Source organism: Mustelus asterias, unplaced genomic scaffold, assembly GCF_964213995.1.
Source record: "Mustelus asterias unplaced genomic scaffold, sMusAst1.hap1.1 HAP1_SCAFFOLD_696, whole genome shotgun sequence".
In the NCBI taxonomy this organism is placed as follows: Eukaryota; Metazoa; Chordata; class Chondrichthyes; order Carcharhiniformes; family Triakidae; genus Mustelus; species Mustelus asterias.
In genome coordinates, this window is record NW_027590645.1 from 111,212 (window position 1) to 182,455 (window position 71,244).

At 45.8% G+C, this 71,244-nt stretch overlaps 5 protein-coding genes and 1 non-coding gene across 7 annotated transcripts in view; 4 read left to right on the forward strand and 2 right to left on the reverse strand.

Annotated features, from left to right (window-relative positions):
• Window positions 1-488: 488 nt before the first annotated feature.
• LOC144487275 (uncharacterized) lies at window positions 489-5,142 on the reverse strand. The gene is made up of 2 exons (XM_078205361.1): window positions 5,072-5,142; window positions 489-2,499 (listed from the first exon to the last, which is right to left on the reverse strand). Exon 2 carries the CDS (start codon window positions 2,314-2,316, stop codon window positions 799-801), a length of 1,518 nt encoding a protein of 505 aa, XP_078061487.1. The 5' UTR covers window positions 2,317-2,499; window positions 5,072-5,142; the 3' UTR covers window positions 489-798.
• On the forward strand, window positions 4,998-8,926 carry LOC144487280 (uncharacterized). The gene is made up of 2 exons (XM_078205365.1): window positions 4,998-5,108; window positions 6,108-8,926. The coding sequence occupies exon 2, from the start codon at window positions 6,440-6,442 to the stop codon at window positions 6,971-6,973; it is 534 nt and encodes a 177-aa protein (XP_078061491.1). The 5' UTR covers window positions 4,998-5,108; window positions 6,108-6,439; the 3' UTR covers window positions 6,974-8,926.
• Window positions 8,927-16,522: 7,596 nt separating this feature from the next.
• LOC144487281 (uncharacterized) lies at window positions 16,523-31,323 on the forward strand. Its single transcript, XM_078205367.1, is given in 6 exon segments — window positions 16,523-16,573; window positions 18,740-19,468; window positions 21,216-21,244; window positions 24,226-24,285; window positions 30,604-31,037; window positions 31,040-31,323. Coding segments are annotated over 6 exon segments (1,587 nt in total).
• Window positions 31,324-52,265: 20,942 nt separating this feature from the next.
• Window positions 52,266-71,244, forward strand: part of LOC144487282 (uncharacterized) — a 40,780-nt gene continuing 21,801 nt past the window's right edge. The window contains 2 exon segments of the mRNA XM_078205368.1: window positions 52,266-53,210; window positions 70,881-71,076. Coding sequence (XP_078061494.1) covers window positions 52,266-53,210; window positions 70,881-71,076 — 1,141 coding nt within the window.
• trnak-uuu (transfer RNA lysine (anticodon UUU)) lies at window positions 56,677-56,749 on the forward strand. The gene has a single exon. It is a non-coding gene; the product is annotated as a tRNA-Lys (tRNA).
• Window positions 62,248-67,584, reverse strand: LOC144487278 (uncharacterized). 2 transcript variants are annotated; one of them, XM_078205363.1, is made up of 2 exons: window positions 67,539-67,584; window positions 62,248-64,157 (listed from the first exon to the last, which is right to left on the reverse strand). In XM_078205363.1, the coding sequence occupies exon 2, from the start codon at window positions 63,805-63,807 to the stop codon at window positions 62,881-62,883; it is 927 nt and encodes a 308-aa protein (XP_078061489.1). In that variant the 5' UTR covers window positions 63,808-64,157; window positions 67,539-67,584; the 3' UTR covers window positions 62,248-62,880. The 2 variants fall into 2 exon arrangements, 1 of the variants encoding a protein (XP_078061489.1); XR_013496386.1 differs by lacking the exon at window positions 62,248-64,157 and adding an exon at window positions 65,151-65,283.

A 71,244-nucleotide genomic window follows, 5' to 3' on the forward strand; every position in this document is an offset into this window, starting at 1 on the left:
AATATTAAGAAGCAACAATTTAAAAATGATGCATTGTAAACGGGGGGAAAAAAACAGAAGACCCATGGCAGGTGACTAGCTGGGGTCTCAGCACTGATCCTGCATTACCCCAATAATCACTGCCTGCCAGTTGGAAAAAGACCTGTTTAATCTTACTCTATTTCCTGTCTGCCAACAAGTTTTCAATCTCAATACATTCGCCCCAATCCCATGTGCTTTAATTTTTATGAAGAAGTTGCTGTGTTGGTGGACGAGGGGAATCGGTTTCACATTTTCTATCTCAGGGCATAATCAGCAACAACTTGTATTTACACAGAGTGTTGTGGGGCTGGAGGAGGTTACCGAGATACTGAGGATCTTTTTAAAACTTCATTTTTACTGGATATAGGCGTCACTGGCTGGGCCAGCATTTCTTGCCCATCTCTAACTGCCTCCATTTCAGAAGGCATTTGAGAGTCAACCACATTGCTGTGGGTCTGGAGTCACATGTAGGCCAGACCAGGTAAGGACAGCAGGGTTCCTTTCTTAAAGGACATTACTGAACCAGAGTGGTTTTGACGACGATCAACAATGGTTAAGGTTTGTCATTAGACTTTTAATTCGAGATTTTAATTGAATTCAAATTTCACCATTGCCTGTGGTGGGATTCGAACCTGGGTCCCCAGAGCCTTACCCTGAGTCCAGTGATAATTCCACTGTGCCACTGCCTCCCCTATTCATCCAATTGTTACTGTTTATCTCAGGGCGCAGAAACAACAGAATCCAACTTTGCCGGTCACACATGACGTCGTCTATGTTTCAGCAGGCTGTAATACTGATTAAACCCCTTCCCACACATGGAGCAGTTGAACGGTTTTGCCCCAGTGTGAACTCGCTGGTGTCTCTGCAGGCGGGATGGATCAGTGAATCCCTTCCCACACAGGGAGCAGGTGAACGGTTCTGTCCCAGTGTGAACTCGCTGGTGTCTCTGCAGGCGGGATACCTGAGTGTATCCCTTCCCACACACAGAGCAGGTGAACGGTCTCTCGGGGTGTGAACTCGCTGGTGTCTCTGCAGGCAGGATGAATCAATGAATCCCTTCCCACACACAGAGCAGGTGAACGGCCTGTCCCCTGTGTGAATGTATTGGTGTCTCAGCAGGTCAGATGACCGAGTGAATCTCTTGCCACAAATGGAGCAGGAGAATGGCTTCTCCCCTGTGTGAGTGCGGCGGTGTGTCCGGAGGCTGGATGACTCCGTGAAAGCCTTCCCACACTTGGAGCAGATGAACGCCCTCTCCCCGGTGTGAACAGGCCGATGTCTCAGCAGGTGTTGTGAAGAAGCAAATGCTTTCCCGCACACAGGGCAAGCGTAAGGCCTCTCCCCTGTGTGAACACGCTCGTGTATCACAAGCTGGGATGAACGAGGAAACATCTTCCCACACACGGAGCAGAGGAATGGCCTCTCCCCAGTGTGAACTCGCCGGTGCCTCAGAAGATAGTAAGACCGAGTGAATTCCTTCCCACACACCGAGCAGGTGAACAGCTTCTCCCCAGTGTGAACTTGCTGGTGTGTCAGCTGGTCAGTTGATTGAACTTCTTCCTTTCTACACATTGAGGAGGTGAATGGTTTCCCTCCAGTGTGAATACTCTTGTGTGTCAAAAGGCGTGAAAATCGAGTGAATCTCTTCCCACACAGGGAGCAGAGGAAAGGCCTCTCCCCAGTGTGAACTCGCTTGTGTGTCAGAAGATGAGATGAATGAGCGAATCTCTTCCCACAAACAGAACAGGGGTACGGCTTCTCCCCGGTGTGAGTGCCCTGGTGTCTCAGCAGACTAATCCTTCTTTTGAAGGTCTTCTCACATTTAAAGCATTTAAAATGTCTCTTCTGAAAATGAACCAGTTGGTGAACGGTGCAGTGGGAGGACTGAGTGAATCTCTTCCCACACTGGGAGCAGCTGAATGGCCTGTCCTTGGTGTGAACTTGTTGGTGCTCAGTGAGATGCACTGAGTCACTGAACGACTCCCCACAGTGAGAGCAGCTGAACGGTCTCTCGTGTGTGTGAAGGAGCTGGTGCTCTGCAAGGCGGGAGGACTGGCTGAACCTCTTCCCGCAGTGGGAGCAGCTGAACGGTCTCTTGTCAGTGTGAAGGAGCTGGTGTTGGGCCTGTTCCTCAGAGGTCTCGACACTGTCCCCAGAATCAGAGCTTTGAAGAGGCTTCTCATCAATGTGATCGAGTTGGTGAGCCAGCAGGTTGGACGAACACATGAATTTCTTCCCACACACGGAGCAGGTGAATGAACTCTCACTGTTGCGAGCTCGCTGTCGTGTCAGCATGTTTTCCAGCTGTATCAATCCCTTCCCACAGGAGGAGCAGATGAACGGATTCTCACCAGCTTCCTGCTGAGATGGTCAATTAAATCCCTTCAGATGCACAAATTTTCAGATCCCGATGAACCGATTGACTCTGTCAGACGTGAGATTCGATCATCCAGACTGCAAATCCTTCCCTTCAATTTCCTGCAAAATCAGTTTACAAAGAATTACATGGATGGCACAGTGGTTCGTACTCCTGCCTCACAGCACCAGGGACCTGGGTTCGATTGTGGCCTTGGTTACCTGTCTGTATGGAGTTTGCACATTCTCCTCGTGTCTGTGTGGGTTTCCTCCGGGTGCTCCGGTTCCCTCCCACTCTCCAAAGATGTTCAGGTTAGGTGGTTGCCCCTTTCTGTCCCAAGATATGTAGGTTAGGGAGATTAGCGGGGTAAATATGTGGGGTTACGGGAATAGCCTGGGTGGGATGGTCTGAAAGGCCTCGTTCTGCACTGTAGAGATTCTATGAATACATGAGATACACAAAACACAAACAGGCCAGTCTAATTTTTAAATTCATTTTTAACAGGGTGTGGGCGTCACTGACTGGGACAGCATTTATTGCCCATCCCCAACTGCCCTCCATTTCACAGGGCATTTGAAAGTCAACCACATTGCTGTGGGTTACATGTAGGCCAGACCAGTTAAGGACGGCAGATTTCCATCCTTAAAGGACATCAGTGAACCAGATGGGTTTTTACGACAATCAACAATGGTTTCATGGTCATCATCAGACTTTTAATTGAATTTAAATTTCACCATCTGCTGTGGTGGGATTCGAACCTAGGTCCCCAGGTCATTATCCTGGGTCTCTGGGTTGCTAGTCCAGTGATAGTTCCACTGTGCCACTGCCTCCGCCGCCACCCCTGCCCTGATCTGTACTGGAATTTCTAATCCACACAAATCTCCTCTCATTCTGCTCACCTCAACTCAGCTTTTCAGCTCAACTTTTTAATCCCTTTTCTCTCATGTTCTCATCTGGTTTCCTTTTTAAAGCATCTGAAGTATTTGTCTCAACCACTTCCAGTCGCAGTGAGTTCCATATTCTAACAAGAAATAAATATCTCCTCCTGTTTGATTTATTCGTCTCTGTTGTCTGTTCATGGTTCCCAGTATTGGAAACACCAACAAGTGGAAACATTCCATTCACATCCTCCGACTTATCCCATTCAGAAAGCCTATATCAGAAGAGACAACTCTTGGTTTGAGCTTGTGTGTAAATCTTCCCTTTCTAACCCCCTGTTTAAGAAAAAGTGTCCAAAATCCATCACAATAGAAAATCGCAATATTATCTCAGGTACAAGTAATTCAGAAAGCTATTATTTATTATGAGGGGAATTGAGTAAAAGCAGTGAAGTTATGTTTCAGTTGCACAGGGCATTGGTTAGACATATCTGGAGCAGTGTGTACATTATCGGTTTCCTTATTTAAGGAAAAATATGAGTGCATATTATTCTTTAACTGCTTTATGAGAAGCAGTTCATAGTAGGTTTAGTAGACTAACACCTGGAATAGGTGGATTGTCTGATGAGGAGCAGTGAGACAGTCTCTGCTTGAGTTTAGCTTCTGCTCGACTTCAAAAGAGTAAGAGGCAACTTAATTTAAACCTTCAAGATTCTGAAAACTCTTGACAGGGTGGATATGGAGAGAAAGGTTAAAGCAAATTACTGCGGATGCTGGAATCTGAAACCAAAAGAGAAAATGCTGGAAAATCTCAGGAGGTCTGGCAGCATCTGTGAGGAGAGAAAAGAGCTGAAGCTTCGAGTCCAGATGACCTTTCGTCAAAGCATAAAAAAGGCACAGAAAGTGGGAGATATTTACACTGTGAGGGGATGAAAGATGGGTCCAAGCCACAGGAACCAGGGGAAAGGATGCTAATGGCAGTCCATAGAGAGTATAGAAGTGTGAATGGCCAAACAGCAGAGAAGCTGAAGAAGTTGTGATGGATGAAGATGGGGGGGGGGGGGGGGGTGGATTGGAGGGAGGTAAAATTGAGAAAAAGGGGGAAAGGCGAAGCAAAGGGGGAGAAAAGATGCTGCCTGACCTGCTGAGACTTTCCAGCATTTTCTCCCTTGGATCTGGAGAGGATGTTTACTCTCAGGGGAGAATCGAGGGAGTCGCTGTTTTAAAAAACAGCATTGCCCATTGAAAACAGAGATGAGATGTTTTTCTCTCAGAGGGTCATGAATCTTTGAATTCACGTTCTTCAAAAGTGGAGGTAGAGCCTGATTTCAATTAGATAAATCTCTTGGGGCGACAGGGATCAGGGTATTGAATTTGATAATCAGCCATGACAATAATGAATGGCGGCGCATGCTCGAAGTGCCGAACGGTCGACTCCCAGCTTCTATTTTCTATGTATGTTTCTATGTAAACATGAGGAGCCTGGGGCTGAAGTGTAACCAAAAGCTGTGTAACCGCTTTCGGTAACGATACAGAGTTTGCAACCTCTCACACTGAATATGTACATGGCCCATGGACTCATCGAGGCTGCAAACATCAGCTGCAGCCTGAGGGTGGGTGAAGCTGTTTAAAAACCTGTTGCTCCTTGTGCGATTGGACCGGGAGCTCGGACCTGGAGGGGAAGCAGAACCATGAAGCCCCGCCCACTCGATGCTGCGTCACCGAGAGCATGCGCTCTCCTCCCTGCTGAATCAAGATGGCGGCCGTTAACCTGAGTCTCGTCTCGGGAAAAAGACCGGAAGCTGCAAACACAGACCGACGGGCTCATTTTCGAGATTTGGGGCCTTGACCAGGTATTTAGAAACCCTCTACGTCCATCCGCCGGTTCCATTGCTCCCTCTATGTTTCCGCATCCTTACCGGCTGCTGATGAGACAGAGGAACTTCTCTCCGATTGCGATCACCCACACTGCGTGCTGCAAACGCCGTTGCTTCCTGCGCATGCTCCAGACTGTAACATTACTGCGCATGCGAACCCCTTCCCGTGCGTTCCATGGGGACACCTCAGCCCCGCCCCTCATTCAGTCCGATTGGATGGAGGACCAACCGCTCCCGCTCGGTCCTCCAGCCCCGCCCCCTATTCCTATTGGTCCGGAGCGGCCGTCAATCAGTGCCCGGGCATTGTGATGTGGAGCATGCGCAGTGTCATTGCTGGCCTTGGCGCTTGTTTGTCCCGGAGAAGCGGAGTCAGCGTTAGGCGGTGGCTGGGAGGATTTGGAAACACTTTGTGGATCCGCAAACCCTTCAGAATCATTGTCAGCTCCCTGGTTTGCAGCTGCGGGGCTTCTCCCTCCCTCCCTCCCGGGAACAGGCCCAGGTTAACGGCCCCATCCTGGCTCAGCCACTGGAGGATGGTTCACATCAGAGGATGGGGGAGGGGGACAATAAATAAGAGGTTACACTTTGGCCTCAAATCAATGAGGACTCTGATCTCTGGGAAGGAAGGAAACCCTGGGAGGTGGGCGGGGAGGATTCACAAACACCCGCTGGAGGCCCCAACACCCCCAATAAGACCCATTGGTTTTATTGTCAGTCTGCAGACAGGAGCTGGAGAACTGAACCCAGACAGAGGAGAGGGAGGGAGAAAACTGGGAGTGGAGGAAAGAAATGGTGAGATGGGTTTGGATTTCAGCCCAGGGAGGAGGGAGAGTGTGTGGTACAGGGATTTACTGATTTGGGGGAACAAGAGAGGCAATTTTCTTTTTAGCATGGCCAATCAACCTAACTCGCACATCTTTGGACTGAATTTCTATCTCGATTGACCGTGACGATTTTTGTTAACTCCTTTTACAGGTGAGGTGAGGAAACATCACATAAAAATCAGATTGAGTATCGACTTATTTGGACCTGAATATCCTGAGACTTTGAACGTGGAAGGAGAAATGTTTATCTGTTCTGCCTGGAGGAGAAGATTTCAAACATCAGTGTGACTGGAAAAGCACTGAGACACACACACCCAAGTGAGAGTGTTCCAGTGAACTGACTGTGGAAAAAGCTTAAACCAGTTACACAGCCTGAAGAAACATCACACCATTCACAGCTGGGAGAAACTGTACATATGTTGTGTGTGTGGACAAGACTTCAACTGATCATCCAACCTGGAGAGACACAAGGACACTGGCACTATGGAGAAACCATGGAAATGTGAGGACTGTGGGAAGGGATTCAATTATCCTTCCCATCTCGAAACTCATCGTCGCAGTCACACAGGAGAGAGACCGTTCATCTGCTGTGTGTGTGGAAAAGGTTTTGTTCAGTCACAACACCTGCAGTCACATCAACGCTCTCATTCCAATAAGAGACATTTAAAATGTTCCAACTGTGAGAAGGGCTTTAAGAGCAAAAAGCACTTGAAACAACACCAACACATTCACACTGGAAAGAGGCCGTTCATCTGTTCTGTGTGTGGGAAGGGATTCACTCAGTCAGCCACCCTGATGAGACACCAGCAGACTCACACAGGAAAAAGGCCATTCACCTGCTCAGTGTGTGGGAAAGGATTCATTCAGTCATCCACCCTGCTGAGGCATCTGCGAGTTCACACTGGGGAGAGGCCGTTCCCTTGCTCCAAGTGTGGGAAGGAATTCATTCGGTTAGACACTCTCAGTTTGCATCAACATGTTCACACTGAAAAATTACTTTTTAAACATTACGAATGAGAGAAGAGTGAGTTGCAGACACACCAATGCATTTGTGTTGAAGAGTGGATGCTCACCTGCTCTGTCTGTGGGAAGGGACTTATTCAGTCACAACACCTATTGAGACATCAGTAAGTTTTTGTGCAAGGGTGGGATTCTGTCAATCACTTCCATTGTGTGTTTCTGCTCATGTTAAACTCCAACCCTGTTATAGGAGTTATTGATATTCTAGATAAATGTCACTAAGTCAGTTTTTATGGAAATGCGCAGTGCTGTGTTAATATTTCTCCAATGGAAGAGGAGACTAATTGATGTCCTGCTACCAGCTTCATTTTGGGGCCTTTTATCATTTCGAACTCTAGATTATTTCAGTTCTCACGCCTTCGGTTATTCTCATGGACAATTCTCAGCTCCCCATATTTTCCAGAGTGTCTCTCCTGGCGCTGGGATCCAGGGAAGTTATCGGTCACAGTCCTGTGATCAATAAAGCTAAAACCAAATCTGCTTGTTGTTTCTGACTCTTGGACTTCACCCCTGTCCCAAACCATCTCTCTCTTCTTTGATGTGTGAATGGAACATGATGCCTGCAAACCTGGTTTCAATTGAAATCATCTCAGCAAATTTAACAGGAGCCTGCAGGCTGATGAGATTGTGTAACACTGTCAGTGTGTTCCTGTACAGCTCTGTATTTAACAGGAGCCTGCAGGCTGATGAGATTGTGTTACACTGTCAGTGTGTTCCTCTGCTGCTCTGTATTTAACAGGAGCCTGCAGGCTGATGAGACAGTGTTACACTGTCAGTGTGTTCCTGTGCTGCTCTGTATTTAACAGGAGTCTGCAGGCTGATTAGACTCTTCTCCGGTTAGTGTGCTCCTGTACAGTGGAGCCTTTGCTGTTATGAAATGTGGGTGAAAAGTAATGAGCCTCATATCCTTGCTCATGTTGCTGTGATTGTGCAGAAAGGGGATGTGTAAAGAGCTGGTCTTTGTGTGGAGATATGAACCAAGGAAATGGTATGTGTTTGTGACAGTGACACAACCTGTGCTCACACTCAGAACAATGCACAGATATCATTCTGGTTACAGTTTGAACAGGGTCAGATCACAACTGTCGTGAACAATTTAAACATGAATATCTCTAGTGTAGCTGCAGCTTGTTAGATCAGAGCTGAGGAGGAGAGAGTTCTGAATCCACTGTATTATCTCTGTTCTGCAGACTGGGTAACTTTTTAAATTGAATGATATTTCATTCAAGAAACAGGATCACAGCCAAAAGGCTGAATTGCTTTGTAACTTATATCAAAAAATCATAAAATTCAGGTACAGACTAAATAATCATGTTAAACACATGGAAACTGTGACAATCCAGTAATAATAACAATTAACAAATTCATCAGGTAATAGGAAAGTGGTAGACAGGATATTAAAGAAGGAATATTGTATTAGATTATGCTAAAATTACAGACCAATACACCATTACAGGCTCGGGGATGCATATAAATTTCATATAAAAGGCAGGCAGTGGCGTAGTGATATTGTCGCTGGACTAGTAATCAAGAGTCCCAGGTAATACTTCAGGGACCAGGGTTCGAATCCCATCACGGCAGGTGGTGAAATCTGAATTCAATAAAAATCTGGAGTTAAAAGTCTCATGACCATGAAACTATTGTCGATTGTTGTAAAAAAAACCCCATCTGGTTCACGAATGTGTTTAGGGAAGGAAATCTGCCGCCCTTACCTGGTCTGGCACATCTTTGACTCCAGATCCACAGCAATGTGGTTGACTCTTAAATGCCCTCTGCAATGGCCTAGCAATCCGCTCAGGTCAAGGGTAATTAGGGTGGGTACTAAATGCTGGCCAAGCCAGTGACATCCACATCCCATGAATGAATTTTTAAAAAGTACTTCACTGAGTACTGGAACCATGTGAGGAATTACTCTGTCTGTATTATTGCAGTGCTGTTAATAAAGTCAGTAAAAGACAATCTGTTGTTGGGAGCTTGATTATCAGCGGCTGAAACCACAAGGTTCAATATTTAGAGTCAATAAGATGAACAAAGAAACACATCAGGGCCCAATACTCCAGCTGGATACTCACAGGAGAAAGTCTGGTATCTAAAACCTTGAGTGGAGCGAACAGAGAAAGATCCCAACGGTAAAGAACCCTCAAATTATTTATAGTTCTCTAATGTTGACAGATTTCAAGTCAGTTTCTATCACTGAAGTCAATGGCAGGTGAGAGATGGCCAAAGGTTCCAGATAGAAATGTAACTTGATGTTATCATTACCTTACATTGGTAGATTCAGGATTTTCACACAAACATTTTCAATCTTCGTACTATTTTCAGACTGTAAAGTTAAACCTGCCGTTTTACTTTGTCAGGAACAGATCCCAGTTTTACACCAATCTCTGATTTGACATCATGTTTCCAGCATTCTTTCTGACTCTAAATATAGTTGTAAAGGAGCTTCTGTTCCATATCTAAGAGCTCTAAACCATGGAAGAGAGTGGCTTTCTTACACACATCAGGATTAACCCACACATTCAGTCTTCAATATGATTAAAAGCAGAATCTAATTCTTGCAGTCATTTGTGAACTCGCTGGTGTGTCACAAGCTGTGATGACAGAGTGAATCAAAGAACAAAGAACAGTACAGCACAGGAAACAGGCCCTTCGACCCTCCAAGCCTGTGCCGCTCCTTGGTCCAACTAGACCAATCGTTTGTATCCCTCCATTCCCTTCCCACACATTGAGCAGGTGAACGGCCTCTCCCCAGTGTGAACTCGCTGGTGTCTCAGCAGATGGGATGACTGAGTGAATCCCTTCCCACAGTCAGAGCAGGTGAACGGCCTCTCTCCAGTGTGAACTTTCTGGTGTTTCAGGAGTTGGGATGACTGAGAGAATCTTTTCCCACAAACGGAGCAGGTGAATGGTCTCTCCCCAGTGTGAACTCGCTGGTGCAACAGAAGCTGGTATGACTGAGTGAATCCCTTCCCACACTCAGAGCAGATGAATGGCCTCTCCCCAGTGTGAACCTGCTGGTGTGTCCGAAGGTGGTGTGGTTGAGTGAATCACTTTCCACCCACAGAGCAGGTGAATGGCCTCACCCCAGTGTGACTTCGCTGGTGTGTGAGCAAGTCAGATGACTGAACAAATCTCTTCCCACACTCAGAGCAGATGAACAGTCTCTCCCCAGTGTGAAGTCGTTGGTGTATTTGCAGATACCTTTTGCTCTTAAAGCTCTTATCGCAGTCAGAACATTAAAAAAGTCTCTGATCACTGTGTACATGTTGATGTTCAGTGAGCTGGCATGACTGAGTGAATTCGTTGCCACACACAGGCCTGGTGAATGCGCTCTCCTCAGTGTGAACTTGCTCATGCGCCAGCAGGTCACGAGTCAGCAAATTCCTTCCCACACATGGAGCATCTGAACGGCCTCTCCCCAGAATGAACTGGCTGGTGTGTCAACAGACTGGATAACTGAGTAAATCCATCTCCACACATGGAGAAGGTGAACGGTCCCTCCGCAGTGTGACTGTATTGATCATTTCCCAGTTCAAATGGGAACATTAATCCCATCCCACAATCACCATATGGCCATGCTTTCTCCATAATTCAGTTATTCATTTGTCTCTCCAGGTTGGATGTTCAGTTGGAGCCTCTCACAGAACACCTGTACATTTCTCCGCATTGTGAATGGTATGATGTTTTTTCAGGCTGTGTAACTGGTCTTTCCACAGTCAGGTCACTGGAACACTCTCTCTCAGGTGAGTGTGTGTGTCTTGATGCTTTTCCAGTCACACTGATGTTTGAAATCTTTTCCCGCAGACAGAACCAACATTTCTCCTTCCACATTCAGAGGTCGATGATATTCAGTCCCTGATGAATCGAGTGATTCTGTCAGATTTTGACATGATGTTTGTTCTGACTTTCCCATCTGGAACTCCTCTCCCTCTAACGACACAGTAGCACAGTGGTTAGCACTGCTGCTCCACAGCTCCAGGGACCTGGGTTCGATTCCCGGCTCGGGTCACTATCTGTGTGGAGTTTGCACATTTTCCTCATGTCTGCATGGGTTTCCTCCGGGTGCTCCAGTTTCCTCCCACAGTCCAAAGATGTGCGGGTTAGGTTGATTGGCCATGCTAAAATTGCCCCTTAGTGTCCTGGGATGCGTGGATTAGATACCTCTGAACAAAAAAACTGTATTTGAAAATCTGGCCACTGCCTGAAGTATTGGAACCATGCAGGGATGATAAGATCTTCAGACAGAGACACCACCCCCCACCCCCAAACACACACACGCACATGCACCCGCACACACACGCACTTCATGATCTGTTGGTAAGATTTCCTGAAACCCCAGAAGCTGGCTTTTATCAGGTGGCATATGGGACATTATACTGGGATAGCAGTGTGACTGCGTAGATGTGATATGTTATATGTGGTGTAATTAACATGTGGAAATGTCTGGTGAAGCTGCATTGAAGAACGGGTCCCTGATATGCTCAGCTCATCTAACAGAACAACATTGACTGATTAATGTGGTCAGTGGAATGGGACAACATTTTAAATCATCAAGGTATTGACACAGACTCCACAGACAAACTGACTTTAAAATAATCAGGACAGAATTAAAGACACTGGGATTGATCAGAAGAGTAAAATTATACTGAAGAGGCATATAGAAAATATCCACAAGATGGATTTGGGTGAAAAGGGAGCTTGAGAATCTTTAAAGTTGAACTTTTGTTTCAACCAGAGGGACTTACCACAAATCAGTCATATAGATTTGCAAGTGATGATCTACAGTTCAGGATGAATCAACATCAACCGGTATCACATTTTAGTGAAAATGTGTTTCTGTTGCTGATTCGGATCATTCTCGTTGCTTTAATATGTCATCAATATTAAGTAATCAAGAAATTAGGGAAAAACAATTGTAGCTGAGGAATAGCTGCATTAATCAGAAATCAGTTTGTGAGAATCAATAAGGATTTTCCCTTCTCACGGTGGGGAGATTGACAACTGATAAAATATGAAGGCATTTATTTAATATTACCGGAATAGTTCATTCCCCCTCTCACTTATGAAGAAAGCTTCCATAGCAGTTGCTGGGTAACAAACACAGGACAGGCCTGTTATCACTGTCCAGGATATGTCTCCCTCACAGACAATGAAACAAGATATTTCTAACTCTGATACGATTTGATCTCATGACTTGGATGGCCAGCCATGATCCTCATGAATGGTGGAGCAGGCTTGTAGGGCCAAATGGCCTCCTCCTGCTCCTATTTTCTCTGTTTCTACAAGTAAAGAGAGTGCAGAGGAGGTTTACCAGGATGTTGCCTGGTATGGAAGGGCTTAGTTATGAGGAGAGATTGGGTAAACTGGGGTTGTTCTCACCGGAAAGATGGAGGATGAGGGGTGACCTAATAGAGGTGTATAAAATTATGAAAGGCATAGATAGGGTGAACGGTGGGAAGCTTTTTCCCAGGTCCATGGTGACATTCACGAGGGGTCATAGGTTCAAGTTGAGGGGGGGGAGGTTTAACACGGATATCAGAAGGACGTATTTTACACAGAGGGTGGTGGGGGCCTGGAATGCGCTGCCAGGCAAGGTGGTGGAGCGGACACACTGGGAACGTTTAAGACTTATCTAGATAGCCACATGAACGGAGTGGGAATGGAGGGATACAAAAGAATGGTCTAGTTTGGACCAGGGAGCGGCACGGGCTTGGAGGGCCGAAGGGCCTGTTCCTGTGCTGTATTGTTCTTTGTTAACCTATTTGTGTTAAGGTTAAAACACGCTCTCAAGGAAAATAACCATCACTTTGGACAAGGAAGAGATTTCAAAGTGATCCACACTGGCTTCAGCCCAACATCCATTCTCTGGTTCACACCAGTGAACAGTTCAGAGTAGACTGAAGCTATTAGCAATGGAGCCCAACATTTAATCTGTGTCATTGGTTTGTCCTCGGGAACTGGGAAACCGCTCTCACTGTCATAGATCAATTTTGTTTTCATTCCATTATGCATCATTATTAACTGTTGTTTCATAATAAACCAATCTAAAACTCACACATGAGCTGAAGTCCCTCTTTTGGGTAATCAGATTCCCCTGGATCACGTCTTACCAAACACTGCGTGCACTTCTAGTTGCCATATTAAAAAAAAGTTGAGGCATTAGAAAGGGAAGAGAAAATTTACAATAATTATATCAGAAATGTGTAGGTACTAGATACTAGGAAAGGATTGACAAGCTGGGTCTCTTTTTTTTCAGACTGCAAAAGCTTCAATCCACCAAGCGACCTACTAGGATATACCCGCTCCCTCCTTTTACTGTGGATAATGGGCCTGTATAATCAACCTGCAAAGTTTCCCAGGGAATATCATTCAGATGGGATGTGTCCATTTGGACATTATATTTCACAGAGCCAGATTAATTTGGACACAGATTCAAGTGGTAAGGAACATCCTCCTGTTTCCTCAGCCACCGGTAGTAATTATGAACATAAGGATGAATCAAAAGAGAAACACTTCCTAATATAATCCCTAAACTAGTTGTTTTGTAAGACATCACAATGCAGCAAGTTAAATTCAATCCACCTTGTTGGATTGTCCAGTCCTTACTCGCTGTGAGCCATAAGAGAAAGTTGTTCCTATGGTGTACGGCCTATCTGACCACAGTCACGTCAGAGTCAGGATCGTGACGAGTTTTAAAATCAGGTTTAACTGGAGTCTGTCAGACCAGTGCCAATGATTATGTTTTGGGTGAAGCCCATGGAATCTCCTCGAAAGCAGCTTTCTTGGTGAGTCAGTCTGCCTGGTTCTTACCGTCACTCTTCACTAACTCCTGCTGCTGATCTACCTTCACCTTACAAATAGCAATTTGTCCCGGACACTTACCAGCAACATCCCCAATCATTCAGAGTTTGAAATGGTGGGCGATTTTTTTTTTTGCCAGAGAAGTTGTTTCCAGTGAAGGAGGTACAACTAATGAAACTTTCAGTATAGTTGGTGATTCTATCAGTAATGGGCTGTATTGGTGATGTCCTCAGATTTCTGGGCTAAATATTGTGGTGCCAATTTAATAAGGATGCCACATACTGTCACTGGAAATCAAAGACACAGCACCAGACTGATATGGACCTGATTCATAAAACCCAGATCAATCTACGAACTCTAATACAGTCAAACAGGGATATGGCTTTAACAGGATTGGACTTTGTCTCTTTCTTCTGTTAGGTATGTGGAATTCTTTCATGCTTCAATATCCCAGCCGAGTGATAATTGTGAAGTTTCAGGATATTAATGTCTTTACTTTGTAATCTCACAATTCGTCTACTCTTTAACACCAGGAGCACTCCCTTTATTCACAATGTTACCAGGGCTTGTCCAATCTGTAGAATCATCCAATTAAAGTCTAACAGGTACTCTGTGCGTTTCACTCAAGTGAGCATTTAATATATGCTGAATAAACGGGACAATCAATCTTTGCCCTCTTTTTAGGTCAAACCAAACCAAATAAACAAACTCAGCTTAAATCAGGACAAAGTAAAAGGGGCAGCTCCCCAAAAAGGAGGGGGAACAGCCCGAACAGAAATCAAAGTACAAAGGAAACTTAAAAACATCAAATTAAAATGTGATTATTGGGGTCAATGATGCACCCCAACCCCTGCGGTGCCCAGCGGGCGCGGAAAGCGTCAACCTCGCCCGTGGACACCGCATGCTCCCTCTCCAGGGACACCTGGCCGCGAACGTAGCCGCGGTAGAGGGGAAGACAGTCAGGATGGACGGCCCCCTCGATCGCCCGCAGCCTGGACCGGTAAATGGCGCGTTTCGCCAGGCCCAGGAGCAGGTTCACGAGGAGGTCGCCATCCCGACCCTCCCCTCTCCGCACCGGGTGTCCGTAGATCAGGAGCGTGGGACTGAAGTGCAGACAAAACATCAACAAAAGGTTCTTCAGGAAAACATAAAGGGAGTGCAGCCTAAGACACACAACAAAGACGTGGTCCACGGACTCCACAAGGCCGCAGAAAGGGCAGTCTTCGGAGCCCGTGAACCAGTGAACCCTACGGTTGTGCGGAACTGCTGCATGCATCACCCTCCACCCCAGGTCCCCGACGTAATTGGGGGAGATCCCTCCGTAGAGGGACCTCCAGCGGGGACCTCCGCCGCCCGGCGGCAACAAGGCCCGCCAAGGTGTATCCGGGCGACAGGCGAGGAGGCAGTGATGGAAGGTGTGCAGCAGCAGCCCGCACAGGAAACGCCTCCGCGCGGTAGAAAAAGGCACGGAGGGCATTTCCGCGAGGCGGCTCAGGCTGTGGGGTACCTCACCTAGGGGAGGGGGCTGAGGCTTTGGGCCAATGTGGAATTCCGCCCGAACAGGGGAACGCTCGGGCGGGATCCCACCGCACGCCTGCGCCGTCTCAAGTTTGCGTGCAGTTTCGGGGCCGAGCACGACCGTCCTAAGGTCTAGGATGGCTTTGGCCGCGCGCACAGATGAATGTGTCTGAGATGCATCAACCTGGAATACCTTTTCCATTAAGCTCTCAGTTCACGAGAGCATATATATATTCGTCAGAGAGGTTTACAGCAGGTTCGGCCCAACTTGCCCTTTTTTAAAAAACCCCTAAGCTAATCCCAATTGCCCGCATTTGGCCCATATCCCTCTACACCCATCGTACCCATATAACTTCTCTAAGCTTATTAAAGACAAAATTGTACCCGCCTCTATGACTACCTCTGGCAGATTGTTCCAGACACTCACCACCCTCTGTGTGAAAAGATTGCCCCTCTGGACACTTTTGTATCTCTCCCCTCTCACCTTAAACCTATGCCCTCTAGTTTTAGACTCCCCTACTTTTGGGAAAAGATATTGACTATCCAGCTGATCTGTGTCCCTCATTATTTTATAGACCTCGATAAGATCACCCCTCGGCCTCCTACGCTCCAGAGAAAAAAGTCCCATCTATCCAGCCTCTCCTTATAACTCAATCCATCAAGTCCCGGTAGCATCCGAGTAAATCTTTTCTGCAATCTTTCTAGTTTAATCATATCCTTTCTATAATCGGGTGACCAGAATTGCACACAGTATTCCAAACGGGGTCTTATTGTTCTGACTTTGCCAACAGGGCTGTGGAATTTATTGGATAGATCTTCCAAAGGCCAGCACAGACATACTGAGCTGAATGGTTTCCATCCATCTGTATCATTCTGTAAAACAATGAATATTCAGAATCAGGATGAGACAGAACGAGAGGAACCAGTGACTGTGCGATTGAATCCAGACAGAGTCAGCACCATCAGGGAAAGGGAAAGAGAGGAGACAGTGTAAAAGCTTCCCACAGGAGAATTTGAGTAATTTAACATAGCAGATCATCAATTCGCAATAATTTGCGTTTTTTTAAAATTAGTTTATCTCAATACCTAACAATGTTATTTTATATTCACTGTTTGAGGTTACAATGGCGCTGCTGTTAACCACCATTCCTTGCGGTTGTGAAAGTACCCTATTCACTCCACAGGAGCCCACAGCGCATGCGCGGTGTTGTATGTGGAGCATGCGCAATGTCACTTTGCTCGGAGCCCTGCGAGTGCGGGAGTTGCTTTTTTCAATGGGTGAGAGTGTGTGGGGCGGAGGGAGGAATGGAGCTGGGAGTCAGGGTGGGGAGGGAGGAATGGAGCCAGGAATCAGGGTGGGGAGGGAGCGGAGGCTTCACAAACACCTGCTGTAGGCCGCAAGGTCCGAATCAGAGCCTGCGGGTCCCGGGTTTGCAGCTGCGGGGATTGAATCCGGGATCAGGCCCAGTGCAGCGGCCGCCATCTTTGTTCCGCGGGGAGCAGAGCGCGCATGCGCGGTCAGTCAGTGGTGCTTCAGGGTCCCGGTGACCAGGAGAGGAAAGGTTTGACTCATTGACTGACAGGGCGGGTTAATTGGCGCTCTCTTTAGAGAGGGAAGGTGCTACAGGGCGAATGTGCGGCCATCCGAATAACAGAAGAAAATATAATCAGAATTAGGAGCATGAGGAGGCCATTCGACCCATCAAGGTTGCTCTGCGATTCAATAAACTCATGGCTCATCTGATCAAGAAAATGCTGGAAAATCTCAGGTGTGACAGCATCTGTGGAGAGAGAATAGAGCTAAAGTTTCAAGTCTGGATGACCCTTCGTCAGAGCCCATCTGTTCATTGTCATAACTCAGTTTTCCTCCAGCCTCTCTCACCCTTAACTCCCTTGGAGGTGAAACTCCCGGTGCGAACACAGCCTTGAATATACTCAATGACCAATCTCCACTGCCCACTGGGGGAGAGAACTCCACGGGCTACTGGCCCTCTGAGAGATGCAATTGCTCCTCATCTCTGTCCCTTTTTTTAAACTGTCCTTGCAATTTTTGATTCCCTGATATGGGGAAACAGCACTTACCCTGTCAAGTACCCTCAGAATCATATGTGCTTCAGTTAGATCTCCTCTCATTTATCTAAAATCCAATGAGTATCGACGCACCCTGTTAACCTTTCCTAAATAAACAAACTTCTTTATGCCAGGAATTATCGTAGTGGACCTTGTCTGAACTGCAACCTATGTCACCATTTCAATCTTAAATAATCCTATGCTAGGAAACAGAAGGAGAGGTGTTATGAATTTATATTCTGGACTAACTAATGGATTTTGGAAACTCCTTTTACAGTTAGAAGGGGATGATTTATACACAGCAATCTCAAACCAAGAAAAATGTTTATCTCTTAATCTCTAACCACTGTTGACACATGACTCTTGTAATCTCCTTTCACAGGGAATTAGAAGATTTGAAGACTGCAATTGTTGTCCGACTCCAGTGCTTCTGGCATCTTTCCAGCTGCAGGCTCCAGCAGGAGGTTTTAAATTTGAAAACAGTGAAATTGTTCCGGAGGTGAGTATTATTGCGCATTCATCTACAGTTTAGAGTTTTTAGTGCTTTGCTCTGTTGTCTGTGAGAGGTTTCATGGCTCTGGGGTTGGTGTGATTCACCAGCGAGTTCACACTGGGGAGAGGCTGTTCACCTGCATTGTGTGTGGGAAGGGATTCAGTCAGTCATCCACCTGCTGAGACACCAGCGAGTTCACAAGTGATTGCAGGGGTTGGATTTTGCTGTTTTGCTGCTGTTAAATCACATTCAGGACTGAACCATGTTCATTAATCTGAATCATCGATGCAGATTTGATGGGCTGAATAGTCTCTTTCTGCACTGTAGGGGTTCCACGGATTCTTAAAATTCTGTCCGAATTGAAGATAATTTCACTATTTCTGATTTCCGCACATCTGGAGATAAATTCCACTCCTTTGTGAGCATTTTGATTGATTTGATGGCTCGCAATGATGTTTTAAATTCATTATTCACTCTAAGCCAGTGAGGAAAGAGTGTTCCACAGCAACTAGAATTGTCTGTTCTCAGTTTCTGAGCTGTACTGACTGTGATGACATTTGTAAACTCCTTTTACAGGATATTAAAAGGGGAGGATTTGCCAGAAGAAATCTCAAACGAAACTTCACGTCAAGCTCTGACAGAGTCACTCATTAGGACGGGGAAAACCATCACCCATTTTACCATCAGAGTGACAGGAAAAGCACCAAGACGCAGTCACCCACACCATGGGAAAACCATGGAAATGTGGGGATTGTGGAAAGGGATTCAGATCCCCATCTGAGCTGGAAACACATCGACGCAGTCACACTGGGGAGAGGCCATTCACCTGCTATCAGTGTGGAAAGAGATTTACTAATTCATCCGACCTGCTTACACACCAGCGAGTTCACACTGGGGAGAGGCCATTCACCTGCTCTGATTGTGGGAAGAAATTTAGTATTTCATCCAATCTAGTGAGACACCGTCGAGTTCACTCTGGGGAGAGACCATTCACCTGCTCAGTGTGTGGAAAAAGATGCAGAGATTCATCCACCCTGCTGGTACACCAGCAAGTTCACACCAAGGAGAGGCTGTTCACTTGTTCTGAGTGTGGGAAGGGATTCACTCGGTTATCCAGTCTGCAGAGACACCATCGCGTTCACACTGGGGAGAGACCATTCACCTGCTCAGAGTGTGGGAAAGGATTCAGAGATTCATCTGACCTGCTGGCACATCAGCGAGTTCACACTGGGGAGAGGCCGTTCATCTGCTCCGTGTGTGGGAAAGGATTTGGAGATTCCTCCACCCTGCTGACACACCAACGAGTTCACACTGGGGAGAGGCCGTTCACCTGCTCCAATTGTGGGAGGGAATTCAGTCAGTTAGCCAATCTGCTAAGACACCAGCAAATTCACAGCGGGGACAGGGAGGGGCCTTTCACCTGCTCAGAGTGTGAGAAGCGATTCAGTGATTTACCTACCCTGCTGACACACCAGCGGGTTCACACCGGGGAGAAGCCATTTACCTGCTCCGTGTGTGGGAAGAGATTCAATCGGTCATCCAACCTGCTGACACACCAGAGAGTTCACACTGGGGAGAGACCATTTACCTGCTCTGACTGTGGGAAGGGATTCACTCAGTCATCCCACCTGCTGAGACACCAGCGAGTTCACAAGTGATTACAGTGGTTGTATTCTGCTGTTAATCACATCCGGGACTGAACCATGTTCATTCTGACAGTTGGTGAAGTGGGAGGGTCAGAGGGTTTCTTGCTGTTGGACTGGCCGGTCTCAGTTTTCATTCCAGTGGCTGATTCTCTTTGAGCGAGAGCACATTTCCACTGAAATGATCCACAAAAGCAGATGTCAGATGAGACTGAGATGAGGAAAAAAATCTGAACTCAAAGGGTAGTGAACTTGTGGAATTCTCTACCACAGAAGGCTGTGGAATCCCAATCACTGAATATGTTCAAGGAAGAGATAGATTTTTTAAAAGATTTTAATGGCTTCAAGCGGTGTGGGGAGAATATGGCATTGAGATTGAGGATCAGCCATGATCATATTGAATGGTGGAGCAGACTCGAATGGCCTGCTCCTAGTTTCTATCGAGTACATTAACTTTATCCTGGAAATAAATAGTCTTTTTCCTACCACTACAGGTGTCTTGTCTTTTATCCGTCCTTGTTCTGAGGTTAGCTGTACTCTGAACAATCTTTCTCCACTGATTTCTCAGCTGCTCTCACTGCCTGTCCCATCAAGAGGCCAGTCCACATTCTGATACTATCTCGGGCCTTCCTTGTACACATTTTCCAGGTGTTTTATCTCACATTGGTCAATAAAAATGCCTTTCACTGGGATGCTGTGTCACAAGTCTTTGTATTAGCTAAAGATTTGGCAATACTTTGTCTCTGAAAGAAACCCCGTAACAGCCCTGAACATCACTGGCCTTTGAATGTGGAAGGAGCAACGTAACGTCTATTCTGTCCATGGGATAAGATTTCAGATATAATTGTGACTGGAAAAGCACTGAGACACACACACACCCGAGTGAGAGTGTTCCAGTGAACTGAGTGTGGAAAGAGCTTTAACCAGTTACACAGCCTGAAAATACATCACACTATAGGGTAAGTAAATGGGAACGTGGGAATGATAAAGTATAATTTGTGGAAAAAGGTTATCCGCATTGTTGGGAAGAATAGAAAATCAGCATTTTATTTAAATAGGCTGCAGAATTCCACAGTGGTCTCCTTGATGAGGGATATACTCAGCATGACCACTGTGACTGTGTCCTGTCAATGTACAGCTGCATTGCAGGGTCAGGATCATCTCTGAAGGAGCTGCCAGTTAGTCCCTTTTCCTCAGAGCCTTCACTACAATTATAGAATGATGACAGCAAATGAAGAGTCATTCAGCCCATCGTGTTCACACCCACACCAGCTTTCTGAGAGAGTGACACAGCCAGTCCCACTCCCCGGCCTCTCCCTCGTTACTCCCCGGCCTCTCCCTCGGTCACTCCCCGGCCTCTCCCTCGGTCACTGCCCGGCCTCTCCCTCGGTCACTCCCCGGCCTCTCCTTCGGTCACTCCCCGGCCTCTCCCTCGGTCACTCCCGGCCTCACCCTCGGTCACTCCCGTCCTTTCCCTCGCTCCCTCCCCGGCCTCTCCCTCGATCCCTCCCTGGCCTCTCCCTCGATCCCTCCCTGGCCTCTCCCTCGATCCCTCCCTGGCCTCTCCCTCCATCCCTCCCTGGCCTCTCCCTCCATCCCTCCCTGGCCTCTCCCTCGGTCCCTCCCTGGCCTCTCCCTCGGTCCCTCCCTAGCCTCTCCCTCGGCCAGTGCACAGTCTTTCTCTCGTAATCCTGAACATTTTTTTTCTCTTCAGATAATTATCCAGTTGTGTTTTGAAATCTTGTTTGAACCTTCCTCCTCCCCACACTGGGTCAGTGCACGCCGGGTTCTAACCACTCACTCTGGAAACGGGATTTCCTCAAATCACCATTGCTTATTTCACAAATCACCTTTAACCTGTGTCCTCTGCTTCTTGACCTTTTTGCCAATCAGAATAGTTTCTTCCGATCTTCTCTGTCCAAATCCCTCTTGATTTTGAATATTTCTATCGAACCTCCTCTTCTCTATAGAGATCAGCTCCAGCTTTGCCAATCTACCCTCATAACTGAAGTTTCTCATCCCTGGAATCAGTCTCATGAATTTTATCTGCATCCTCTACAATGTCTTCACCTCCTTCCTATCGCGATCTATCGGAGTTGGCCACAATGCTCCAGTTGAGGCTGAACCAATGCTTTATTTTGGTTCATCACAACTTCCTTATTATTCTCGGGTATTTGGACATCAGCCTTTCTCCTGTCAATATACAGCTGCCTTATGGGGTTGTGGTCACATTTGAAAGAGCTGCCCATCAGCCCCACTCCCCTCCCCTTTCCCCAGAGCCCTGTTAACTTTACCTTCAACTGGAGATCCAATTCACTTCGGAAAGATGTATCTGAATCTGCTTCCATCCCCTTTCAGGCAGAACGTTCCAGAACAGAATTAATTGAGAAATGAATGCCCCCAGTGGATTTTTCCCAATTATTTGATGCGACATATTTAATTGTTGATCTTCTGTTAAATACATTTCCAGAGCAGATTTAAGGGAAAATGTTCATGACATCTTGGAGATGAACCACACGAAATGCTGTCTGTTTGAAACAAAGTTGATTTATTTGATGCATTAAAATATTAAACTCCAGCCACATTACAGGAGTTAACATCAGCAAAAAAAAAGTCAGAATTAATATGATTCAATCCTAAATATGATCAACAGCAGCAACAAAAGCAGAATCCAACTCCTCTAGAGACTCTGTCTGAGAGTCAGTGCAGACTTGATGGGCTGAATGGCCTCCTTCTGCACTGTAGGGATTCTATGAAAAGTAAACTCAAGATTAAAATAAAGATTCTTCAGCTAGTCACTAATCAGCCTTTTCCATTTTCCTGAAGTCATCTTATAATTATTTATCTCCTAGATTTGATGAATTAAACATTATCTGCAATTGTATGATAAATGATCAGTTTTATACAAATTAATGAATCATGTCTTACTTTATAGTTGGATAATGCAGTGACCAGAACTGTGCTCAGTATTCTAGCTGTGTTCTAACTCGTCTCTAACGTAATCTCCCTGCTCTTATATTCCAGGCCTCAGACAGGAAAGTGTCCCAAATGCCTCCTTGACCATCTGATCTACATGTGCAGCCATCTTCAGGGATCAGTGGATATGCACTCCAAAGTCCTTCTGTTCCTCTATAATTCTCAACATCATCCCATGTTCATTCCCTTGTCTTGTTTACCCTCCCAAATTCAATCTCTCATTGATCCAGATTGAATTCTACTTGCTATTTTTGTGTTGACTCACCCCCCAGTCCATTAATATCTTCCTGCTGTCCACAGCTTTATTCCTCATTGTCAACCATGGGAGCTACTTTTGTATCAGATGCAAACTTAGTAATAATTTTCCACACAGTTGAGCCGAAATTATTGACACATACCAGAAAACTGTGGACCACCACTGGAAACAGGCATCTTGGCATCATTCAGTCCTGGGTGTGATTAACAGCAGCAATAACAGCAGAATCCAACCCTTGCTGTTGCCTGTGAACTTGCTGGTGTTTCAGCAGGTTGTTTGACTGAGCGAATCCCTTCCCACACATGGAGCAGTTGAACGGCCTTTCCCCAGTGTGAACTCGCTGGTGTTTCAGCAGATTCTGTTTACTTTTAAATCTCTTCTCACAATCAGAACATTCAAAAGGTCTCTGATCAGTGTGAACAAGTTGGTGTGTAGTCAGGTGGGATGACTGAGTGAATCTCTTGCCGCACAGGGGGCAAGTGTAAGGTCTCTCTCCAGTGTGAACTCGCCGGTGTATCAGAAGGTCAGATGCATCAATGAATTCCTGACAACACACAGGGCAGGTGAATGGCCTCTCCCCAGTGTGAACTCGATGGTGTCTCAGAAGGTGAGCTAATCGAGTGAATCCCTTCCCACAGAGAGAGCAGATGAATGGTCTCTCCCCAGTGTGAGTGTGCTGGTGTTTCAGAAGATCCTTTTTGCTTTTAAATGTTTTATCACATTCAGAACAATTGATAGGTCTCTGATCAGTGTGAACAAATCGATGTTTCAGGAGCTGGGATGAACAAGTGAATCCCTTCCCACACACGGAGCAGATGAACGGCCTCTCCCCAGTGTGAGTGCGCTGATGAATCAATAAATCCTTTTTACTTTTAAAGTTCTTCTCACAGTCAGAACATTGAAATGGTCTCTGATCAGTGTGAACACTTTGGTGTGTCAGGAGGTGGGATGACTGAGTGAATCCATTCCCACACACGGAGCAGATGAAAGGCCTCTCCCCAGTGTGAGTGCGTTGGTGAATCAACAAATCCTTTCTGCTTTTAAAGCTCTTCCCACACTCACAACATTTAAACGGTCTCTGATCAGAGTGAACCTGGTGGTGAGTCCGGAGGTTTGATAAAGCATTAAATCCCTTTCCACATTGAAGACAGGTGAATGGCCTCTCACCAGTATGGACATGCTGGTGTGTGTAGAGGCTGGATGACTGAGTGAATCCCTTCCCACACACAGAGCAGGTGAATGGTCTCTCCCCAGTGTGAATACGTCGATGGGTTTCCAATTCAGATGGGTAATTGAATCCCGTCCCACAGTCCGCACATTTCCACGGTTTCTCCATGATTATTGACAGGCTATCGGGTGTAGGCGGGATGCAGATTTGAGCTCACTATCAGATCAGCCATGATGTTATTAAATGGTGGAACTGGCCCGTGGGGCCGAATGGCCTATTGCTGCTCCTTGTTCACATGGTGCAGGTGTCCTCCTGTCTCTCCAGGTTATTTAATCAGTTGAAACCAGGTCCACACAAAGAACACGAGTACGGTGTCTACCTGATGTAAATGTGCTATTTCTTTTCACGCTGTGTGACTGGTTAAAGCTCCGTTCCAGCTGACTGTGGAAAAATAACTGAGATGTCTGTGTCTCGGGGCTTTTCCAGTCACACTGATGTTGAATAATTTCCCAAAGACAAAATAGGCAAACGTTTCTCCTTCCACATTCATAGGCCTTTGATATTCAGATCCTGAAGAATCATGTGACACTGTCAGATCCTGAGACGTTTGGTTTGAATCGCCAGTCTGCAGATATTCTGGAAAAGGAGTTTACATTGAATTACTTTGAATACACAAGACATAAACAAGCCATTCAGTTTTACTCTTTATACTTGACACATCTTCTCCTGTCCCATATTCCTCATCTCAGCCTTTCAATTGATTTTTCTATTTATTTTTCTCTCGTGTGCTTCTCTCATTTCCTTTTGAAACAATCTCAGCACTTGCCTCAACTCATTTCGATGGTGATTCTAAACCTGTGAGTGAAGAAATTTGTCCTTATTGCCTTCTTGGATTTATTAGTAACTATCTTGTATTTATGACTCTTTGTTTATTGATCGTTCCTTCTTTTAGACTCTGTCACAAGTGGAACATTCTCTCCACATTTCCCCTGTCCAAGCCACGAATAATTTTAAAGACTTTTATCAGGTCACTGCTCTACAGGAAAAAACTTCAATCCATTTAATCTTTCCTGAAAGCTGTAATCTCTGTTTACAAAAATCATCACAGTCAATGCAGAATAGAAATCACAGACAGACAAACATTTCTCTTGGGGTTGTGTGAAATTCATCGACTTGTAACCGTGTGTAAAAGCAGTTTTCAAACATCTATCAGTGTCAGTCCACAATAGAAACGCTGAACAGACAATTTTCTTTCCTCCACTCCCAGTTTTCTCCCTCCCTCTCCTCTGTCTGGGTTCAGTTCTCCAGCTCCTGTTTGCAGACTGACAATAAAACCAACGGGTCTTATTGGCGTGTTGGGGCCTCCAGCGGGTGTTTGTGAATCCTCCCCGCCCATCTCCCAGGGTTTCCTTCCTTCCCAGAGATCAGAGTCCTCATTGATTTGAGGCCAAAGTGTAACCTCTTATTTATTGTCCCCATCCTCTGATGTGAACCATCCTCCAGTGGCTGAGCCAGGATGGGGCCGTTAACCTGGGCCTGTTCCCGGGAGGGAGGGAGGGAGGGAGAAGCCCCGCAGCTGCAAACCAGGGAGCTGACAATGATTCTGAAAGGTTTGCGGATCCACAAAGTGTTTCCAAATCCCCCCTAATGTCCAGCTGCCAGCTCAGTGCTCCCCGGGCCTGGCCCCACAGTAAAGTGGGGGCCTGAGGCCTAGGCCAGAAGTTGGTGCTGTTTCCAGTGCAGCCGTGGTTTCCATTCCCACCCTGTGCTCACAATCTCCTCCCGAACCCTCCCCAAAACCATGATTGACACTGAGCATGCTCAGAGCGTGCACCCACACCACCTGATGTGGAGATGCCGGTGTTGGACTGGGTGAGTCACCTGATGAAGGGGCGGAGCTCCGAAAGCTCCTGATTCCAAATAAACCTGTTGGACTTTCACCTGGTGTTGTAACTTCTTACTGTGCTCACCACACCTGCGCAGTCCGTTCCCAGGCTCCCCAGCGCCTGATCATCTTTGCGCATGCTCCACTCCCAGCCTGGATCCGCCTGTCATTTACTCCGATTGGTTGGAGGACCAGCCGCTCCCGCTCGGTCCTCCAGCCCCGCCCCTCATTCACTCCGATTGGTTGGAGGACCAGCCGCTCCCATTCGGTCCTCCAGCCGCGCCCCCCTTCCTATTGTACTGGGGAAGGTGTGACCTCTATGAGAAGGATGGTCTACACCTGAATCGGAAGGGGACCAATATCCTGGGGGGTAAATTTGCTAAGGCCATGCAGGGAGGTTTAAACTGATTCGGGGGGGGGGGGGGGAGGGATCCTGAGTAGTGGGGCTGAAAGTGAGGGATGCATGGATGGGGACTGCAATGCACGGCATTGCAGAGGTGAGGTGGAGCAGGGTTTGAAATGTGTATACTTCAATGCCAGGAGTATTCGCAATAAAGTGGGTGAACTTGCAGCGTGGATCAGTACCTGGGACTTCGATGTTGTGGCTATTTCAGAGACATGGATAGAGCAGGGGCAGGAATGGATGCTGCAGGTCCCGGGGTTCAAATGTTTTAGTCGAAGTAGGGAAGGAGGTAGAAGAGGGGGAGGGGTAGCATTATTGGTCAGAGATTGTATCACAGTGTCAGAGAGGAGGTTTGATGAGGACTTATCTGTTGAGGTAGTATGGGCGGAGATTAGAAATAGGAGAGGAGAGGTCACCCTGTTGGGAGTCTTTTATAGACCTCCTAAAAGTTCTAGAGAGGTTGAGGAAAGGATTGCGGAGTCAATCCTGCTTAGGAGTGAAAGTAATAGGGCAATTGTTATGGGGGATTTTAACTTTACTAATATTGACTGGAATTGTTATAGCTCTAGCTCGTTAGAGGGGTCAGTTTTTGTTCAAAGCGTGCAGGAAGGTTTTTTGACTCAGTATGTAGACAGGCCAACTAGAGGTGAGGCTATATTGGATCTGGTGCTGGGAAATGAACCAGACCAGGTGCTAGACTTGGAAGTTGGTGTGCATTTTGGTGATAGTGACCACAATTCGGTTACGTTCACCTTAGTGATGGAAAGGGATAGGCATGAACCTCGGGCCAGTGGTTTTAGCTGGGGGAAGGGTAATTATGAGGCTATTAGGAGAGAATTAGGAAACATAGGTTGGACTAGGAGATTACAGGGACTGGGAACGTCCGACATGTGGAGTTTTTTCAAGGAGCAGCTACTGCGAGTCTGTGATAGGTATGTCCCTGTCAGACAAGGAAGAATTGGTAGGGCTAGGGAACCGTGGTGCACCAAAAAAGTTTCTTTGTTGGTTAAAAAGAAAAAGGAGGCTTATGTTCGGATGAGACGTGAGCACTCGGGTAGTGCACTAGAAAGCTTTAGATTGGCTAGGAGGGAGTTGAAGAGCGAGCTTAGAAGGGCTAAAAGGGGACATGAGAAGACTTTGGCGGATAGGGTTAAAGAGAATCCTAAGGCGTTCTATAGGTATGTCAAAAACAGAAGGTTGGTTAGGGCAAGTTTAGGGCCAGTTATAGATGGCAGAGGGAAGTTATGTGTGGAACCGGAGGAGATTGGTGAAGCATTGAACCAATATTTCTCTTCGGTGTTCACGCAAGGGGACATGAATATAGCTGAGGAGGACACTGGGTTGCAGGGGAGTAGAATTGACAGTATTACAGTGGATAAGGAGGATGTGCAGGATATTCTGGAGGGTCTGAAAATAGATAAATCCCCTGGTCCGGATGGGATTTATCCAAGGATTCTCTGGGAGGCAAGAGAAGTGATTGCAGAGCCTCTGGCTCTGATCTTCAGGTCGTCGTTGGCCTCCGGTATAGTACCAGAAGATTGGAGGTTAGCGAATGTTGTCCCATTGTTTAAGAAGGGGAACAGAGACTTCCCCGGGAATTATAGACCGGTGAGTCTCACTTCTGTTGTCGGCAAGATGTTGGAAAAAATTATAAGGGATAGGATTTATAGTTATTTGGAGAGTAATGAATTGATAGGTGATAGTCAGCATGGTTTTGTGGCAGGTAGGTCGTGCCTTACAAACCTTATTGAGTTTTTTGAGAAAGTGACCAAGGAGGTGGATGGGGGCAAGGCAGTGGACGTGGTATATATGGATTTTAGTAAGGCGTTTGATAAGGTTCACCATGGTAGGCTTCTGCAGAAAATGCAGATGTATGGGATTGGGGGTGATCTAGGATATTGGATCAGGAATTGGCTAGCGGATAGGAAACAGAGGGTGGTGGTTGATAGTAAATATTCATCATGGAGTGCGGTTACAAGTGGTGTACCTCAGGGATCTGTTTTGGGGCCACTGCTGTTTGTAATATTTATTAATGACCTGGATGAGGGTATAGTTGGGTGGATTAGCAAATTTGCTGATGACACCAAAGTCGGTGGTGTGGTAGACAGTGAGGAAGGGTGTCGTAGTTTGCAGGAAGACTTAGACAGGTTGCAATGTTGGGCCGGGAGGTGGCGGATGGAGTTTAATGCGGAGAAGTGTGAGGTGATTCACTTTGGTAGGAATAACAGATGTGTTGAGTATAGGGCTAACGGGAGGACTTTGAATAGTGTGGAGGAGCAGAGGGATCTAGGTGTATGTGTACATAGATCCCTGAAAGTTGGGAATCAAGTAGATAAGGTTGTTAAGAAGGCATATGGTGTCTTGGCGTTTATTGGTAGGGGGATTGAATTTAGGAGTCGTAGCGTTATGTTGCAACTGTACACAACTCTGGTGCGGCCGCACTTGGAGTATTGTGTGCAGTTCTGGTCCCCACATTACAGGAAGGATGTGGAGGCTTTGGAGAGGGTGCAGAGGAGGTTTACCAGGATGTTGCCTGGTATGGAGGGGAGATCCTATGAGGAGAGGCTGAGGGACTTGGGATTGTTTTCGCTGGAAAGGCGGCGGCTAAGAGGGGATCTTATTGAAACATATAAGATGATTAGAGGTTTAGATAGGGTGGATAGTGATAGCCTTTTTCCTCTGATGGAGAAATCCAGCACGAGGGGGCATGGCTTTAAATTGAGGGGGGGTAGTTATAGGACTGATGTCAGGGGTAGGTTCTTTACCCAGAGAGTGGTGAGGGATTGGAATGCCCTACCAGCATCAGTTGTAAATGCGCATAGTTTGGGGGCGTTTAAGAGAGCCGTAGATAGATTCATGGACGAAAAGAAATTGGTTTAGGTTTTTTTTTGTAACTGGTCGGTGCAACATCGTGGGCCGAAGGGCCTGTTCTGCGCTGTAATGTTCTATGTTCTATGTTCTATGTTCTATTGGCCCGGAGCTGCCGTCAATCAGTGCCCGGGCATTGTGATGTGGAGCATGCGCAGTGTCATTGCTGTCCTTGGCGCTTGTTTGTCCCGGAGAAGCGGAGTCAGCGTTAGGCGGTGGCTGGGAGGCTTTGGAAACACTTTGTGGATCCGCAGGCGGGAAGGAGCTCGAGACGGTGGGTTTTCAATGGGCATTTTAAATGGCGCGGATCCAGAGCCCGAAAGAAAACCGGAAACATAAATGGATCCGGGCGGTGAGGCTTCATAAACACCCGGTGTCGGCCAGGTGCCGGATCTCGGGGCCAGGGTGGCACAGTGGGTTTGCACTGCTGCTTCACAGCGCCAGGGACCCGGGTTCAACTCCCAGCCTGGGTCACTGTCTGTGTGGAGTCTGCACATTCTCCCCGTGTCTGCGTGGGTTTCCTCCGGGTGCTCCGGTTTCCTCCCACAGTCTGAAAGACGTGCTGGTTAGGGTGCATTGGCCGTGCTAAATTCTCCCTCAGTGTTACCCGAACAGGCGCCGGAGTGTGGCAACTAGGGGATTCTCACATCAACTTCATTGTAGTGTTAATGTAAGCCTACTTGCGACACTAATAATTAAACTTTAATCCCTCAATTTGCAAGGCAAAATCCTCAGACGTTGGGCAAAACCAAATGGATAACCCAATTCTTGATATTTAATTGAGGTTAATTAGTCAGCAGGAAGAGAACCAGAAAGCAGCATGGGCCCTGACACTGATACCATGTTTAACTTAGTTCGAGAGGGAGGTTTGGAGAAACCCCCTTCACAATTTCTCATCAAATCTCTAAACAGTCAGTTCTGGACACAAAGTTAACATCTGCTATTCTGACTGATCAGGTCAGGATGATTCAGATTAATGTTTTCTCACGTGTTATGAATGAATTGAATCATCAAAAACACTATCTCTGGTTGTATGAATTTTTTAAAAGGATACTGAAATGATTATCTGTCAATTTATTTGGATTTCAGTTCAGGGAGGAGGGAGAGTGTGTGGGATGGGGATCTGCAACTTTAGGGGTTCGAGAGGAAAAAGTTCCAGAGAAACTAGAATAGTCTGTTGAGAATTTCTATTCTGGACTGTCAGTGATTACTTTTATTGATGGTTTTTACAGCTATTAGAAGTTGAGGATTGCAGACGAGAATCTCAAGTCAAACATCACATCAAGGTCTGACAGAATCACTCGATTCATAGGACCTGGATATCATCGTACTTGGAAAGTGGAAGGAGAAATGTTTGTTTGTTCTGTCTGTGGGAAAAGATTTCGAACATCAGTGTGACTGGAAAAGCACCGAGACACACACACACCCGAGTCAGAGTGTTCCAGTGAACTGACTGTGGAAAGAGCTTTAACCAGTTACACAGCCTGAAAAAACACCACCATTCACAGTGAGGAGAAACTGTACATGTGTTGTGTGTGTGGACGAGGCTTCAACTGATCATCAACCTGGAGAGACATGATGACACCGACACCACGGAGAAACCGTGGATATGTGGGGACTGTGGGAAAGCATTCACTTGCCCATCCAAACTGGAAACTCATCGACGCACCCACACTGGGGAGAGACCCTTCACCTGCTCCATATGTGGGAAGGATTTCACTCAGTCATCCAACCTAGCATTACATCAGCGTGTTCACACTGGGGAGAGGCCGTTCAGCTGCTCTGTGTGTGGGAAAAGGTTCATTCAGTCATACAATCTAGCGTTACACCGGCGGGTTCACACTGGGGAGAGGCCATTCACCTGCTCCGTGTGTGGGAAGGGATTCATTAATTCCTCTAACCTAGTGGCACACCAGCGAGTTCACTCCGGGGAGAAACCATTCAGCTGCACTGACTGTGGAATGAGCTTTAGGCTTTCATCCACCTGCTGAAACACCAGCGAGTTCACACTGAGGAGAAACCATTCAGCTGCACTGACTGTGGAAAGAGTTTCAGACACTCAGGCAGTCTCACTGTACACCAGCGAGTTCACACTGGGGAGAGGCCATTCACCTGCTCCATGTGTGGGAAGGGATTCACTGATTCATGCCAACTGCTGAGACATGAACGAGTTCACACTGGGGAGAGGCCGTTCACCTGCTCTGAGTGTGGGAAGGGATTCATTGATTCATCTCAGCTGCTGAAACACCAGCGAGTTCACAAGTGAGGGCAGTGTGGTGATATAAACAGGGCCTAGTTTTAAGGCTGATAAAATTGGATATCCTAAATTAAAGAATTAGGCACATGGAAATCAAACACAGTCAAACCGCAGGCAGGCCAATTGTACAATACACAAAGGTGTCTGGGCCTGACCCATCAACCACCCATCAAAGGTCGTTACACTCTACTTGAGACTTAGCAGGAGATCATGGCACCTCATTGAAATGCATCGGTCTATTGTTAGAAGCCCAGATCGGGCCAGACTTTCTGTCACCAAGAGATCCTGTAGAAACCTTACCTGATAACAAGTTTAACAACATGGAGATGGACACCTGGGGGGCGGACCCTGGTGTCCTGTCAGACAGACATCAAGAAACCCACTGGGTATTGGAACCCCCTCCTGGGACCTCATTGGCCAGAAGCCAGAGAAGTTTCTGGAAAGGCAAGCAGGCTGGGGATAAAGGGACACACTCAGAGGCACAAGGAGCGAAGACTCGACAGGGGAGACAGCCATGACCATTCGGAAGACTGACCAGACAAGGAAGGAAGGAAGAAGCGGCCATCGAGACTCACCTTCGTGACAACAGACCAGAGGGACTCAGAGAATCGGACCTGCAGTTTAACCAAGCCATCTTTACGGGTAGTATACTTGAATCTGCTGGGGTATCCTCTTGTTTTATGTGGGTAATTTAAGGGTTAATAGTGTTATTTAATAAACTTGTTGAATCTTTACTTGTGTTTGTCCTTTGTCCACCTTGCAAATAAGGGCACCGGGGTAAAACCTTGGAGTAAGTAAACTGGTTGAAAGTATCTGAGAATTAACAGGTACAACAGCAGGGATTGGATTCTGCTGTTATTGCTGCTGTTAATGACAACCAGGCCCTTTCATTCTGACAGCTGGAGTTTGTTTATACCCAGTAACTGGGCTGGAGTTTAATATTCTGGATCTAGAGCTGATTGTGCTCCCGGGGCTGCAGTGTCCCTTTAACAACCTCTGTCTGCGACCTTTCCCCATAATTCAGCAACTCGCATCAGAAATTAATTTACAAACAGGATTCTGAACTTCTTACTTCAATCCCAAATTGATCTTTGGTACAAACTTTACAATTCAGTGTCTGAGAGGTTCCACTGATTAACATCTCCAATTAAAATGCTGATTAATCTTTGTTGACAATTCTTACTGATCTGCACATTACACACACTGACACCTCCATTATCCACCAGAAAGAAGGGGAATGGAAATTGGTGGAGAATCAAGAGTTCCCAAATGTTACCCCTCCCGTCTGGTACAGAATTCCCCTCAGCCCGGGAGTGGAGACAAGTTCAATCCAAGTAACGGACTGTAAGAAATTGCTGTCTAATAACTTCATAAAATTTTCACAAATTTCTGGATTATAGAAGCAGCTCACTCTCTGTCTTATGAAGAAAGCTTCCATCGCAGCTCTGACAAAGGGTCATCCAGACTCGAAACATCGACTCTATTTTCTCCCCACAGATACTGTCAGACCAGCTGAGATTTTCCAGCATTTTCTGTTTTTGAAACACAGGACATGCCTGTTATCTCTGCCAAGGACAATGTCGCTAGACCCTGAAACAAGAGATTTATAACCCTGATACGATCGGATCTCATGACCCGTACATAAACCCAACAGCCTGTGTGAAGTTTAAAACAGGCTCTTGAGAGCAAAGAGATTTTGTAGTGATCCATTCTGACTTCAGCTCAACACCTGCACTCTGGCTCACACCAGTAAACCATTCAGAGGAGACCAGTACTCACTCTGTCTTCTGTCTGTTTGTCCTCTGGGACTGGTAAACCATTTTCACCTGTCAGTTTGTGGGTTTTTCCTGTTTGTTTAGCTTCTGCATCATATTCAAACTGTTGCTTCTCAATGAAATACTTCAAATTATTTCTGAGCTCAACACCCTCTTTGGGTAATCTGTGATTTGCGGAGCTAAATCTTACAAGTTCGGAGTGGGATCAGTCTTCGTTAAACATGAATGGGGAAGTTCCTAAGTGAAGCCAGGACTATACAATGGCACTGCCTCATTACAGGGAATGACTGATAGATAATCTGACAGAGAAAACAGATTGGAGAAGGTGGTGATGGGGATTACGAGTAAATCCTATATAATTGGATTTCTAAACCAGTTCAGAAAGGAGAAATTAAGTTGAAGAGGGTCCAGTATCAGTTAGAAAATATCCACAAGGTGGATGCAGATGAACAGGGAGCTGGAGAATATTTAAAGTCCGTGCATGAAGTTTTGTTTGAACCAGATGTATTGACAACATGTCAATAATTTAAAGTTGTGTGAGATGACCTGCACGGTGGGGAGGATGAATCAAAGTTGATCGTTATCACATTTACTGGAAAAGGTTTTATAGTTATTCTTAATGGCAGCTGAAGGGTTTGTGTTGCTGATTCTGATCATTCAAGTAGGTTTACTATGTTACCCATGGGATATCATCAAAAAATGAGGAAAACAAGCTCATAGTTTAGAAATAGTGAGGTTAGTAAGAAATTAGTGAGAATTCAGTAAGATATTCCTTTTCAAAAATAGAAAATGGGAAAATCTCAATAAGTCTGACAGCATCTGTGGAGAGAGGATATAGCCAACGTTTTGAGGCAGGGAGTCGGTCAGACTCGAAACATTGGCTCTATTCTCTCTCCACAGATGCTGTCAGACGTGTTGGAATTTTCCAGCATTTTCTGTTTTTGTTTCAGATTTCAGCATCTGCAGTATTTAATCGCTATGTGATAAAATATTTAGCAATGTATTGAATATTATAAGAATATCTCTCTCTTTCTTATCAGGAAAGCTTCCTGGGTCGACAAACACAGGACAGTGTAGGCCTGTTATACCTGCCAAGGACATGTCACTAGCACAGAACCTGAAACAAGACAAACTTGATAGGGTTGAGGGGTTCTCAAAACCCACATGTAAACCAACTGTCTGAGTAAAGATTAAACAGGATGTCCGAGCAAGTGATGAGCCACAAAATGACTTAATGGACAATGGAAATAGCAGGGATTACCTTGAATATCTGCCCCTGACTGATGGACAATTGAGTGAGTGACAAAAAACTCTCAGAAATTTGGTTTATACAAGGGCATTTGAGAGGGAAAAATCACAGACAGCAGAGAGCTTCTCAAAGTGATTCATCCATCCACATTTGTTCCTCTTCATTGGAAGTGTGAGTGAGGTTTGTAGATGTGGCCTAATATACAAAACAATGAATGATGACATTTCAAACTGGAAAGTTCCACTCAACCCCCTGAACCAACAAATGGAGTGTTTGTTGCCATGGCAGCTGAGTGCATTCTGCGTTTCCATATCTCCATCCTGGATTTTTTGCTGATTATTTTCAAGTTGTGTTCTGCAGTTACCAACCATCCTGCCAATGGATACAGTTTCTTCCTGTGTAGATTAAAACTCCTCAGAAGTGTCCACACCTCTATTAAATCACTTTTTAACCTTCTCAGCTCTAAAGAGAACAATCCCAGCTTCTTCAGTCTCTCCACAGAACTGAAATCCCACATCCCTGATACTATTCTGGGAAATTTTCCCTGCATCCTCTCGAAGGCCTTGACATCTTTCCCAAAGTGAAATTTAGAACTCAGAATTTAACACTATTTCAGCTGAGGATTAATCCTTGATTTATAAAGATTCACAATAACTGCCTTGCTTTTGTAATCCATGTCTCTATTAATAAACCGAGGACTCCATTAGCTTTATATTTAAACAGCTTGATCAACTTGTCCTGTCGCAGTCAAGCATTTGTATACATCCACTCCCAGGTCACAGTGTTCCTGCATTCTGTTTAAAGTTGTCCCATTTAGCTTATTCTGCCTCTCCACATTCTTCCTTCCAAAATTCACCATGGAATATGAATCACTTTGGGATGTTCTGAAAGGTTCTAAATGAACACAAGAAATTTATTTCTCTTTCACAGCTGATTTAAGGTTGTAGATTTTGCTTCAAAGAGTAAATAGGGATTGATTTCAGAGTTAATTATTTGACTGATCAGGAACAATTTCAGCTGGGAGTCAGTGAATTGAGAGGAAAGATCCCAGACAGCGGTTCTTCAAGGTCCACAACAGGCCCAACAGTTCAATCAGATCCACTCTAAGCTCAGGAGAGCTCAACAACTCCACACACTGTCCACAGGGGAGTTCCCCTGCTGTATAGAATCATAGAATCCCTACAGTGCAGAAGGAGGCCATTCAGCCTATTGAGTCTGCACCGACCACAATCCCACCGAGGCCTTATCCCCATAACCCTACCCTGCTAATCCCCTGACACTAGGGTCAATTTACCATGGCCAATCAACCTAACCCGTACATCTATAGACTGTGGGAAGAAACCAAAACACCCAGTGGAAACCCACGCAGACACAGGGAGAATGTGCAAACTCCACATGGACAGTGACCTGAGGCTGGAATTGGACCCAGGTTCCTGGTGCTGCGAGGCAGCAGTGCTAACCCACTGTGCCACCGTGCAGTGGGACCAACATTCGTGTTTTAACTAACATCACCATGGATTGATCAGTTGAACTGATTGCTGTTTGTGGAATCTTACTGTGTACAAACTGACTGCCAGGATCAGTAACAACTTGTATTTATAGAATACGTTTAATGTGATAAAACATCCCAAGGTGCTTCAGAGGAATTTTGTAACAAAATACTGAGTCACACTGGGTGATATGTGAACAGATGGTCAAAAGCTTGATAGGAGTGGGAGATTTTAATGAGAATCTTTAATCAGGAGGGAGGGAATGGAGGGGCGGAGAGGTTTAGGGAGGGAATTTCAGAACTTCACACCAGGACACAGACATTAATGATGGAGTAATTAAAATCAGAGATGTTCAAGAGGCCAGAATGAGAAGATCTGTTCGGATGGCACGTTGGCACAGTGGTTAGCACTGTTGCATCACAGCGCCAGGGACCAGGGTTCAATTAGAGCCTCGGGTGACTGTCTGTGTGGAGTTTTCCCATTCTCCTCATGTCTGTGTGGGTTTCCTCTGGGTGCTCTGGTTTCCTCCCACAGTCCAAAGATGTGTGGGTTATATTGATTTGCCATGATAAATTAACCTTAGTGTCAGGGGAATTAGCAGGGTAAATATGAGGGGTTACAGGAATAGGGCCTGGGTGGGATTGTGGTCGGCGCAGACTCGATGGGCCAAATGGCCTCCTCCTGCACTGTAGAGATTCTATGATCTCAGAGGGTTATTGTAGATTAGAGATTGGGAGGGACAGGCCATGGAGGGACTTGAAAACAAGGATGCAAATGTTAAAATCAATGCGTTATCTGATGTGGACCCGGTGTAGTTCAGTGAGCACAGGATGTGATGGTGAACAGCACACGGGCAGCAGAGTTTTGTATAATCACAAATGTGGGGAGGTGATGACCCAGTGGTATTATCGTTAGACTATTAATCCAGAAACTCAGCTCATGTTCTGGGGACCCAGATTCAAATCCCACCACGGCAGATGGTGGAATTTGAATTCAATAAAGAAAATCTGGGATTCAGAATTTACTGATGACCATGAAACCATTGTCGATTATCAGAAAAACCCATCTGTTCACTTATGTCCTTCAGGGAAGGAAATCTGCTGTCCTTACCTGGTCTGGCCTACATGTGGCTCCAGAGTCACAACAATGTGGTTGACCCTCAACTGCCCTCCAGGGGCAATTAGGGATGGAAAATTATTGCTGGGCAGCCAGCGATGCCCATGTTCCACAAATTAATAAAAAAGACATGTTTCATGTGGGGGTGGGGTGAATGTGAGAGGCTGGTCAGGAATGGGTTGGAATGGTTGAGTTTAAAGGTAACACGGGCATGAATGAATGGTTTCAGCAGCAGATGAGCTGGGGTGTGGTGGGGTGGAGACAGGTGATGTTATGGAGATTGAAATATCTGACACGGAGATTGTGAAGAGTGTGGTTCAGCCTCAGACAGTTCACAGGAAGAGGGATGGACTCAGTAGTTAGGGAACGGAATTTGTAATAGTGACTGAAGACAATGATTTTGATCTTTCCAATTTTTAATTGGAGAAAATTTCTGTTCATCCAGGACTGGATATGGGATAAGCAGTTTGATAATTTAGTAACAGTGGAGGAATGGATAGGGATGGGGGTGAGGTAGAGCTGGGTGTTGTCAGTGTACATGGGAAAACTAACACCGTGCTTTTGGATAATGTCATGGAATGGCAGCATGTAGATGAGAAATAGGCAAGTCCAAGAATAGATCCTTGGGGGACACCAAGTTCAGTGGCTTTGGAGAGGAAAAGGAAGCTGAAGAGGAGGTCAAAGGTTGTTTTTTCAGAACGTGTGGTGACAATGAATTGAAAGGTGAGAAGGACAGAACCAGAAGAGAACAAGAACTATAAACAGTAGCGGTTAATATGGAGCAGGCGAATGGTCAGCAGCTTAGTGGGAATAAGGTCAGTAGAACATAAGGGGGGGTGTCATGGACCAGCTGAGTTCTAACAGGGCATAAGAGAGAGTTGGGAGGGAAACTGGAGAAAGATGCGAGTTCCAGACTTGGTTAAGGACAGCTGGGCCCGGTGGGCTAGTGGAAGGGAGGGGAGCAGCAGGGGCAGCTGATCAGATTGTCTCAATCTTTGTGACAAAAAGCTCCTCTTGTTGTTGGAGGTGAGGATGGAGGAGACAGGGGAGGGGGTGAGAATTTCAAAAGGAACTAATTTGTAACAGCTATTAAAAAGATTCAGCACATGTACATTACACAAACTATTTTTTCAAAGCAAAAATATTAGCCCCTGTGGGTTGGAGTTTAGAAATATGAGCAGAAACAGACCCCAATGAACACGGTTCAGTCCCGAATGTGATTAACAGCAAAATCCAGTCACTGTAGTTACACATGAAGTTGCTGGTGTCTCAGCAGGTAGGATGACCGAGTGAATCCTTTTCCACATTCGGAGCAGGTGAATGGTCTTTCCTTGGTGTGAGTGCGCTGGTGTACAGTGAGTTCAGATGACTGCCTGAACCCAGCCCCACAGCTGGAGCACCTGAACAGTCTCTCGTCAGAGTGAACTCGCTGATGGCCAATCAGATCCCAGCGTCTTTTATAACACTTCCCACAGTCCAGACATTGGAAAGGTCTCTCATCAGAGTGAACTCGCTGATGGCACATCAGATCCTCAGAACCTTTAAAGCCCTTCCCACACTCCTGACATTTAAATGGTCTCTTGTCTGCGTGAACTCGCTGATGTCTCAACATGTTGGACGAATCAGTGAATCCTTTCCCACACTTGGGGCAGGTGAATGGTTTCTCCAAAGCGTGAATTCGCTGGTGCTTCAACAGGTTGGATAAATCATTGAATCCTTTCCCACACATAGTGTAGCTGAATGGCCTCTCCCCAGTGTGAACTCGCCGGTGTCTCAGCAGGCTGGATAAATCACTGAATCCCTTCCCACACTTCGAACAAGTGAAAGGTTTCTTCCCCAGTGTGAGTACGTTGATAAGTTTCCAGCTGAGATGGGTAACAAAATGACTCCTCACAATCCCTACGTTTCCATGGTTTCTTAGTGTGAACACGTTTATGTTGCGACAAGCCTGAGGATCGACTGAAGCCTCGTCCACACACAGGACAGGTGTACGGTTTCTCCCCACTCTGAACGGTGCTTTTTCCTTCCACGTTCAATACTCGATGATATTCAGTTACAATAACTTGGACAACTTTGTCAGATCCTGATGTGATGTTTGGTTTCTTGTTTCCCAAATACAAAACTTCCCCTTTTAAAACCCTATAAAATTGATTTAAAAAAGAAAAAAATGTGAGAGAGAACCCACAAAAACACAAAGGCAGGTTGCGAAATTGCGCTGAATGAATCTGGTATTTTGTGGGGTCGGCACTAGGAAAGAGTGACTATGAAAGCTGCTGGATTGTCATAAAAACCCAACTGATTCACTAATGTCATTCAGGGAAGGGAAGCTGCCACCCGGTCTGGGGCTCCACAGACTCTGTCCTCTGTGAGGGGAGGAGAGTGGGAGAGGATTTGGGAGCAGAAACAGAGGAGAGGGATTTTATATTTGTACAAGTAAACCAGGATTTTAATAGAATCTCCCAAGGCCAGGATATCCACACTAACTCCCTGTTGCACTTTGCTTGTCATCGTCAACAGTCCCTCGATTTGAGGATGACATCTATCATCACAGAATCCCTACAGTGCAGAAGGAGGCCATTCGACCCATCGGGTCTACACCAACTCTCTGACAGAGTACTTTACCCAGGCCCTCTTGCCCAGCCTATCCCCATAGCCTCACATATTTATCTTAACTAAGCCCCCTTATCTCCACATCTTGGGACATTAAGGGGAAATTTATCATGGTCAATCCACCTAACCTGAACATCTTTGGACTGTGGGGGGAATTCGGAGCACCCGGAGGAAACCCATGTAGACACGAGGAGAACATGTAAATGTCACTGATTTTCACAGTAACTTCATTGCAGTGTTAATGTAAGCCTATTGTGGCACTAATAAATAAATTTAACTTAAGTCACCCAAGACTGGAATCAAACCCGGGTCCCTGGCGCTGTGAGGCAGTAATACTAACCATTCTGCCACCGTGTCACCCGTGTCTTCTTAGGGTTGTGAGTTTCTGCCATGGGTCTTCATGTGACTGCTGATCTATAAACACACAGCCCAAAGATGTGCGGTTCGGTGGATTCGGCGTTCTGAATTGCCCCTTAGTGTTCAAAGATGTGCAGGTTAGGGGGATTGGTGGGGTATACGTGTGGGGTTACGGGGTTAGAGCAGGAGTAAGATGCTCTGTCGGAGAGTCGTTGCAAACTCGATAGGCCAAATGACCTCCTTCTACTCTGTAGGAATTCTATGAGACTCAGACATCCCATGAGGGAGTGGGACCCAGAGAGCAGGATTTGCTTCATTTTCTTTCCTTCTCTGCTACCGCTCTGTCTGATCAATAAGACATTGGGACTCAGAGGGTTGATGCAGTTTGATGGACAGGGTGTCTCCATTCTGAACAATGGGGAACAAGCTCTGACCACTGACGCTCAGGAGCAGCAGTGTGTACTAGCTACAAGATGTACTCCAGAAATTCACCTGAGCATCTCCCAAACCCACCTCCATCTAAAAGGACCAGGTTAGCTGAGACATGGGAACACCACCAGCTGCAAGCTCCTCTCCAAGTCACTCACCATCCTGACTTGGAAATATATCGCTGTTCCTTCGCATTCGCTGGGACAAAATCCTGCAATTCCCTCCTACCAGCAGGGTGGATGTACCTGCACCACATGGACTGCAGTGGGTTCAGGTCCCATACATCACAAAGGTAGCCGCTTCGACCCTGCTGCCCCCAACAAACACGGTGTCCGTGCCTGCGCGCAATTGCACATTGCCCCTTACAAAGATGCCGGCCGCACATGCGCACTGATGAACGTTGCCACCGACAGAATGGCGTCAGTCAGCCCAGGCCCAACACGACAAGTTGCGCCTCCAATTTGGTACCAACAGGGCGCCCGGGAAGTTATTTTCCGGGGTTTGGGTTTGAACAACATGTTTACGAAGCCTCTCCACCCACCCGCCACATTCATCGCTCTCTGCGCGCCGCCCTTTACCTTGAACTGATCTCGGCTCCGAGTTAAAACCGACCGTCCGCCGCCATTACCCACACTGCGCATGCTTCAGCTCCCTCCCCCTGTTCACTCTGGTTGGAGGACCAGCCGCTCCCGCTCGGTCCTCCAGCCCCGCCCCCTTTTCCTATTGGTTCAGAGTCAATCAGTCCCCGAGCATTGTGACGTTGGGCATGCGCAGTGCGGCTCATGTCCAGGGACAGGCGCTTGTTTGTCTGATCTTCAGGCGGGAAGGAGGCGGATAAGCGGAGGCAGCGTTAGGGGCAGTGGGTGGGAGGGGAGGCTCCACACACCCAGTGGAGGCTTCAACACCCCCAATAAGGAACTAGCGGCACCGCCTCAACACCCAACACAACGGCAGCTGCAGCACTTTCTCCCGGGGCCAGGCCCCAGTGGACAAATGTGGCTTCAGGAAGGAAATGCAGCAATGGGTTTGGTTTGATTTGATTTATTGTCACATGTATTGAGATAATGGTTTACAGTTTACTTAACAAGAGTTTGAGGATTATCTGAAAGTAAATGGTATTGAGCATATAAAATCCGCATATCATCCATAAACCCATGGATTAGCTGAAAGATTTGAACAATTCTTGAAACATTCTTTAAAAGCTTCAAGAGAGCAAGGTTTGCTATCACATCATGTGAACATCTTTTTGTCCTCTTTTAGAAACACTACTTATGCGACTACCCAAAGTTCACCTGCATTACTACTCTTAAAGAGAAAGTTGAGGACTATGTTTATTATCTCGAGAAACTTCAGAAATTAGAGCGTCAACAGCAGTCCAAAATTGTGACGTGAAGGCAAAACTATGCTCATTTCAACAATGCTCATTGTTCCAAGTGGGATAGCTTGATCTTGGTTTCAGATAAAGCTCGGCACAACATCGTGGGCCGAAGGGCCTGTTCTGTGCTGTACTGTTCTATGTTCACTGGAGCAAGCTGAGAGGGAGTGATTGGAGGCAGCAGTACTGGTGAGAGATTAATTGAATTGTTTATTTATTTCATTAGTCAGCTAGTGTGTGGTTTTTTTTGGCCTTTACTTTTGCAGTAGAATTTTAAGTTTAAAGTGAAAACTGGAAGTGGGCTGCTAAGGAGTCTGGGAAGGGTTTTTTAAGCGCGTGAAGTATAAAAGGTAGACTGCAGTATACAGCGGGCAGCGTCGGGAGCGGGCAGTGGAGTGAGTGGGAAGCAGAGTGTGAGCTATAAGGCTTTGGCTCACAGGGTTTAGGCAGAAAGGGCGAGCAGGGGTGAGTTTAAATTCACTTCTGCACTTTCTACCGGGTACTGGCAAGGTATCTAGAGGGGATGGGTGTGCAGGCAGTGCTATGTTCCTCTTGCACTATGTTTGAGGTGAGGGACGACGACAGTGTCCCTGCTGATTACATCTGTGGGAAGTGCACCCATCTGCAGTTCCTCCAAAACCGTGTGAGGGAACTGGAGCTGGAGTTGGATGAACTTAGGATCATTAGGGACGCAGAGGTGGCCATAGACAGAAGCTTTAGGAATACAGTTACTCCGAGGAATGAAAGCAGATGGGTGATGGTGAGAGGGGCTGGGAGGAAGCAGTCCGTGCAGGGATCCCCGGTGGTCGTTCCCCTTAGCAACAAGTATTCCGCTTTGGATACGGTTGAGGGGGATGACATAAGAGTGGTGAGCCGCAGTGAGAGGATCTCCAGCACTGTGTCCGTCTCTGTGGCTCGGGAGGGTAAGGGGCAGAGCGGGAGGGCAATAGTTATTGGGGACTCGTTAGTTAGAGGGATAGATAGGAGGTTCTGTGGCAGCAAAAGAGACTCACGGATGGTATGTTGCCTACCGGATGCCAAGGTCCGTGACGTCTCAGACCGTGTTTTCCGGATTCTGAAGGGGGAGGAGAAACAGTCACAAGTCGTGGTACACATTGGTACCAATGACATAGGTAAGCGAAGGGACGGGGATTTAAAGCAGGAATTTCTGGAGCTGGGCTGGAAGCTGAGAGCCAAGACAAAACATGTGGTCATCTCTGGTACGTTGCCGGTGCCACGTGATAGCGAGTTGAGGAACAGGGAGAGAGTGCAGTTAAACATGTGGTTGCAGGGATGGTGTAGGAGGGAGGGTTTCAGATACGTGGATAATTGGAACACATTCTGGGGAAGGGGGGACCTGTACAAACAGGACGGGGTGCACCTGAACCAGAGGGGCACCATCCTAGGAGGGAAATTTGTTACGGCTCTTCAGGGGGGTTTAAACTAATTTGTCAGGGGAGTGGGAAAAGGAGTTGTAGTCCAGAAGTCAGTGAGGGTGGTGAGGTATTGAGGAAGGTATCAGGGTCAAGGGTGGGTACTGGTAGACAGGAAGGTGGGTTGAAGTGTGTCTACTTCAATGCAAGGAGCATCCGGAACAAGGTAGATGAACTTGGGGTGTGGATTGGTACTTGGGACTACGATGTTGTGGCCATTACGGAGACGTGGGTAGAACAAGGACAGGAATGGTTGTTGGATGTTCCGGGGTATAGATGTTTCACTAAGTGTAGGGAAGCTGGTAAAAGAGGTGGAGGAGTGGCATTGTTAATCAAGGATAGTTTAACGGCTGTGGAAAGGCACTTCGAGGGGGATCTGCACACTGAGGTAATATGGGCTGAGGTTAGAAATAGGAAAGGAGCGGTCACGTTGTTAGGAGTTTACTATAGGCCCCCAAATAGTAATAGAGATGTAGAGGAAGAAATTGCTAAGCAGATTATGGATATGTGTGGGGGTCACAGGGTAGTTGTCATGGGGGACTTTAACTTTCCAAATATTGATTGGAACCTTTGTAGGTCAAATAGTTCGGATGGGGCAGTTTTTGTGCAGTGTGTGCAGGAGGGTTTCCTGACACAATATGTGGATAGGCCGACAAGAGGTGAGGCCACATTGGATTTGGTTCTGGGAAATGAACCAGGCCAAGTGTTAGATTTGGTTGTGGGAGAGCACTTTGGAGATAGTGACCACAATTCGGTGTCTTTTGTTATTGCAATGGAGAGGGATAGGGCCGTACGGCAGGGCAAGGTTTACAATTGGGGGAGAGGTAATTATGATGCGATTAGGCAAGAATTAGGGGGCATAAGTTGGGAACAGAAACTGTCAGAGAAAGGAACTAATGAAAAGTGGAACTTTTTCAAGGAACAAATACTGGATGTCCTTGATAGGTATGTCCCTGTCAGGCAGGGAGGAAATGGCCGAGTGAGGGAACCATGGTTCACGAAAGAGGTGGAATGTCTTGTGAAAAGGAAGAGGGAAGCTTATGTAGGGATGAGGAAACAAGGTTCAGATGGCTCGATTGAGGGTTACAAGTTAGCAAGGAATGAGCTGAAAAAGGGGCTGAGGAGAGCTAGGAGGGGACACGAGAAGTCCTTGGCGGGTCGGATCAAGGAAAACCCCAAGGCTTTTTACTCTTATGTGAGGAATAAAAGAATGACCAGGGTGAGGTTAGGGCCGGTCAAGGACAGTAGTGGGAACTTGTGTATGGAGTCAGTAGAGATAGGCGAGGTGATGAATGAATACTTTTCTTCAGTGTTCACCAAGGAGAGGGGCCATGTTTTTGAGGAAGAGAAGGTGTTACAGGCTAATAGGCTGGAGGAAATAGATGTTCGGAGGGAGGATGTCCTGGCAGTTTTGAATAAACTGAAGGTCGATAAGTCCCCTGGGCCTGATGAAATGTATCCTAGGATTCTTTGGGAGGCAAGGGATGAGATTGCAGAGCCTTTGGCTTTGATCTTTGGGTCCTCGCTGTCCACGGGGATGGTGCCAGAAGACTGGAGAATGGCGAATGTTGTTCCTCTGTTTAAGAAAGGGAATAGAAATGACCCTGGTAATTATAGACCGGTTAGTCTTACTTCGGTGGTTGGTAAATTGATGGAAAAGGTCCTTGGAGATGGGATTTACGACCATTTAGAAAGATGCGGATTAATCCGGGATAGTCAGCACGGATTCGTGAAGGGCAAGTCATGCCTCACAAATTTGATAGAATTTTTTGAGGAGGTAACCAAGTGTGTTGATGAAGGTAGGACAGTTGATGTCATATACATGGATTTTAGTAAGGCGTTTGATAAGGTCCCCCATGGTCGGCTTATGATGAAAGTGAGGAGGTGTGGGATAGAGGGAAAGTTGGCCGATTGGATAGGTAACTGGCTGTCTGATCGAAGACAGAGGGTGGTGGTCGATGGAAAATTTTCGGATTGGAGGCAGGTTGCTAGCGGAGTGCCGCAGGGATCAGTGCTTGGTCCTCTGCTCTTTGTGATTTTTATTAATGACTTAGAGGAGGGGGCTGAAGGGTGGATCAGTAAATTTGCTGATGACACCAAGATTGGTGGGGTAGTGGATGAGGTGGAGGGCTGTTGCAGGCTGCAAAGAGACATAGATAGGATGCAAAGCTGGGCTGAAAAATGGCAAATGGAGTTTAACCCTGATAAATGTGAGGTGATTCATTTTGGTAGGACTAATTTAAATGTGGATTACAGGGTCAAAGGTAGGGTTCTGAAGACTGTGGAGGAACAGCGAGACCTTGGGGTCCATATCCACAGATCTCTAAAGGTTGCCACTCAAGTGGATAGAGCTGTGAAGAAGGCCTATAGTGTGTTAGCTTTTATTAACAGGGGGTTGGAGTTTAAGAGCCGTGGGGTTATGCTACAACTCTACAGGCCCTTGGTGAGACCACATTTGGAATATTGCGTGCAGTTCTGGTCACCTCACTATAGGAAGGATGTGGAAGCGCTGGAAAGAGTGCAGAGGAGATTTACCAGGATGCTGCCTGGTTTGGAGGGTAGGTCTTATGAGGAAAGGTTGATGGAGCTAGGGCTGTTCTCTCTGGAGCGGAGGAGGCTGAGGGGAGACTTAATAGAGGTTTATAAAATGATGAAGGGGATAGATAGAGTGAACGTTCAAAGACTATTTCCTCGGGCGGATGGAACTATTACAAGGGGGCATAACTATAGGGTTCGTGGTGGGAGATACTGGAAGGATATCAGAGGTAGGTTCTTTACGCAGAGAGTGGTTGGGGTGTGGAATGGACTGCCTGCAATGATAGTGGAGTCAGACACTTTAGGAACATTTAAGCGGTTATTGGATAGGCACATGGAGCACACCAGGATGATAGGGAGTGGGATAGCTTGATCTTGGTTTCAGATAAAGCTCGGCACAACATCATGGGCCGAAGGGCCTGTTCTGTGCTGTACTGTTCTATGTTCTAAGGAGATTGTTGAGCATGTAATTCTGTGACAAGTGAGAAATGGATACCAGCCATTGTTTTAGCAAAAACAGGACCTGAAATGGAGAGTTGAGCAAAGACAGCAGGATTGGAAAATGGTGATAGTTACAATGGTGTTTGTTCAGTTAGTCTCGTACCCACATTTAAAGGAGAAAACACAATGTGACATATTTGACACACAGCAGTGGAGGTTTTATGTGGGGCACAAATGCCCAGGAAATCTCAACCTCAAGTAACCAATTTTAAATGATTAATTCTAGTTTGGTTTACACACAATCTACGTATGTCACCTCAATATGATTTTATACTGAATTCTGGGGCTTACGTTCATCACATGACTTGAACTTAGCACCACACTTAAATTGACAAGGGAGAAAGAACACATGGCCTTAAGGCAGCAATACGAGATGTCAAGGTTAAACAATTACTGGTACAAACTGTCTACCTTCCTCACAATTAAAATGATCAGTTCTGTTCTCGAAATTCAAAGTCTGTTGTATTACGTAATACAAATATTAAAATGTTCAGCCTTGTGCATTAAATTTAGTGCAGTTTAACTTCTGATGTTCAAGAAAAGTCACTTTATTTCACACTGCAACCATCTTTAATGTAGTAAGTTTAGAATGAAATTCTGTAATTAGCTTTTGTAACTCTTTAGTTTCTTTAATTTTTAATAAAAAGTGAAGTAAAATTGCTGTCGTCCCAGATGAGGCTGCTATGCCCCTTGAGGGGTATGCTGACTGGTGGTGATTTAACCTGAGGATCACCACACCCCAGGTGAGGGACACCATTGAGAAGGCGGGGCCTTTATGAATAACCTGAGCTGATATGGGAATTGAACCTGCGCTGTTGCCGTTTCTCTGCATCACAAACCAGCTGTCCAGCCAACTGAAATAGCTGTTAGTTGAATGTACTGTGTTATATCAAGCAGATCAATCACTTTAAGGAATTGATATGTATTTTAAGGTTATAAGGAAAGTAAAGTAACTCATTCCAAAGAACCAGAGAGGAGTAATTTCAAATAACTCATCCAAAACAAAGACAGCATGTTTCCCCATCCTGAGCAAATGGGCAGGGGAGATATCAAGGGGCTCTCTAAACTTAGCAAGAAGTAACAGAAAGAAACTTCAATGAGAGAGAGGGTCCCACAAGTAATTGACACCTCAGAAGGCCAGTCATTTAACTGGTGTTGCACAGAATCGGGGACGATGGGAGATGATGCCAGTGGTTGATTAGCACCCTCGAGAAACAGATTAGAAATCGGTCATGCCCGTAGACCGGGCAATTGAACAAGAGGGGAGGCTAATGGTAAACTAATGGTGTTGGTTAATGGGACTAGGGCTAGTCCATTACTCAAAGGGGGGATTATTGAGGTGGGCAATACATATTAGATATATAGATATTCCATTTCATACCAGCAATATATCATACTAATCAAAATGTAGTATAGTGGTTTGAGAAACATCATGGATTAGCGAGCTAGCTGACCTGACCACATTCCTATAGCTATTCAGTCATTAAAGACAGTTATGGAGCATTAAACTTGTCCAGCAGTGCCTTTCGTATCAGCACACAGGCAGCTGCTTTGTGAGACTGCCAGCAGTACGGACAAGTCAGAGAGAAGAACGTTCTGAGAAGAGATTCGTTGTGAAAGCTCAGGGACGGTTGATAAGGTACCACGTAAATGTCTTGGGATGGTCCAGAACTGTCCCCGAGTTGATCACGCAGCCTAGTTACTCATTCCATTGGACCTATATGTAATGTGTGTAATCTATCACCATTCTGATTGGATTGTGTCCAGCTGGGATGGGCTGAGTAACTGTACAGGAATTGATGATATTCTTTGTTTTGTGGAGTTGCTCATGATCAGCCCCTGTGGTTTCTTCCCGCTGGCGTAACTCACAGGAACATTGAAATTAGGAGCAGAAGTAGGCAAGTTCAGCCCTTGGAGCCTGCTCCGCCATTCAATCAGATCATGGCTGATCTCTCCCTGGTCTCAAATCCACTTCCCCACCTGTTCCCCATATCCCTCTTTCCCTTTCTTTTTATCAGAAATATCTCTCCCTCCCTCTTGAAACAATTCAATGATTCAGACACCACCTCGCTATGTGGCAGCGAGTTCCACAAATTCACCACTCTCTGAGAATCTCCTCATCTCAGTTTTAAATCTACAGTCTCGCAACCTGTACCTGTGACCTCTTGTTCTAGATTGTCCCATAAGAGGAAACATTTGCTCTACATTTACTTTATCAATCGCTTTTAACATTTTATGTCCTTCGATTAGATCCCGCTCATCCTTCTAAACTCCAGTGAGTATAGCCCAAACTGCTTAATCTCTCCTCATATGTCATCCCCTTCATCCCCAGAATAAATACTCAATTAACTGTTTGTCGATTCAATCAGGCTTAAGTGTTGAATGATTCTTCTGAGTTCATTCTCCCAAACAGTTCCTTTACCACAGCCATTACCTCTCCCTTTGCCTTTTGTTCCAGGACGTTTTTGTCATTTATTCTCATCCGACCTTATTCTCATTCTCATTTGGGCGGCACGGTAGCACAGTGGTTAGCACTGCTGCTTCACAGCTCCAGGGTCCCCGGTTCGATTCCCGGCTCGGGTCACTGTCTGTGTGGAGTTTGCACATTCTCCTCGTGTCTGCGTGGGTTTCCTCCGGGTGCTCCGGTTTCCTCCCACAGTCCAAAGATGTGCGGGTTAGGTTGATTGGCCAGGTTAAAAAATTGCCCCTTAGAGTCCTGGGATGTGTAGGTTAGAGGGATTAGCGGGTAAAATATGTGGGGGTAGGACCTGGGTGGGATTGTGGTCGGTGCAGACTCGATGGGCCGAATGGCCTCCTTCTGCACTGTAGGGTTTCTATGATTCTATGACCTCTAACCAATCCCTAACTTTCCCTTTTGTTCCACCTGACCCTCCTCCATTTCTCACCAGAATCAAACCCATCACATTTCTCCCTCTCTTTAGTTCTGAGGTAGAGTTACATTGGGCGTGAAACATTAACTCTGTTTCTCTCTCCACGGATGCTGCCAGACCTGCTGTGTTTTTCCAGTTCTTTCTGTATTTACTTTTGATCTACCTGTAGTGAAGGGAAAAACATTATTTACCACCGAGGATAAAATAAATGTTTTTCAACAGCATTTGTGAATCCTTTCGGTGGAAATGTACTCTCTCAGGCTCAAAGAAATTTAGCCCACTGGAAGCAAAGTTGTGAGACCAGCCAGTCCAGCAGAAAGAAACCCTCCGACCCTCCCACTTCCCAAACTGTCAGAATGAACATGGTTCTGTCCTGAGTGTGATTAACAGCAGAATCCAACACCTGTAATCACTTGTGAACTCGCTGGTGTGTCCGCATGTTCGATAACTGAGTGAATCCCTTCCCACAATCAGAGCAGGTGAACGGCCTCTCCCCAGTGTGAACTCGCTGGTGTCTCCTCAGGTCAGATGAATCACTGAATCGCTTCCTGCATTGGGAGCAGATGAACGGCCTCAGCCCAGCATGAACTCGCTCATGTTTCCTGAGGTCAGATGAATGACTGAATTGCTTCTCACATTCAGAACAGGAGAATGGCTTCTCCCCAGTGTGAACTCGTTTGTGCGTCCGCAGGATGGATGAATTACTGAATTCCTTCCCACACACACAGCAAGTGAATGGTCGCTCCCCAGTGTGAATTCGCTGGTGTGACTGCAGGTGGGATAACTGGGTGAATCCCTTCCCACAATTAGGACAGACAAATGGTCTCTCTCCAGTGTGAATTCGCTGGTGTGTCTGTAAAATGGATGAATTACTGAATCCCTTCCCACAAACAGGGCAGATGAATGGCCTTTCACCTGTGTGACAACGTCGATGAATTTCCAGGTGACTCGGGCAACGAAAACGTTTCCCACAATCCCCACAACACATTTCCATGGTTTCTCCATGGTGTCAATGTCCTTGTGTCTCTCCAGGTTTGACAATCAGTTGACGCCTCGTTCACACATACAACCAGTGTGCAGTCTCTCCCTGCTGTGAATGGTGTGATGTTGCTTCAGCCAATGTAACTGATTAACGATCCTTTCACAGTCACTGCATTGTACACTCTCACTCAGGTATCATTCTCTGTACTGTTCCAGTCACACTGATATTAAAATCTCTCACAGCAGACAAAAAGGACAAACATTTCTCCTTTTAGATTCAAGATTGATGATATTCAGCTCCTGATGAATGGAGTGACTCTGTCAGATCCTGATGTGCTATCTGCTTTGAGAGTTCTGTCTGCGATATCTCCTCCCCTAATATATTGTAAAAGAGTTTACAAACGTAATCAGTGACAGTACAGGATAGAAATTCAGAACAGAATTTTAATTGCTAAGGAACATTCATTCCTCTCTCATTTATCGAAGGCTGTAAATATCTGGACCACACACTCTCTATTCACATTCTGCTGTATTTAATACATACCCAATAACACTATGATGTATAATTATACAGTACTCTATTACATGATTAGAGATACATAGGGCTGTGAGGGAGTATTTTATTTCGACAGCTAGTGTTGCTGACCTGAAACTCTCTGCCTACCAGCTTGATGGAAGCAGAGAAGGTGAATAATTTCAGAATGAAATTGGAGGGGCACTTGAAGGAAATAACCTGTAGGGGGAATGGGGATGTCGAGAAGGAATGGGAGTGGCTGGATTGTCCTACAGAGTGTTAGCATAGGCTCAAGTTACTGAATGGACACCTTGTGTCGTAATGACGCTGACTGGAAATGCATATTGTAGCTACAGTAGGATAATACAAGATTAGAAATAATTAATGTATTTTATTACAAATAAGATATCTAATCTGTACCATATTACAAGACTAGACATATCTCTGTCCTATCTTAATTTACCGTCCCCTTAAATGTCAGCCATATCTGGGGAAACCATCTCTTGAATTGTGACCATTAGGAAAGAGACCATCCTTTTACCCAGATAAATAAATGTGTCAGACTGAGGGAGCGAAAGAATGTCAATGTCATGAAGAGAGAGAGAGCTGGGCCAACCTTGCCAGAATCTGCACCCTCCCTGGATTCACTTCGTTTCCCTTCAGTTGCTGCAAATCCCCAATTTCCCCCAGAATGAGAAAAGAAATGGAAAGGGGGAGAAAAGAAAGTGTTTTACTCACAGATGGTGGAGACAGGAAGAAGTTTCAGTCTGTGTGCACCTCAATCTGAGTATCACAAAGCCCGATTGGCTGAAGGACCAGAGTCCTTCCGGTCCTCCAACTCTTCCCATTGGTCAACACCTCAGCACGAAGGTCAGAAGGCGGGCTGCCCCGCTCATGCGCAGTGTCCCCTCTCCACTGGACATGCGCAGTCCCGGGCCAGGGGGAGGGGGCGATCACCGAGAGGCTTCTCGCTGTGGCCGGGGCCGCCAGCCGGTTGCCTAGAAACCTTGGCTGGAGGAGGTGCAGGGGGAGGGGAACAATGGGTGGGGGCGGGGCTTCCATGTCTGTGCGCCCGGGCCTGCGCACTGGAACTCCAGGACGTCATTGTGGAAGAGACTGATTCCTATTGGCTGATTCGCGGCAGGGCTCCATTGTGACGTCACAATGCGGAAGTTGGCCAATAAGCTTCAGAGTGAAACTTCCGCCTCTGGGCCACATCTGGGAGGAAATCAATGTTTCCCCTTTCCATTTCTTTTCTCATTCTGGGGGAAATTAGGGACTTGCAGCAACTGAAGGGAAAGGAAGTGAATCCAGGGAGGCTGCAGACTCTGAAAAGGTTGGCCCGGGTTTCTCTCTCTCTTAAAGACATTGACATCCTTTGCAATGTTCCACAGGAACTAGAATTGGCTGATTTGAATTTCTATCTTGTTCTGACAGCGATGACTTTTGTAAATTCTTTTTACAGGATATTAGAAGGAGTTGATTTGCTGATAGAAATTTCAAGATCTAACACTCACTCAATTCATGGGAGCTGAATGTCATCGGTTTGAATCTGGAAGAAGAAACGTTTCTCTGCTTGAGTTGGGTGAACCATTGGTGTGAACAGAAAAGCATCGAGGCCCGTGCAACCCGAGTGACGGTGTTCCAGTGCACGTATTGTGAAAACTGCAGGAGAGACAGAAAGACACTCAGATCATGGAAAAACCATGGAAATGTGGGGACTGTGAAAAGTCATTCCGTTCCCCATCGGTGTTGGAAATTCATCGACGCAGTCACACCGGGGAGAGGCCATTCACCTGCTCCAATTGTGGGAAAGGATTCACTCGGTTATCGATCTTGCTGACACACCAGCGAGTTCACACCGGGGAGAAGCCATTCAGCTGCTCTGATTGTGGGAAGGGATTCACTCAATCATCGCACTTGCTGATACACCAGCGAGTTCACAATGGAGAGAGGCCATTCACTTGCCCCGTGTGTGAGAAGGGATTCAGCGATTCATCCACACTGCAGACACACCAGAGAGTTCATACTGGGGAGAGGCCATTTATCTGCTCCATGTGTGGTAAAGGATTTGCTCAGTCATCCAACCTGTATTCACACCAGCGAGTTCACACCGGAGAGAGGCTGTTTCCCTGCTCTGTGTGCGGGAAGGGATTCAGTAACTCCGCCAACCTGCTGAGACACCAGCAACTTCATACTGGGGAGGCTTCCTTCACCTGCTTTGAGTGTGGTAAAGGATTCAGTGATTCATCCAACCTGTTTTCGCACCAGCGAACTCACACTGGGGAGAGGCCATTCACCTGCTTTCTGTGTGGAAAGGGATTTAGCCAGGCATCCAGCCTGCAGACACACCAGCGCGTCCACACCGGGGAGAGGCCGTTCACCTGCTCAGTGTGCGGCAAGGGATTCAGTGATTCATCCAACCTGATTTCACACCAGCGAGTTCACACTGGAGTGAGGCCATTTAACTGCTTTGTGTGTCAGAAGGGATTCAGTCGATTATCTAACCTGCTGACGCACCAGCGACTTCACACTGGGGAGAGACCGTTTGCCTGCAATGAATGTGGAAAGGGATTCACACGATCATCCCACCTGCTGAGACACCAGCAAGTTCATAAGCGATTACAAACATTGGATTCTGCTTAATCACACCCAGGACTGAACCACGTTCATTCTGACAGTTTGGGAAGTGGGAGGGTTGGAGGGTTTCTTTCTGCTGGACTGGCCGATCTCACAGCTTTGTTTCCAGTGGGCTGATGCTCTTTGAACCTGGGAGAGCACATTTCCACTGAAATGATCCACAAAAGCTGATGAAGGTTATTTATTTTATTCTGGATAGTAAATAGTGTTTTTCCTACCACTACAGGTAGATCTAAAATAAATACATTTGTCTCTGTACCAGTGAGTCTACAGCACAGGGCCAGGCCAGTCGGCTCACATGGTCTATGTCAGTATTTATGCTCCACATGAGCCTCCACCCACCCCTCTTCATCTCCCCCCATCAGCATATCCTTCTATTCCTTTCTCCCTCATGTATGTATCTAGCTTCCCCTTCAATGTATTCATGCTGTTCACCTCAACCACTCGCTGTGGTAGTGAGTTCTACAGTCTCACCACTCGCTGGTAAAGAGGTTTCACATTAAATCCCTATTAGATTATTGAATCTCTGAAAATGCACACAGCATTTGTAACAAAAAGGATGAATTGTCAGCGCGGATAGAGATAAATGTGTGTGTCCTGATAGACATTACAGAGACTTAGCTGAAAGGTCACGGAGGCTGGGATCTAAATATTGAAGGGTATTTGACATAATGAAATGGCAGGAAGCTAGGAAAAGGTGACAGGATCTCTCCCATTAACTAACGATGACATTAGTTCAGTACAGAGCTACCACCTTAGCCTGAAAGATCAGGATGAAGGATCGGTTTGGGTCGAGATAAGAAATGGTAAAGGTACGAGGTCTCTTGTGGGAGTATTTAATGGGCCCCTTACCTAAGTTACACTGAACTGATTTCTTTATTTTGAACATGACACTATAATAGTATGTTTATTTATTAGTGTCACAAACCGGCTTACATTAACATTGCAATGAAGTTACTGTGAAAATCCCTGAGTTGCCACAACTCAGCGCCTATTTGGGGAGACTGAAGGAGAATTTAGCATGGCCAACGCACCTGACCAGCATGTCTTTCCGACTATGGGAGGAAACCGGAGCACCCGGAGGAAACCCACACAGACACGGGGAGAACGTGCAGGCTCCGCACAGACAGTGACCCAAGCCGGGAATTCACCATGGGTCCCTGGTGCCGTGAGGCAGCAGTGCTAACCACTGTGCCACCGTGCCGCACTCAGATACTATATTGCACTGCCCAGAAATAAAATAAACACCTGATCAAAAAGGACTAGGAAAAAGTACAAACTTATAAATCTCAACTCCTTTTCACAAATACAGATCAAATACTTCATCATTCCCAGTTCCCAGTCACATCATTTTCTCATTATTGTGTTCTGATTATTCAAATAGTATCTCTATTAAACTCATAGATAATACCATTATTTTATTCCGTGACGTCATATAAACTAACATTTGAAGCTAAGACATTGTTTTAAAGCTGTATTTACACATATTTTCAAATCTTCACCCAAAGCATTCCAAAGATTCATCCACAAACTGAAATATACACAGACTTCAAAGTTGTACAAACATAACATTTTTTAAACTTGGTTTTTTCTACTTAATTCATGATCTTCATCCCTTAAAGTCAACAGGTTCTTTGCAAATTTTCAGGCAATGATTCCTTTTTTGCTTCATCCAAAATCATTGCAGTTTTCAGTTCAACTGACTTCCTAAACTTTAAAAACTGGACATTTTATAAGTAATTTGTTGCTAAGTTCTTGAAAATTCACTTTATTACTATTCATTTGGCTTTTTTCTGTAACATATCGATCGGATTAATAAAGTTAAAGTTTGATGTTTATTTATTCGTGTCACAAGTAGACTTACATTAACACTGAAATGAAGTTAATGGAAATCCCCCAGTCACCACACTCCGGCACCTCTTTGGCTACACTGAGGGAGAATTTAGCATGGCCAATGCACCTAACCAGCACGTCTTTCGGACAGTGGGAGGAAACCGGAGCACCCGGAGGAAATCCACGCAGACGCAGGGAGAATGTGCAGACTCCACACAGTGACCCAAGCCAGGAATCAAACCTGGGTTCCTGGCACTGAGAGGCAGCACTGCTCACCACAGTGCCGCCATGTTGCCCAAATATTCATGCTATTTTATAATGTTTCCCCAAACCTCTGAAGAATCATCTCAAGTGAACAATACAAAATATGCAATGACTGCGGATCCAATATAAATTTAGTCTTACTCAGAATTTCAATACTCTTTGATTATTTTATTTTAATATATTGTATGTGTGGTTTCCAACAAAAGGTATGGTCTCGGAGAACACCCAGAACTATATTTCCATATTGGGGAGGCGATGGTGTAGTGGCAGTGTCACAGGACGAGTGACCCAGAGACTCAGGGTAATGCTCTCGGGACCCAGGTTCGAATCCTATTGTGGCAACTGGTGAAATATAAATTAGATGAAAATCTGGGATTAAATGTCTAATGATGATTAGAAACTATTGTCGATTGTCATAAAAGCCCATCTGGTTTACTGATGTCCTTTAGGGAAGCAAATCTGCCAACCTTATCTGGTCTGACCAACATGTAACTCCAGATCCACAGCAACATGGTTACCTTTAATTGCTCTCTCAGATCAAGGACAATTAGGAATGGGCAATAAATGCTGTCCCAGCAACACCCACATCCCATGAATAAATAAATGTTGACATTGTCTGTGGGGAGAGAATAGAGCCAACGTTTCGAGTCTAGATGACCCTTCATCAGAGGGGTCTGACCCCTCTTCTGTTTTTGTGAATGTTGCCATTGTTTATTATATTAACCAAGGGATTTACTTCACCAAATAACATAAACTTCGTTCCACTCAGAGTCGGTCACAATTCATTTTTGACAAACAATATTTTTATTTTCTCCAATTCAGCACTAACAATTTCAATAAGCTCTTGAAGATCCCACCCAGAATAAAAAATATTGGCATCATCTGCAAACAAAACTAATTGTAATAACTGATGCATTCCAAATGTCATTAATATATAAAATAAACAATTGAAGGCCCAAAACAGATCCCTGTGAAACTCCACACAGAATATTCACAAAATCTGATTCACATCACCTACTGTTACAAATTGTTGAGATTTCCAAATAACTTCTGAGCCACTTATTCACTACTCCCCTAATCCCTTGTTTCCAGTGTTTTAAGTAATATTCCATGGTCAATTGTATCAAATCTGTGTAAGATCAGTAAAAACCTCGATTGTAAATTGTCTTCTTGTCCACAGCATTCGTCATTTTCTCCACAAATTCCATCAGTGATAATGAGATAGACTGACTTGGTCTGACTATTACACAGTGAGTTACATTGAGGAATGGAATTATCAGACCATTTAGCAAATGACTTCTCTTTTCTCTGAAAAATTAGAAAAGTGAAGACACTCTCCTGTAATTAGTATAGTCATGCAGTATAATATGCCCGGCTAGCTCAGTCGGTAGAGCATGAGACTTTTAATCTCAGGGTTGTGGGTTCGAGCCCCACGTTGGGCGTTGTTGTTTGGGGTGGCACGGTAGCACAGTGGTTAGCACTGCTGCTTCACAGCTCCAGGGATCTGGTTTCGATTCCCGGCTTGGGTCACTGTCTGTGTACACATTCTCCTCGTGTCTGCGTGGGTTTCCTCCGGGTGCTCCGGTTTCCTCCCACAGTCCAAAGATGTGCGGGTTAGGTTGTTTGGCCACACTAAAATTGCCCCTTAGTGTCCTGAGATGCATAGGTGAGAGGGATTAGCGGGTAAACGTGTAGGGATATGGGAGTAGGGCCTGGGTGGGATTGTGGTCAGAGCAGACTCGATGGGCCAGATGGCCTCTTTCTGCACTGTAGGGTTTCTTCTATGTTTACCACCAGCTTTAAACCATGGAGTAACTTAGTCTATTTTCATTTTACAGGGAAATAGCCCAGTTTGAAAAGACCGGATGCAAATGTGTCAATGGTTTTACTCCACAATCAATAACCTGCTTAATGATTGACATCTCAGTATTGTCTGAATTGGTAGATTTTTTATTCTTATGATATTTCACAATATCAATGACCTCCTTTCCATCAACACCTCTAAAACGTGGGATGGGATGAAGAGGTGGATCACTTTCTCTTGGAACTTTTATCATTGTCCATGAACTCTGTTAAAAAGAAATCCACATTTGGAAGCCCAGCCATTATATGAAATATCAGCACTATAACAGGAGAAGATAAGAAAGACAGACATATTGATCTTTTCATCAACACATCTGAGAGTTAAGAATGTGTGACATGATTTTGGGACACCGGAGTGAGTGTACAGATGTGATTTGTTACATGTGAAAAAGAACAAGCCTAAATTCATGATGAGATGGAGTGAAGAGCGGGTCCCAAACACACACAGCTACTTGAGACACAGCAGGACATGAAATGGTTCATGTGGCCAGGGCATTGAGACAACATTGTGACATCATCAAGGCACTGACACACACTCCAGAGAGAAACTGAGTTCAAAACAATCAGGATCCAATTAAACACATTGAACATGCTCACAAAAATAATATAGATTGGGACAATTCAGGTCTTGGGAGAAATAATACTGATTACAAAGTGTCAACAAGTTGGATAGGGGTAAAGAGAGAGCTGGGGAAACTTTTACATCCATGCTTGATCTGTTGCTTGAAGCATCTGTCCTTATGTACTAGTAACCGAGAACTCTCAGCGCTCCTTCAGGAGTAGAAAAGATTGAGTAGATGTTTCCCCAGGCGGGACCAGAACAGAACTGGAAAATAACAGTGAAATTGAGTGAGGGTCAGAGAGAGAGTTCTCCCCCCTCAAGGTGTGGTCTGTAAGAATCCTGGGGAACCCCCTACTTCGGGTTTTTTGACTAGTGAACATTAAATTAAATTCTATAACTGGCTGTGCCTTGATTTTGAATTTGATTGTTACATTTCTCCTGTTTTTATCCCTGTTATGATTACGCTCTGGGTAAGGATGGTTGACAGGTGACAGGATGGGAAATTGTGGTTTGGGTCATTGACCAAATGGTTTGTTGATCCAAAAGGTGTAAAAGGGGCCAAACTTTATCAGAAATCCAGCAGAGCTGAGAACAGACGACTTGCTGTGTGGGAGCAGGGGGATAAACAGCTCCCAGAGGACAGAGAAAACAGGAGGGCCTTGAATCCTGGATGATACCTGTGTGTCAAGGCCACCATGTTTTCACTGCTTGGCATGGAAATGCTGACTCCCTGTACCAGGGACGCAGCGTGGGAAGACAATTGTTTGAGAGTTTGACGTGGCTTGTGCAGATACAGATGGTTCAATGACAGGTTTTCTAATTGGGCCGTTCAAATGTTAGCTGGGCAATGATTGGGTTAAATCAGTCTCCATAGACTTTGTGATGTAACAAAGTATAAGAAGGGATTCCCCGAGCACAGAGATTTGTCGAGGTTTTACATATTGCATTGACTGGTGCCATGGCATCTGGGGCAGAGCAGGGAGCATTTCCGTGGAGATGCTGCTTCTACCCAGAGTGTAATGGTAATGCTGCTGCATTTTGATATGACTGCTCAGACATTAGCCTGTGTCAGCTCTTATTGATCCTGAATAAAATCTAACCACTGTCACCAATAAGGGTTATCACTGGAATCATTTCAGAGTTTGGGAAAAGGGGAGAAAGGGTTAATTGATTCCCTGAACCCCATTTTCTAACATCGCTGAGTCAAAAATAAAATCTCATCTCCCCCTCTGGCTCCTTTGCCAATTACCTTAGAGGGACTCACTTTCTGTTAAAGAGCCTGCCAACCCCTCTCACCCACTTTCCCTAAAGTGCATCAATCTCATCAGGAAAAGTCCAGAACAATCAAATATTTTTACTGATAAAAGTTTATTAATGAAACAGAACATGGTTAAAACAAACAGAAAATGACTTGAGGATCAAAGACAACCAGAGTAAAGGATGTTCACAATGTTCTGGACACAAATGGTTTCTCTTCAGCTCCTCTGTCCCCTGTTCCCGTGACTCCCCGCTTTGGACACAGGGACACTGAACCCCGGGGGTCACGTCACCATCAGCCCTGGTCACCCCCTCCCGAGCCCCGATTGGTTGGAGGCCCATTTCCCAGTCAGTCCTCCAGCGCCTTCCTGTCTCTCTATTAGTGTGATCCCCATGGCAGTTTCCCAACTGCCATGCAGGCCTGTTATTCACAGCTAAATTCAGCCCTCAGCTCCGTTGCCTGGCTGTCATTGACACGAGCAACAGAGACAGAAAGGTGTCCCAGGCTCAAATGGGAAGTCAAAACTTGTGGCTCTAAACCAACACTTCAACATTTGTCAGTCAAATCCATGTTATTTACACTGGGAGTTTTTATGATGAGATTAATTGAAGTGTTCGGCTGGTCAGCAAGCTCGATAAGCACTGATTCCAGATTGTTCAATACTTCTGTCTTGAATCACAAAATCTTCTCACTTTATCCCCTTCCTGAACTGAATTCCATTATCCTGAGCAGCTGTGGGTGTCACCTCTCTGTGTAAACTCCTGCCCCTTTTTATAAGGCTCTCTCATTCCTTATTGTGGGTCAATTCTTTAATGGTTGAGGATCGCTCTGCGATGTAGTGAGTGTTTATCCGGTCAATCAATGTTTCTGATGTCAGTCAGAACGTCCATCGTTACTTTTCACCTGTTTCTTACTCTGTGTTTTATAAAAATAAAGTTTTCAAACTTTTACAGAATGGTCAGCTTTAAGGTTTCTTTAGTTCATGATGAGGTCATCCAAAGGTCAAAGCCTCTCTTTTCTCCTTCCCGTTTAACTAAGGGTCTGTGGAATATTCCATTCACGGGGAGGTGGTGGGAATGTCGCTGGCCGAGTAATGCAGAGACCCAGCAAAGGATCTGGGGACAGGCAGCTGGTGGGATTTGAATTCAGTGAATCAATTTGGAATTATATAAAGTTAGTCTCAGTAACGGTGACCATGAAATTGTCATCGATTGTTGTAAAAACCTGTCCAGTTCACCCTATTAATGCTCCCTATTAGGGAAGGAAATCTGCCATCCTTACCCGGTCTGGCCTACATGTGAATCCAGACCCACACAGCGATGTGGGTGAATCTTAACTGCCCCTCTGAAATGGCTGAGCAAGTCACTCCATTCAGGGGCAATCATTCTAGACACCCACCACCCTCTGTGAAAAAATTGCCCCTCTGGACCCTTTTGTATCTCTCCCCTCTCACCTTAAACCTATGCCCTCTGTCTGTGTGGAGTTTGCACATTCTCCCCGTGTCTGCGTAGGTTTCCTCCGGGTTCTCCAGTTTCCTCCCACAATCCAAAGATGTGCAGGTTTGATGCATTGGTCATGCTAAATTCTCATTCAGTGTACCCGAACAGGTGCCACGTTGCAGCGATTAGGGGATTTTCACAATAACTTAATTGCAGTGTTAATGTAAGCCCACTTGTGACTAATAAATAAACGTTACTTTACTTAGACCTTTATAAGATCACCCCCAAGTCTCTTACGCTCCAGGGAAAAAACACCCAGTCCATCCAGCCTCTCCTTATACCTTAAACCATCAAGGCCTGGTAGCATGCTAGTAAATCTTTTCTGCACTCTTTCTAGTTTAATAATATCCTTTCTATAATCGGGTGACCAGAACTGTACACAGTATTTCAAGTGTGGCCTTACCAATGTCTTGTACAACTTCAACAAGACGTCCCAACTCCTGTATTCAATGTTCTGACCAATGAAACCAAGCATGCTGAATGCCTTCTTCACCACGCTGTCCACCTGTGACTCCACTTTCAAGGAGCTGTGAACATGTACCCCTAGATCTCTTTGTTCTGTAACTCTCCCCAACGCCCTACCATTAACTGAGTAAGTCCTGCCCTGATTCAGTCTACCAAAATGCATCACCTCGCATTTATCTAAATTAAACTGCATTTGCCATTCATCAGCCCACTAGCCCAATTGATCAAGATCCCGTTGCAATCTGAGATAACCTTCTTCACTGTCCACTGTGCCACCAATCTTGGTGTCATCTGCAAACTTACTAACCATGCCTCCTAAATTTTCATCCAAATCATTATTATAAATGACAAATAAGAGTAGACTCAGCATTGATCCCTGTGGTGCACCACTGGTCACAGGCCTCCAGTTTGAAAAACAACCCTCTATAACCACCCCCTGTCTTCTATCATCCAGCCAATTTTGTATCCATTTAGCTACTTCACCCTGGATCCCATGAGATTTAACCTTATGCAACACCTCCCTTGCTAAAGTCCTCATTAGATATCAATTCTACCTGTTACCGACATTTCACTGAACCAGTCTATATTTTCATCACCAGACTACACTGGCAGCAATGTCAACATCTTTCTAACTTGATTGATTCTATTGAGGAGCTGACAAGGGTGACCATTGAGGGTAGAGCAGTGGATGTTGTGTACATGGATTTTAGTAAGGCTTTCAACAAGGTCCCTCATGGTCGCCTCATCCAGAAGATTAAGATGCATGGGATTCACGGTGACTTGGCCACTTGGATTCAGAATTGATTTGCCCATAGAAGTCAGAAAATAGTGGTGGAAGGGTGTTTTTCTGACTGGAGGTCTGTGACGAGTGGTGTTCTGCAGGGATCCGTACTGGGACCTTTGCTCTTTGGGATACATATAAATGACTTGGATGAAAACGTGGATGGGTGGGTTAGTAAGTTTGCAGACAACACAAAGCTAGATGGAGTTGTAGATAATGTAGAAGGTTGTCAAAGGATACAGTGGGATGTAGATCAGCTGCAGATATGAGCGGAGAAATGGCAGATGGATTTTAATCCGGACAAGTGTGAGGTACTGCACTTTGGGAGATCAAATATTAAGGGTAAGTATCCAGTTAATGGCAGACCCCTGAACAGCAATGATCTTGGGGTTCAAGTCCAGAGCTCCCTGAAATTGGCCACACCAGTAGATAGGTGGTAAAGAAGGCAGATAGCATGCTTGCCTTTATTGAGTCTGACATCCTTTATTCAGGATGTCATGTTGCAGCTTTATAAAACCTTGGTTAGACCGCACTTAGAATAGTGCATTCAATTCTGTTCGCTACATTACAGGAAGGATGCAGAGGATTTGGAGAGGGTGCAGAAGATGTTTACCAGGATGCTGCCTGGATTGGAGGGGATGAGCTATAATGAGAGGCTGGACAAACTAGGGTTGTTTTCTCTGAAACTGCAGAAATTGAGGGGAGAGCTGATTGAAGTCTATAAAATTATGAGAGACAGAGATAGGGTTGACAGTCAGAATCTTTTTCCCCAGAGTTAAAATTTCTAATACTAGGGGGCATGCACTTCAGGAGAGAGGGGGAAAGTTCAAAGGAGATGTGAGGGGCAAGTTTTTCCTTTGCACAGAGAGTGGTCGTGTCTGGAACACGCTGCAGCACAGGTGGTGGAGGCAGATACGATAGGGGCGTTTAGATAAACACATAAATATGCAAGGAATATGGACCAAGGGCAGGCAGAACGGATAAGTTTAATTTGGCATCATGTTCGACCCAATATCGTGGGCTGAAGGGTCTGTTCCTGTGCTGTACTGTTCTACGTTCTATTAGTGATCTCCATTTAGAAAAAGGAAATAAAGGCACTGGAGAAGGGGCAAGAAAGATTCACAAGAATAATCCCAGAACTGTAATCACTTGTGAACTCGCTGGTGTTTCACCAAGTTTGCTGACCGAGTGAATCCCTTCCCACACACAGAGCAGGTGACCAGCCTCTGCCCAGTGTGAACTCGCTGATGTACCCGTAGGTTGCATGACTGAGCGAATCCCTTCCCACAGTCAGAGCAGCTGAACGGTCTCTCCCCAGTGTGAATGCGCTGGTGGGTAATCAGTTCATGAGAGCTTTTGAAGCCACTCCCACAGTCAGAACATTTAAAGGGTCTCTCCTGGGTGTGAGTGATGTTGTGTCTGCGGAGGCTGGATAACTGAGTGAATCCTTTCGCACACACCGAGCAGGTGAATGGTCTCTCCCTGGTGTGAACTCGCTGATGGTTCAGCAATGCTGCAGATATTCTAAATCTCTTTGAGCAGTGAGGGCAGCTGAACGGCCTCTCCTCAGTGTGAATGCGCTGGTGGACGATCAGTTTCTGAGAGCTTTTGAAGCCATTCCCACAGTCACAGCATTTAAAGGGTCTCTCATTGGTATGAATGACTCGGTGTGTCTTCAGGCTGGATGACTGAGTGAATCCCTTCCCACACACAGAGCAGGTGAACGGTCTCTCCCCAGTGTGAACTCGCTGGTGTATCTGCAGGTTGGATGAAGTTCTAAATTTCTTTGTGCAGTGAGAGCAGCTGAACGGTCTCTCCTCAGTGTGAATGCGCTGGTGGGACACCAGATCCTGAGAGCTTTTAAAACCACTCCCACAGTCACAGCATTTAAATGGTCTCTCATTGGTGTGAGTGAGATTGTGTTTCTGCAGGCTGGATAACTGAGTGAATCCCTTCCCACACACAGAGCAGGTGAATGGTCTCTCCCCAGTGTGACTGCGTTGATGAATTTCCAGCTGAGATGGGGATATGAATCCCTTCCCACAGTCTCCACATTTCCACGGTTTCTCCATGGTGCGGGTGTCCTTGTGACTCTCCAGGTTAAACAATCAGTTAAATCTCACACAGAACACGGGTACAATCTCTCCCCGCTGTGAAAGCTGCGATGTATTTTCAGGCTGTGTAACTGGTTAAAGCTCTTTCCACACTCAGTGCACTGGAACACTCTCACTCGGGTGTGTGTATCTCAATGCATTTCTAGTCACAGCGATGTTTACAATCTTTTGAAGCCAAGAGGCCAAACAAGCATTTCTCCTGCTAGATTCAAAGGCCGATGATATTCAGGTCCCAAGAAGTCGAGTCACTCTGTCAGATCTCGATGTGATGTTGGAGATTTCTGTCTGATTTCTCCTTGTCTAATATCCTGTAAGTCAATTTAGAAAAAAAACATTGCAATTCAGAATATGATCGAAATTCAAATCTACATTTCTAGTTTATGGAGCATTCTTTAAAGACACAGTCATGGAGCATTAAACTTGCCCAGCAGGGCCTCCCGTATCAGCACACAGGCAGCTGCTTTGTGAGACTGCCAGCAGTACAGACAAGTCAGAGATAAGGGTGTCCTCAGAAGTGGGATTCATTGTGAAAGCTCAGGGACGGTTGATAAGATGGAGCAATTCTGTGATTCTAATGAACATTCTTTCCTCTCCCATTCCCCAAAAGCCGTGAATCTCCATCCCACACACTCTCCCTCCATTCTCACTCTGCTGTATCTAATATTCACCCTCCCAATTCTCCTGAAGGTGCTGATTGAGGCTGATTGACAGATCCATGCTCACTGCTTCCTGTCCAGCACAGAGATCAGAACAAATAGGAGCTGCAGTCAGCATTCGGCCCATCGAGTCTGCTCAACCATTCATTGAGATTATTGGTTGATCTACCTCTGCATTATTTTCCCCACACTGTCCCCCATATCCATCGATATCTTCAATATCTAGAAACCTATCAACCCCTCTCTTGAAAATTCTTGATGACTGAGGCTCTGTAGTCCTCTGGGGTAGAGAATCCAAAACATCACCACATCCTTGAGTGAAGAAATCCTTCCTCATCTGAGCTTTCTCTCCATTTTCCAGCCTGTTTCCAATAATTATTGACTCCCTTGTCATTCAAACACTGTCTAACTCATCCTTGAATATATTCAATCCCTCCACTGGTCCCTATGGAAGAGAAATCTAGACACTAACAATTCTCTGAGAGAAGAGATTGTTGGAAATATATAATATAGCTGCAGTCCAAAATTACACAGCCAGATATAATAAGTGTATTTTATTACAGAGCTATAAATAATATATCTAATCTGTACCATATAACAACAGGGGAGCGGATAGCCTTGTAGTATTAATCACCAGTCCCCTGGGCCTGATGAAATGTATCCTAGGATTCTGTGGGAGGCAAGGGATGAGATTGCAGAGCCTTTGGCGTTGATCTTTGGGTCCTCGCTGTCCACGGGGATGGTGCCAGAGGACTGGAGAATGGCGAATGTTGTTCCTCTGTTTAAGAAAGGGAATAGAAATGACCCTGGTAATTATAGACCGGTTAGTCTTACTTCGGTGGTTGGTAAATTGATGGAAAGGGTCCTTAGGGATGGGATTTACGACCATTTAGAAAGATGCGGATTAATCCGAGATAGTCAGCACGGATTCGTGAAGGGCAAGTCGTGCCTCACAAATTTGATAGAATTTTTTGAGGAGGTAACTAAGTGTGTTGATGAAGGTAGGGCAGTTGATGTCATATACATGGATTTTAGTAAGGCGTTTGATAAGGTCCCCCATGGTCGGCTTATGATGAAAGTAAGGAGGTGTGGGATAGAGGGAAAGTTGGCCGATTGGATAGGTAACTGGCTGTCTGACCGAAGACAGAGGGTGGTGGTGGATGGAAAATTTTCGGATTGGAGGCAGGTTGCTAGCGGTGTGCCGCAGGGATCAGTGCTTGGTCCTCTGCTCTTTGTGATTTTTATTAATGACTTAGAGGAGGGGGCTGAAGGGTGGATCAGTAAATTTGCTGATGACACCAAGATTGGTGGAGTAGTGGATGAGGTGGACAGCTGTTGTAGGCTGCAAAGAGACATAGATAGGATGCAAAGCTGGGCTGAAAAATGGCAAATGGAGTTTAACCCTGTTAAATGTGAGGTGATTCATTTTGGTAGGACAAATTTAAATGTGGATTACAGGGTCAAAGGTAGGGTTCTGAAGACTGTGGAGGAACAGAGAGATCTTGGGGTCCATATCCACAGATCTCTAAAGGTTGCCACTCAAGTGGATAGAGCTGTGAAGAAGGCCTATAGTGTGTTAGCTTTTATTAACAGGGGGTTGGAGTTTAAGAGCCGTGGGGTTATGCTGCAACTGCACAGGACCTTGGTGAGACCACATTTGGAATATTGTGTGCAGTTCTGGTCACCTCACTATAAGAAGGATGTGGAAGCGCTGGAAAGAGTGCAGAGGAGATTTACCAGGATGCTGCCTGGTTTGGAGGGTAGGTCATATGAGGAAAGGTTGAGGGAGCTAGGGCTGTTCTCTCTGGAGCGGAGGAGGCGGAGGGGAGACTTAATAGAGGTGTATAAAATGATGAAGGGGATAGATAGAGTGAACGTTCAAAGACTATTTCCTCGGGTGGATGGAGCTATTACAAGGGGGCATAACTATAGGGTTCGTGGTGGGAGATACAGGACGGATATCAGAGGTAGGTTCTTCACGCAGAGAGTGGTTGGGGTGTGGAATGGACTGCCTGCAGTGATAGTGGAGTCAGACACTTTAGGAACATTTAAGCGGTTATTGGATAGGCACATGGAGCACACCAGGATGATAGGGAGTGGGATAGCTTGATCTTGGTTTCAGATAAAGCTCGGCACAACATCGTGGGCCGAAGGGCCTGTTCTGTGCTGTACTGTTCTATGTTCTATTAATCCAGAAACTTAGCTGATGTTCTGGGGACCCGGGTTTGAATCCTGCCACGGCAGATGGTGGAATTTGAATTTGAAAACAAAATCTAGAATTAAGAATCTACTGATGACCATGAAACCATTGTCGATTGACCAAAAAACCCGTCTGGTTCATTAATGTGCTTTAGGGAAGGAAATCTGCCGTCCTTACCCAGTCTGGCCTACATGTGACTCCAGAGCCACAGCAATGTGGTTGACTCTCACCCAGCTTCTGAAATGGCCGAGCGAGCCATTCAGTTCAAGGGCAATTGGGGATGGGCAATAAATGCTGGCCCAGCCGGCAATGCCCGTGTCCCAAGGATGAATAAAAAACAACATCAGACACGTCTCTGTCCGATATTAGTTTACTGTCCCCTTTAATATATTTCAGAAATTAGATGGGCACATGAAGGAAATAAACTTGCAGGGGAAAGGGAATATAGAAAGGGAATGGGACTGACTGGATTGTTCTACAGAGAGTCGGCATGGATTCGAGTTACTGAATGGACTCCTTCTGCGCTGTAATGACTCAATGAGTGAAAATATATAACATAGCTTCAGTGCTACATTACAAAACAAGAAATAATAATAAACGTACTTTGTTACAGAACCATAAATATTATACCAAATCTACTATATAACAACACAAGGCATATCTCTGTCCTATATTAATTTATTGTCCTTTTAAATGTCAGCCATCACCAGGGGAAACCAGCCCTTTAATTGTGAACATTAGGAAAGGGACCTTTTAGCCAGACAAATCAATGTGTCAAGCTGAGGGAGCAAAGGATGTCAATGTCTTTAAGAGAAAGAGAAACCTGGGCCAACCTTTCCAGAGTCTGCACCCTCCCTGGAGTCACTCCGTTTCCCTTCAGTTGCTGCAAGTCAAGGCAGGAATGAGCAGCTGAACAAGCTCATTGTCCACTTCCGCATTCAGACAATGGGCGAGCTCTGATTGGCTGGAGGACCAGAACATCCGTTCCTCCAACTTTCCATTGGCCAACACCTCAGCAGCAGGTCAAAAGGTTGGCTCGCCCCGCACATGCGCATCTTCCCCTCTCCCTTGGACATGCGCAGTCCCGGGCCGAGGGAGGGGGCGATCATGACGCGGCTTCTCGCTCTGGCCGGAGCCGTCAGCCGGTTGATTGGAAACCGTGGCTGGAAGAGGTGAAGGGGGAGGGGGAACAATGGGTGGGGGCGGGGCTCCCGGGTCCGCGCGCCCGGGCCTGAGCACTGGAACCCGGAGACGTCATCGCGGAGCAGAATGATTCCTATTGGCTGATTTAGGCAGAGCTCTCTTATGGACGTCACAATGCGGAAGTTGTCCAAACTCCCTCTTCTGGGCAACATCTGGGAGGAAATCAATGTTTCCCCCTTTCCATTTCTTTTCTCATTCTGGGGGAAATTGGGGACTTGCAGCAACTGAAGGGAAAGGAAGTGAATCCAGGGAGGCTGCAGACTCTGGAAAGGTTACAGATGAAGACCGGATTCAGGAACAGGACTAGGCCCAGGTATATTTTTGTTTCTCTCTCAAAGACATTGACATCTTTTAGTTCCCTCAGTTTATCTGGCTAATAGGGTAGCCTCTTACCCAATGTTCACAATTCAGTTTTCCCAGAAGAGGGCTAACATTTAAATGAACTGTAAATTTGTATGGGAGAGAGATATGTTATTTATGATCCCATATTTTTTGACTTGAAATATACAGCAGTGTGGCTGCTTTATCAATTTCCAGTGATGCAGAGATTACAACATAGAAGGAAATGCATTTGGCAACTTAAATCCATGCTGACTCTCCGTGGTAGCCATGATGTGGAGATGCCGGCATTGGACTGGGTTGGGCATAGTAAGAAGTCTCACAACACCAGGTTAAAGTCCATCAGGTGAGTGACCTGAGGAAGGAGCAGTGCTCCAAAAGCTCGTGATTCCAAATAAACCTGTTGGACTTTAACCTAGTGTTGTGAGACTTACTGTACTCTCTGTGGAGCAATTTGGTCAGTTCCATTCCCTTGAGCTCCACGTCACATTGGAATGGATGAGAGTTCCAGATGAAGTGAGACTGGGGTGGAGTCGGGCGATGTCACTGAGATGGGAATAGGCGGTTTTGATGATGATGTGGATATGTGGTTGGAAGCTCATCTTGGGGTGAAATATTTCACCATGGTTGTGAACAGTTTGGTTCAGCCTCAGACAGTTACCAGGAAGATAGAGTTGCTGGTGAGGGAGTGGAGTTTGTAGTGGGGACTGAAGACAATGGGTTCAGTCTTCCCAGTGTTTGTATGAAAGAAGTTTCAGTTCTTTTAGTACTGGATTTCAGACAAGTCAGGATTGTGTGCGAGTTGTGGGGGGAGAAACTCGGAGGTGATGGCGTTCACATCTACCTGCTACCTTGGTCCTTCTAGGTGGTGGAGGTTGAGGATTTGGGAGATTCTGTCAAAGTTCTCATTGAGTTCTAGATGTATAAAATCCCTCTCCTTCACCCCGGCCCCTTCTACTTCTCTCTGTCTCCACTCGAGACCAGGTGCCAGATTTCCTTTCTTGACAGACATCAGCATAACACTTGGGTTTTTATGATAATCCAGCAGCTTTCCTCTGTGTGGGTTTCCTCCAGATGCTCTGGTTTTCTCCCACAGTCCAGAGATGTGCAGATTAAGTGGGTTAGCCATTTCCCTTAGTGTCCCAAGACATGTAGGTTAGATGGATTAGCCATGGTAAATGTGTGAGGGTATGGGGATAGGGTGGGGGAGAGGCTCTGGGTAAGATACTATGTGAGAGAATTGGTGCGACCCATGGGTTGAATGTCCTCCTTCTGCACTGTAGGGACTCTATGATAATGTTGGAAAATGTGAAACAGTTCATTTTGGAAGGGAGAGCAGGGGAGTATTATTTAAATGGGGAAAAGACTGTAAAGCTGCAACACAACAGGACTTGGGGGACTTCTGCACAAAACACAGAAACCCAGCACACAGGTGCAGTTGGTAATCAGGAAGCCTAATAGAATGTTGGCCCTTATTTCAAGTAAAGTAAAGTTTATTTATTTGTCACAAGTAGGCTTACATTAACAATGCAATGATGTTACTGTGAAAATCCACTAGTCGCCACACTCCGGCGCCTGTTCAGGTACACTGAGGGAGAATTTAGCATGACCAGTTCACCTAACCTGCACATCTTTGGACTGTGGGAGGAAACCGGAGCACCCGGAGGAAACCCACGCAGAACCGGGGAGAATGTGCAAACTCCACACAGACAGTGACCCAAGCCAGGAATTGAACCCGAGTCTCTGGCGCTGTGAAGCAGCAGTGCTAACTGCAGTGCCACTGTGGTTGGAGTATATGAGTAGGGAAGTCTTGCTACAACTGTACAAGGTACTGGCGAGACCATATCTGGAGGACTGTGAGCAGTTTTGGTCTCCTTATTTCAGGAAAAATATTATTTCATTGGAGGCAGTTCACAGTAGATTCACTTGGATTATCCCCGTTATGGAGGGATTGTTTTATGAGGAAAGTTTAAACAGGTTGGGCCTCTCCTCATTGGAATTTAGAAGAATGAGAGGTGATCTCATTGAAGCATATTGGATTCTTAAGGGACTTGAGAGGGTAAATGCTGAGCGGATGTTTCCTCTCATGGGAGAGTCTGGGACCAGAGGGCACAGTCTCAGAATAAAAGGTGCCAATTTAAGACTGAGATCAGGAGCAATTTCTTCTCCCAGAGGGTTGAGAGTCTTTGCAAGTCCTTGCCACAGAGAGCTGTGGGGGCAAAGCCCTTGTGTATATTTTTGATCAATAAGGAAATCAAGGGTTACGGGAAAAGGGCAAGAAAGTGGACATGAGGAATGTCAGATCAGCCATGATCCTATTGAATGGGTGACATTCAATCCCTTCCCTGCAGGACATCAGTGAATCAATTGGGTTTTTAATGACACTCCAGAATTTTCATGGTCACTTTTACCTAGTGCCGGCCCCAGAAATGACCAGATTCATTCCGCTCAATTTCACAACCTGCCTTTGTGTTTTTGTGGGTTCTCTCTCACATTTGTTTTCTTTTAAATTCAGTGTCACAGAGTTTTAGAAGAGGAGGATTTGCAGTCAGGAATCTTTGAACAAACATCACATCAGGAGTTGACGGAGCTGCCCAGTTAACGGTAACTTGATTATCATTTAAACATTGAAGGAAAAAGCATTGTTCACAGTAGATGAAACTGTTCTCTGTGTGGACGCAGCTTCAGTTGATCATCTGGCCTCAGGAGCTACAAATATAAACATCCTGGGGAGGAACCATGGAAGAGTGAGGACAGTGATGAGGGATTCAGTTACCTGTCTGAGCTGGAAGCTCATCGTGCACCGGGGAGAGGCCGTTCACCGGCTCTGTGTATTGGACTGATTTCACTCCATCAGCCAACCTGTTGTCTCACTGACATATTCACACTGGGGGGAGATTGTTCAAACGCTGCAGAGATGGAAAGGGATTCATTCAGTCATCCCACCATATGACACACAAACGTGTTCACACTTGAGTGATTTTGTTAATTGCCCAG

Excerpts from the sequence above, each read along its gene's own strand:
- LOC144487280 (XM_078205365.1), top strand. The coding sequence starts at position 6,440 with ATGGAGAAACCATGGAAATGTGAGGACTGTGGGAAGGGATTCAATTAT.
- LOC144487275 (XM_078205361.1), bottom strand. The coding sequence starts at position 2,316 with ATGCTGACACGACAGCGAGCTCGCAACAGTGAGAGTTCATTCACCTGC.
- LOC144487278 (XM_078205363.1), bottom strand. The coding sequence starts at position 63,807 with ATGGAGAAACCGTGGAAATGTGGAGACTGTGGGAAGGGATTCATATCC.